Source organism: Dermacentor albipictus, chromosome 3 (assembly GCF_038994185.2).
Source record: "Dermacentor albipictus isolate Rhodes 1998 colony chromosome 3, USDA_Dalb.pri_finalv2, whole genome shotgun sequence".
Taxonomy (NCBI): domain Eukaryota; kingdom Metazoa; phylum Arthropoda; class Arachnida; order Ixodida; family Ixodidae; genus Dermacentor; species Dermacentor albipictus.
Genome location: NC_091823.1, coordinates 85784489 through 85856577, shown reverse-complemented (window position 1 = coordinate 85856577; position 72089 = coordinate 85784489). Strand labels below are relative to the sequence as shown.

The following is a 72089-nucleotide window of genomic DNA, read 5'->3' as shown; positions in this document are numbered from 1 at the left end:
GAAGTAGCAAAATATATTATAAAATGTGTTTAGGAATGAACGGTCAGTCGTCGTCCGGATACAAGTTTACCAAAAGGCTCAACAAGATTGATAGCGTCATAAACAGAAATACTAATTACGTACCAAAATTTTTTGGATCATTGCTCGATGAGGAGCATAGTGTCAGGTTTAGGAAGTTATTTTTCTATAGCTTTATAGTGTCTACGTAAGCGCGATTGGTCCTGTTGTAGACATTGCAATGGGTTTCTAATTTGGAATAATTCGGAGGGTGAAACGCACGTTTCTTTCCGTTAACTAGTCGTTTTAATTCGGCGTTGCATCAGGGGGCGTTTGTATTTAGAGATATTGTGCAAGGGGACATATTTGTGAGATAGTTCGTGCGCCTTATTTTTAAATAATTGCCAGTTGTCATCGATGTTCGTCGAAGTTGTGGAGGTGCCCATCAAGAAAATGGGAGAACTTACGCTTGATGGCGTCGAAATTAGCTCTAGTTATATAGCGCGATGTAACATGCGTCATCGATGGACAGAATTTTGTTATTTCTTTCCTTTAGTTGGTGTGATATTCTTGTTTAATATCATTTTGCCTTTTCGGTCTTCCTGTGACCTTCCTCATCCCGCCGCATACATTTGACATATGAGAAAGTAACTAAAGTTCAAAAAAGTTCAGCGTGCTCTTCCAAAGGATCATGATAGGTTACTGAAGGGAAAACGTAGGCGTAAACTGGCAAAGCATTGTGTTAAAAGCGCACAGTCAACCCGTCCGTGCGCAGAACTTTGATGATTCACGTGCCGTCTGCCCTAAGTTCAATTACAACAGTAAAACGATGCCTCTAACGCAGCCACGTCAAGTCTCGCCGTTTACTTCACCTTAATCGACAGCGTGTTTTCCATACCGTACAGATTGAACCGGGCCAGCCTAATAAAGTATGCATAACCCACCGGCCATATGTGTATGCACTTACTGAAGGGCGACGACGTCTTCGTTAGGTTATCTGCAAACGTTGTTTATTCAGTTTCCATGTAATGTTCAAATGCCTAAATTAAATATTTTTAAGTATTGTGATAATAAAGTCGATCGCTGGGTAAAGCAAGCAGGATGAAGATAACATTGTTAATTTCGTTGCACAGTTTGCAGCCTCGGCATCTGAGCCACAAATTTCGTGACCCAAAAAATTTTGTAGGAGGGCCAACAACATTGCTCTACATGTTCGAAAAGCGTTCACTCACTACATATACTCGTAAAAGACTATCAGCAACCGACTTCGTCGCACGCATGGATGCCTGCACAGTAGCCTTGCCTGGATGCCCTACTTCACTTTTTACCGTCGTCACACCACGCTTAGCCATTTTGGCAACTCTGTATTGTAAGGAAGCTAAATTGAGCAATTCACGTGAAGTCTGAGTCTGAGTCTGAGCCTATTAAATCTGACTTTTTTAGCACGAAAAGGCATTAAGTGCACGTTATTCCTGATTTTTTTTTTTTTTTGCTTATCGGCCTTCCTAAGAGGGTAGCGAAATTCTGCAAGGTGCACAAGGTGGCATGTTCATTTAATTTCATTAATACCCTCAAGGCCGGAGAGCGTTACAGAGGGAAGTGGTAGGATGGAAAGATACAATTGAAATTCCTGGTTATCCAATGTTCGCTAATAATTCACGAAAACGAGCAATGTCTTGTATGGATGCGATTGATCCGGGAAGGTGTGTCGTAGTCCTCTGAAGTCCATGGGATAAATTAATAGAGGCTAGTTTTTGTGCGACGTGTGTTCATGCGCGCTTTTTATTATGGTCACGACATGAAGTAATAAATGCGGTGGGGGGGGGGGGGGGGGGAGGGGTAAAGTAGATCAAATAGGAGCTCTTGGATGGAGTAATAGATTTTGTGAAATAAGTAAAGCCTGAAGATATTGCGTCGGATGCAAGTATGGCCAGTGATCGGGCATTTTTGACTAACGTGATACTTGCTGTGCGGTTATAGTTTTTAGTGATAAATCTGGCAGCGTTGTTCTGAACAAGTTCAATTACTGTAACAAGTTAACTAGTAAATCTATCCCGTATTGAGGCCGCATATTCAAGTTGACTTCCGACAAGAGTTTTGCAGAGGAGTATAACTTGAGAATAGGTGCAGAAGCGAGGATATCGCGAAGGTATCCTAGCATGTGGTTAGCATCGTTAGCAAAAGTGGTCCTATGTAAAGTGCAGATAAGATTGGAAGTAATGCGAACATCAAGATAGCGTTAGAAAGAACAGGTTCCATAATCGTATTATGGAAGGAAGTGGCAGTTCGTGTTCAGCCGAGTGCTTTGCACTTATTAGGATTAATCTTAATTAGTCATGTGTTATACTAAGTGCATACCACATGTAGATCTCTTTGTAACGCGATAATGTCGTTATTCTCGATAATTACACTAACTATAACAGAATCGTCAGCAAAGAGGTGAATATTAGAAGAAACGCAATTTGGCAGGTAGTTAATATATAGTGTCCCAGCTATCCTACACAAAGATATCAAAATATGCAAATGCCACGTATCTGGACAGAACCAAAATTATCTTGTTTGTCATCGCTTGGAGATACTCAGATAATCTTTCTTTTTTTTTCATTCCGTGTAATTACGTAATTAGTCTTAAATGTTAATCAGCATCTCAAATATAGTAAGCAGAGGAAAATTATCAAAAAGAAAACTGTAAAGGAACATGAAAACCTCCCGGTACAGCTTTCTGTTGCTCAATACGTGGTACATAACAGTCGTTTTTTGAGCATGAAAGAAACCTACGTATACACGCAAGGTCATCAGGCGGCGAGTCGTGCGGTAAGGAGGGGAAGGGGGGATTACAAAATGTGTTTAAGCATGGGCGGACAGTCGTCGGCCGGTATAACGTTCCCACTTGAATCAACAAGGCTCATAGTGTGATAAGCAACAAGATTATTTATGTGCCAAAATATCTTTAGATCATTGATCAACATGGAGGGTAATGTCAAGTTTAGGAAGTTATATTTCGCTAGCTTTAAAGCATATAAGAAAGCATGATTAGCACTTTTTTATACGATCTAATCGGTTTCTGATGTGAAATACTGGACTATGCGAAATGCACGTTTCTTTCTATTAGCTAGTCGTTTTAAATTGTCGTACCAGGAGGCGGTCTTGTATTACGAGCGATATTGCGCAGGGGGACATAAAGGCCAGTTCTCATCGATGAACCATCCATCGAAGTTGCCAAGGCATAAATCAAGAAAATGGGACAACTCGCGGTTGATGGCGTCGAAATTAGCTCTTTGATGTTATCTAGTTTATCTTGTATATCTATGGGCGTGGTGTAATATGTAAGCACAACAAGCGTCATCGATGCATATAATTTTGTTATTTTTTTACTATCGTTGTTGTAACATTCTTGCGTGATATCATATTGATCTTTTGGTCCTCTCGGAACCCTCCTCATTCTGCCTCGTACTTTTCACGTGTGCGAAAGTAACTCAAGCTCAGAAAAGCTCAACGTGCTCTTCCAAAGCATCGTGCGAGGCGAGTGAAGGGCAAACTTATGCTTGAACTGGCAAAACATTTTAATGAAAGCGTACAGTCAACCCGTCCATGCGCAGAACTTTGATTCTTGACGCACCGTCTGCCCTTCATTCGTAAGAACAGTAAAGCGCCGACGCTAGCTCAGCCTTTTCAAATCGCACAGTTTACTGAACTTTAAAGGACTTCATGTTTGCCATAGCGTGCAGTTAAAATCAGACCAGCACATTGACGTATACAGATCCCACAGGGCATATGTGTATGCACTTACAGAAGGGCAACGACGTCTTCTTTCGGTTATCTGCGAAAGTTCTTTAATCAGTTTTCATGTAATGTTCAAAGGCGTAAATTGAAGAGAGAGTGCCTAAATATTTGAATGTACTGTGTTAATTAAGGAGATCGCTGTGTAAGGCAAGCAGCATGAGGATAAGTTTGCTAATTTCGCTGCGCAATTTGCTGCCTCTGGATCTGAACCACAAATTTCGGTACACAACAGCTTTTTGCGCGAGGGCCAACAGCACTGTGCTACTTGTTTACAGACGTTCATTCATTACATATATGCGTAAAAGAAAAACTCAGTGCCCTTCCACTCTGCGAAAAAAGATGACCAGCAAAGTTGTGTATGTGGACCCCTTGATGGCGAACTGCACCTCGGCCGCGGGTCGGCCCTGCATCGCCCTATCTTCCGGATCGGCCCACGTATGGGGAGGGCTTAACGCCTGCTTCACCTCCACCACGGATGGGCCCGGCATTGAGTCACTATCTTCGGGATCGGCCTGCGTACGGGGAGCGCTTAACGCCTGCTTCACCTCCGCCGCGAGTCGGGCCGGTATTGCACTACCTTCGGGATCAGCCCACGTATGGGGAGTGCTTAACGCCTGCCTCACCTCCACCGTGGGTCGCCCCGGCATTGCCCTATCTTCAGGATCGGCCCACGTATGGGGAGTACTTAACGCTTGCTTCACTACCCGTGCGGGTCGGCCCGGCATTGCACTATCTGCGGGATCGGCCCACGTATGGGTATGGGGAGTGCTTAACGCTTGCTTCACTACCCGCGCGGGTCGGCCCGGCATTACACTATCTGCGGGATCGGCCCACGTATGGAGAGTGCTTAACGCCTGCCTCACCTCCACCGTTGGTCGCCCCGGCATTGCCCTATCTTCAGGATCGGCCCACGTATGGGGAGTGCTTAACGCTTGCTTCACTACCCGCGCGGGTCGGCCCGGCATTTCACTATTGCGGGATCGGCCCACGTATGGGGACTGCTTAACGCTTGCTTCACTACCCGCACGGGTCAGCCCGGCATTGCACTATCTGCGGGATCGGCCCACGTATGGGGAGTGCTTAACGCCTGCCTCACCTCCACCGTGGGTCGCCCCGGCATTCCCTATCTGCGGGATCGGCCCACGTATGGGGAGTGCTTAACGCTTGCTTCACTACCCGCGCGGGTCGGCCCGGCATTGCACTATCTGCGGGATCGGCCCACGTATGGGGAGTGCTTAACGCCTGCCTCACCTCCACCGTGGGTCGCCCCGGCGTCGCCCTATCTTCAGTATCGGCGCATGTATGGGGAGTGCTTAACGCTTGCTTCACTACCCGCGCGGGTCGGCCCGGCATTGCACTATCTGTGGGATCGTCCCACGTATTGGGTGCTTTTTTTTTTGCTTAGGATGCGAAAAAAGGTATACAGCTTCGCTGCAATTTCATCAGCAAAACACTCCCTTGCGCACATGAAAGCACGCACAGTAGCCTTGCTTAAATGCGCCACTTCACTTTTTACGGAAGAAGAAGAAGTGTCGAAGTGAGCGGACGCACGTCGCATGGGCTCAGCAAATTTACGAAGTTTTCGGCAGGACAATTTTATTAGGCCACCAAATTGTTTGGCAACATCAACGCAGCTGATCGTCAGGACCACGAGGATACCACCTTCGAGCCGGTAGGCCCATTTTTGGACCTTTTATCGGACTTCGAAGATCTCCGACGTGGCCGGGGAGCTAAGTCTCGCGTTAGGCTTAGCCACACCCGACACCTGGGCGGGCACCGAGTAGGTCAGAGCGACAAGGCATCGACCGAAATGGATCCCCGGGGCGCTACCAACCCGGTGACACGCAATTTCATGGCCGGGCCAGCCCAAAACCCGGCAGAATTCCAAGATATGGAGGAGGCGCCTGCCACCACGCACTCGAGCATGGAGGAAGCAGGCACCTGAGCCGCAGAAGAGCACCTCATGCAGCAGGACGCCACGGGCGAGGTGAGCCGGCAGCAAGACGAGGAAAAAAACTGGCAAATCTGCCATTCCAGGCGCCAGAAAAAGAACCTCAAGCGTGCTACACAGAGCGACGTCATTTTGAAGTCTAGAGGACCCCAAGCCACGCAGAATAGTAAGATGACGCCGGCAGCCACAGCTGGCAGCGGCATCACGCAAGACGGCGCGACGGGAGTGCCAACCAAAGGGTTGATAGGATCGCTCGCGAGCATGCAAACCGAGCGGACCTAAACAGTGATCCTGAGGATTTCATGACAGTGATCCCAACGTACTCTGACATACTAAATTACCATAGAGGGACGAGGATCAGATATCCCCCGCCCCACAATACACTCACTCAACAACAGGCAGTTTACTGGCGAAAGCTGAAGACAGGAACTATCCAAAATTTACATATACTATGTAAAATGTTCCACCACCACCACCACCACCACCACCACCCAAGTCAATGCAGTGACACATGCCCGTGGTGTTGTGCAATGCCCACACTTTATCACATCACATGGGAGTGCATTACGAATAAGGAATTCCACAAAATAGAAAATCCGAGTGCGGAGCAGTGGGAGAGCATGCTCTCCAACGGCGACCCTAGCCTCCAACGGAGGCTGGTGGATCATGCCCGACGAGCAGCCCCGCTCAGTGGTGCCCTGGAATAGGGGCGCCAACCATGCAGGCCGGAGATCTTCATCAACCAATAGAAGATGAAGACATCCGGCCCGACCGCTGAATTACTCTTTCTAGAGTAATAAAGTTTACTTCCTCCTCCTCCTCCTCACTTTTTACCATCGTCACTACCCGCTTAGCCACTTTGCAACCCAGTATTGCAAGGAAGCAAAACACTCGGGCGAAAACTGGCAACAAGAAATCCGTCACGCTAGTATTAACGCCGACCATTTGCTGGCGCGAGTATTAAGAAAAAAGAGAATCTGAAATGAAGTTACCAGACATTCTTTCGGTTTTTTCTTTATTGTTTCCCGGCAAAACAAAAATATCTGCGTATAAATTATACTTTGCGGCTTACTTTTCTTCCGTTGCCTAGCGACAGGCGAATGACGCGCCAGATAAATGCGTCATTCGTCAGACGCGCCGCCGAACTGAGCGAAACCAGCTGGGCATCTGAGCATTGACGTCTTCGGCGACCCGTCTGCCTGTTTTTCTATTTTGGGATTTAGCCTGGCTTGTTGGGCTCCAGGCGAATTCTTGCGTTCCTTTTGCACTTCGACACGGCACCACTGCACTATTGGACTACGGCAAGGTGAGAAATTTTGTTCAGCAGGGTGCGGCGCTTTTCAAACAATTAGGCTTACGGCACGGAACCTAGATTTGTGACGCAATGAGCGAAAACAGCTCGGCCGTCGTGGCACAGTTAAGTTGGATGAATGACTCGTAATGGGAGATGTTTGGACGCTTACTATGAGCCCAACCTTATTTTAACTTATTTCGGTAGTTTTTGGCCACGCTGATCGCACAGGGCGTCGTGACGCAGTTTCACGTGCACTGAATCTTACTGGAACAAGTTTTCGCGCTTTCTCTAACGCCCGGAATTATTGTAACTAATTTCGTTACTTTTTGGTCTACTTATGAGGCCCGCTCGCCGCGCCTGATGTTGTGACGCGGTTAGCGAAAAGCAGTTTGGCCTTAGTGCGCAGTCAAGTTTCGCGCTTTTACCCTCTGACAAGACAACTTTGTGGCACTTTCTCTGACGCCCAACATTGTTGAAAATTAATTTCGGCACTTTTTTTTTTACTTATGAGGCACGTTCGGCGCGCGTGGCCTTGTGACGCAGTTAGCGACAAGCAGTTCGGCTGCGTGGCGCAGTTTTTTCGTGTTCGCTGCATCTTACTGGGACAAGTTCGTGACATTTTCTCTAATCGCCAGCATGATTGTAATTAATTTCGTTGCATTTTGGGATAATTTTGAGGCACACTTGCCGCGCCTGTCGTAACGCGGCGAAAAGCAGCTCGGCGATGGTGAAATAGTTAGTTTGGCGTGTACTGAATCTTACTGCGACAAGTTTGTGAAAATTTTTATGCCCTCGCAACAACTTAAACCTTCTCTCGGTACTCACGCTTGTGGAAAACGCGACGAGAAATTGCCAGGAGTGATAACACATGAGTGTGTTGCTTGCGCCGGCAGAACGCGCAAAAGATAACGCCAAGGAGCTGAAACACCAGGAACATGTAACTCGAAAATTCTGTCTTCTGAACGACTGAGACATGTTTTGCACCCACGCATTTGTCTTGAGTGCGAGTAGAAAGAATTCTGCGAGCGTCCAGCATGGTCTGGTTAAGGGCCTGTGTTGTGGCCACCTCTGTGTATTCGTAGCGTACCATCGCGTCGATTGTAGCTAAGTTCTCTTGAAAACGCGCAGTAGCCCGTGTATTCCTGCTCAGGAGTGCAGGAAATAAGTCCCGGGAAGAGGGGAATTCTTGGAAATAGTATGTTTTCGTGGTATGTACGGCATTGTTTCAGATGAGTAGGGCATTTTCTACGCTCTGTATGTAAAAGCGAGCTGCTTTTGCTTGTAATGCCGCCCATTCAGCACTTTCGGACTTTCCGCCTCTACGCGCGTTATTCGTATGTGTTAATACCAAAATGACACATGCTTGTAATTTACTTTTTTCAGCTGACGTCGTCGGGTGGAGCTTCGTACATATACTACTACTGCTTACCTGGTGCCACAACGTTGGATGAATGCACAAAAAGCGAGCAACGAGCATTTCTATAGAATAAAAGAAACATAATTTTATTTCGCAAGGCGTCTTCCAACTTTATGAAATTGCACGTGCCACATATTCGATGGATGCTTGTAAAGATCGTTCGCAAACATTTTTACTTAATACAACGATTTCGCACGAAAAGCGCCGCGCGTGGTTGAGCTGTGTGGAGCGGCGTGACGCGTACCATCTGGCGTTCAAAACGCGCGGGCCCAAAACTGAACCCTTAATTGTGGCTCAAGTGTCAACGCCGGCGGCTTGGTGCGCTGAAGTCAATTTCTGCCACTGAGCCCTATGGCAGTGTCCGCTCTTTTTTAATCCTTTCTCCATGCATGAAGTCTCAATTGAGTTGGCGTCTGTTTGCTGCTAGGACGCCAGGGAGTACAGCCCGACTTACTACAAGAAACACAAGAAACAAAAGTCGTGTTCATTTGCAGCCCGGTTCCAGACATAGGGCCTATTCTATTTTTCAGCTCGCACTTAAAAGAAGGCCAAGGAATACTCGTAATAATTGAACAAACACTTGACCTTCGGAAATGCCTTGGCCAAAGAACACCTATAATAGCTAAAAAAAATGGAACTGTACCTTCCACATTGCAACGCAAATAAGAGTAGAGGTGGCCTCATGATCTAAATTGCACGATCTAAAAATGAAGCTGTAACTATCAAACTATTGTCATCCTCATCATCACGTAGTGAGCAATATGGCCGCTGCGCTTGCTGCCCGTGGATCTTGTCGCGCTTCTGTCTGACTGGTTTTGGTTTTTTTGCTACCGCTATAGGGGTCTCATGCCTGTGTACGGTACTGTAACATCCCTGCAGATGTCTTTGTTATGTTTCCTGGTGACTGTGTGCCCTTAATCAGCAAAAAAGAAACACTGCATTTCAGTAAACTTACATTGTTTATTGGGAGTGGTGAATGAACCAGGATAAGCTCACAATTTTCGTACAGGTCAGGTGGACTTAATGCTGTCAGTCACTCATTATACAACATACAGAAACACGGATAGTCATCTATTTAATGAAATTGAAAACTGAACTCGAATTAATTTTTCTCATGTTGTTCGGCGTGCTGCTTAAGGCAGGGATAATGAAACTTGCGATAACGACGTTTACGCTGGGCTACCCGCGTACTGTAGTTGCATACAGTACTTCTTGACGTGTTTCACACTATACGTATATCGTCTGCGTTTGACGATTTCACCTAGATTAAGAAAAGAAACATAAGAAGTGCTCGGCAAAGTTGTAGTGACAGCAAGATGAGCTCGAGCTGCAATGTCCCATTCTTTCCATAACATTGATTGATTGATTGATTGATTGATTGATTGATTGATTGATTGATTGATTGATTGATTGATTGATTGATTGATTGATTGATTGATTGATTGATTGATTGATTGATTGATTGATTGATTGATTGATTGCAATACATGGTATGAGGGGCGAGAGGTAATCCCATTCAAGGATATGGCTTAAGGATTCCTTCGCCCCCATACTTTCAACGTCAGCAGCAGGGGTAGAAGCATTTTGTTTCCATTGTCGTATACTTTTACGAAACCATAAACACGTCACTAGTTGCTGCCCTACACAGAGCGTCAAGTATTATCGCCCATGACTTCACATAAGCATCATGCATCGGCACAACTCCTCGTTACAAAGTGCGCACTGTAATAGAGGCATATAAGAATATAATTAACTACATATCAAAGATCCCTAAGCGGTTGATCATAGTCTAGAAAGAACGCACATGTCCAAATTATTTTACTTCACGATTATCGATTTGTCCTTTAGGTAATTATCATTTAGTAAACGATTAATTTGGTTTTGATGCACTTGCTGGTCATAACCAGTGGGACCGTACGAAACATTCCATACTTATGTTGTTCTTGTGTTACGTCATACTTTCTCCTGATAGAGATTTAATAACCCCATAAAGAGAGTTGTGCGCCGCTCCTAATTCAAGCTATATTCACGCAACAATTTCTTCTCATATGTGTTTCGTGGTGTAAGTGTTCTAATTTTTTTAAGAGCTGGGTAGTAGTATGCGGAAATGGCACATTCTCAATAATTCTCAAAATTGTTTTCTCATTACTAATACCTGCGAGAGGTTTGATTCTCTTGTAGTCCCCAGATAAAAAGCATCAGTTTAAATATGAAGTAAACAGGACATTATAGATCCATAATTTTCCTGACTTTGTAATTAAGTAGCGGTTTCGATTCAGATTTCCTGTTATTGCACATAACGTTTGTAGTATCGCATTGACATGGTCGTCCCATCGCAGTGATTGGCAAGAGGATCACTTAGTGTTCAGGTACAGCAGTAAAAGCTTCGACATAAGTCGAGTACTCATAGGAAAGCACGGAACGTTTTGGACACAACAGTGCTTACAAGAACTTTTCCAACGATTCCGTGAATAAACAAGGACACTAAATAAACATATAACTAAGTCCAAATAATGCTCATAGATCCTTCAAAACCACAATTTTTAGTTGTATATTGAAAAAATATGGGTTATGTGTACAAACAAGGCAAAGCTGTTACAAGTAGATGAACACTACAGTCAAGTAACAAATGAAGCCTCAGCCATGAGGCAACGCTAGAAAAAAGAAACACATTTATGAAGGTCGTGACCAAGACAAGCTTCCGCGCTGCGGTTTCTCTTGGTCGTCCACTGTTGAATGGCTGAATGTTGAGTCGAGCTATCTATTAGGCGAGTATACTTCAAAAACTTATTGGGATCACACTACGCTCAGGTTTGTCGTCTGCTGTTTGAAGAGAAAAAAGATGTCTTTGGCGATTTGTCATGTTTGCGAAATGTGCGGTAGGCCGGTTGTGTGAGCTTTCCATTTCTAGCAATCTATTGTTTTGCAGCGAAAACCTAGCCTTGTTATTCATTTATTGCCAACTTAACATAAACCATGTAAGAGTGACTGTCAAAGATTCAATCAACACGAAGTGTGACTTTTTCCCAATGGCATTTGGAGCCTTTGATAATTATTATATGCTTTGCGTTTTTGCGTAAGGAAATTATCCTTGTGAGGGGGCACGTGATACTTGGTAGCATTACCCGCCAAGTTTACTTGCAAAATCACATTACAGAGTTTGTTCATAAGCAAGTGGGAGCTTGCTAATGTGTTCCTCTTCTGGTCGTCATGGTTGAAATGACTAGAAGAGAAACAAATTCGGACTGAACACGTTACTTCTCCACTTGTCATAAAACTGCTTTAAACTCAAATAAGCTTGTATGTCAAATTTGAGAATTCCTGCTCGATACGACACAAAAATGTGGACTGTTGCTTTCCTAGTAGGGCTAACACCCATCTATTTGGTAAACTTGCAAACATTTCGTGGTAAGGCACATAGTTTAAAAGAACCTGTTGTCATTAGTGTGACTGCTGAGCTTCCTATGGGGCTTGGCTGGGCAAATTGCAGACCAATAATCTCTGTTGTCTGTCTTCCTGAAAAGAGAAATGATGACGCCAGGGCAAACACACAAGCAAATATTGGTGAAATAAAGAGTAGTTCAATAAATGAAGAAATAATGGTTCCAGGTCAAGTGTTCAGAAACATACGTTGTCAGGATTGTGGTTCTTGATGTTACTCCCAGTAGTGACATATTCCCGGTTGAATTGCACGTCCAGGGACAATCAGTCCAAAGAGTTGAACAAATATAGGAAGCGTCTTGGAGGCTCGAGTCGAAAGAAAAGAGCCTCAATTATTACAGCGGAAGTCCGTGTGAGTTTGTGGTTTATGCTTTACTGAAAACAGTGCCCAAAACGCTCCATGGCAGAAAAGTACGCACACAACACTGTTTTGCGTGCGCACTTCTTTCAATGCTATCCTTGTGTATGATACGCTTAGTCAAGCCTCCATTAGATCACAGTTTCTTCTAGCAGATACTAATAATAAACACAATAATTTTTTATGTCTTATATGCAATTATTCTAACTGTATCACCGCAAGTGCGTTTGCCGCTAATACGCAGTGAATATATTTCAGTGTATCATTTCTGCAAACACAGCCAAAACAATTCAATATTTACGCCATGCTACAAGTTAGGAATTTTTGCATGTGGAAATGCGCGCGCATTCCAATATGTTTAGAGCTACCGCGTGGTTATCACGATATGATCACGGGTTCGCTCGAGGATGGAAGCGGAAAGAGGGCGCGTTTCGCCGCCCTCGCTACATTTAGCACCTGTCTGGGACGCCGCAACCGGCATGGTGTAGGGAGCAGATAGCAGGGCGAAGTTCTGGCAGTTCGTGCTAAGCGCACTGCTTTGCACTTATTGGGATTAAGCTCCATGAGCCCCGGCCGTGTTACACCAATTAGATACAGCATCTAGACGGCTTTGTTAGGTGATGGTGTGGTTTTTCTCGTTAATTTCGTGAAATGTAACACAATCGTACGCAAAGAGATGAATATTAAAGGAAACTCATTTCGGCAGGTAGTTAATATACAGGGTGCTGCAACTTCCATGCATAAAGATTTTAGAATATGCAAGTACGACGTAGCTGGACAGAACCAAGGTCATGTTGTTTGGCGTCGCTTTGAGATACTTAAACTATTTCTTTTCACTCCGCCTAATTAGGTAATTAGTTTTATTTATGCACTTCTCAAATATTGTGATTATATTAAAAGTGTCAATGAGAAGATTTTAGAGTGACATGAAAAATTTGCAGTGTATAGCTTTCTTTTCCCCAATACGTGCTACATAAATGTTTTTTTTCGAGCGTGAGACAAGCCCGCGCAAACACGCAAAATTACTGCGCCACTGGCCGCACTGCAGGCACTTTGCTTTTATTCGCGACTTCTTTCACTGTCCGAAAAACACTTTTATGTAGCGCGTATTGAAGAACAGAAAGCTGTATCGGGAGTGTTTCATGTCGTTCCAGAATTTTCTCTTTGACAGTTTTCGTATACTTATATTATTTGAGAAGTTGATTATTCAATTACAATGATTGGTATAATTAGACGGAATTCAAACAAATAACTTCAATAACTCCAAGCGATCGCAAAAAAAAACATTACATTTGTTCTGTCTAGCTACGTGGCATTTGCATATTTGTAAGCTCTTGCTAAATTTAGCTGGGACACGCTGTATATTCAGAACATCAAAGGACCTAGAACGAACCCCTGTGGCACTTCAGAATGAACGAGCTTGGTGGAAGATTTTATGCCATTGCATGCAAAGAACTGAATACGGTTAGTAAGGAAGTACTCGAGCCAAAAACAATAAGATGACAAACTACGTTTAATTTACTTAGCTTGAGGAGGAGGAGGAAGTAAACTTTATTACTCTAGAAAGAGTAATTCAGCGGTCGGGCCGGGTGTCTTGATCTTCTATTGGTTGATGACGATCTCCGGCCTGCATGGATGGCGCCCCTATTCCAGGGCACCACTGAGCGTGGCTGCTCATCGGGCATGATCCACCAGCCTCCGTTGGAGGCTAGGGTCGCTGCTGGAGAGCACGCTCTCCCACTGCTCCGCACTCGGATTTTCTATTTTGTGCAATGCCAGTCGGCCATCGAATAACTCTCTAAAATTGGGTGAAATTTGTGAGTGAAGGAAAGAAGAGTATCGCAAGACAATTTTTTACGAAAATCGTGCTGCATCAGTGAAAACAGAGAGTCAAGAAAGTTAGCGGACTGTGATTACAGCACATGTTTGAGCATTTTACAGGGGAGGCTACTTAGCGAAATGGGGCGGTAATCGACAGGTAAATGCTTGTTACCGGACTTGTGGAGTGGTATCACCTTCCAAATCTTACAGTCTCTAGCAACACAATGACTGTCGAATCACTGTTGCAAAGTCTTTCAAAGAATAAGGGCGGGTACACAGCAGTACTTTTAAAAATCTTTGCAGTAATGAGGTCGGCACAAGGTCCAGCGGATATCTTAATAGAGTCGATTGCTTTAGTAACGCCAAATTGTTCAATAATTACTGGCTCCGCAGCAAGGCACGCAGCTAATGGAAATGTTAGAAGGGAGGGGAGGAATTATGAGTGAGAAAATTATTAGGAAATGTGTTTAAGAGTGGACAGACAGTCGTCTCGGTATAAGGTTTCCTATAGAATCAACAGAGCTGATAGTGTCCTAACCAGAAGGACAAATTACGCGCCAAAACTTTCTTTGAACATTGAGCAACATGGAGGATAGTGTCGCGTTTGGAAAGTTATTTTTTGCTAGCTCGCGTTACAATGGGTTTCTGGTGTAGAATACTTGGCGGCGCGAAATGCATGTTTTATTTTCTTTTAGCTAGTCGCTTAAAATTGGAGTTGTACCAGGTAGATTTTGTATTAAAAGAGATTATGCTCAGGCGGACATACTTGGGTGTTGCTTCTTGCACCTTATATTTAAACAAGTGCCAGTTCTCGTCAACGGAGCGTTCGTCGCAGTTGTCAAATATTACACCAAGAAAATGGGACAACTCGTTGTTGATGGCGTCGAAATTAGCTTTATTGTAGTGTAGGATTGTTTTTATGAGTACACGAGGCTTTGAAATAGGAATATTAATGCTTATTTCTAAAAGTAAGGGATCACTTAGGCCTGACGTACACAAAACATCAGACACCAGTTCGGGGTATGTTGTCAGTAGGAAATATAAAGCGTTAGCGGTCTCTCCCGAAATTCCAGTTGTTTGGTAGACCAACTGTGTTAGTGAGAACAATGAACAAAAGTTCGAAATATTGCTAGTTTCAGCTGAGGGTGAATTAGAAGCGGGAGACACAGAAGACTATGATATTGACACGTATACTTCTTTATCAAGTGACTGCGTTTATCGTCTAACCAATGTTATCGCTCAGTGCAGGACGCCCCTGCATGTGTTGGAAGTTTCTCGAATGTTATCGATGGTTTTATCCGCTGTGTGTTGTCGCCGAACCTTGTGTGATCTGATTGTATGTATGCGCGACGCGAATGGTGTAGAACTTTCTGGAAGACACGCGAGCACCACCGTTTACTCTGGAACGTTCGATGGCTCATGTATAAAAGCTGACGCGTTTGACCCGCAGATCAAATTTCGACGACCACCGACCGTGTTCGCCGCTATTGCTGTGCTTTGGGTGTAACCTGCTTTTGTGGGCACAAGTTCGGTCAATAAAACGCTAATGAATAAAGGGAAAATCAGACATCCACCCATTCGTAGCAATTGCTACAAAGTAAACCCGTACAGGTTCCTCGAAAGAAAAGCCTGAGGGTTGTAGAAAAAAAATGCTTAAGAAATTACTTTAATTACTTAATTACCTAAATTACTTGAAAATTCATTACTTATCTCCACCTCGCGGGTTTCCACAGAGCTACTACGCCAATAAAACGCCAGTTTCACCATTCACAGTTTTGCCGCTTTCTTCACCGCCCCTACCATGTGACATCTGGTGGAGGTGCTTTTTGTTCATGTACCGAACGCCCCGGACGACTCGTGATCAAAGCCCGGACCACAAAGACAACACCAACGTCGTCCCGGACCATCGAGCAAGCCCCCGGCTACAACAGCGGTCCCCGGAGCCCGGACTTTACCTGAGAAGACCAAGAAGATTGTTCCCAAGACAACCGCAGTGGCAGCCGCAGCGTCCCCCGTCGTTTTGCAACAGCCAAGGGAGCCACCGACCTTCCATGGATCATCGTCTGACGTTCCAGAAACCTGGCTAGAGACCTTTGAACAAATCGCGACTTTAAATAATTGGAACTCCGACGACAAGTTGTGACATGTATACGTTGCCTTTGAAGACGCCGCCGGAACGTGGTTTAAAAGAACCGGGAGTCGACCCTGACAACATGGTACCAGTTCTGTAGCGGCTTCCAGCGCACATTTACGAGCGTCGTGCGCAAGGAAAGCGCCGAAGCTATGCTTGAAGCCCGAGTGCAACTACCCTACGACGACCCTCGACGCCATGTGGCCGCACGTCACCGACGAAGAAAATGTCGACGTCGCCGCCTATCTCCAGCGTGCCGAAGACCGACAGCTCGCCCGCCTGCACATCAAGAAGGAACAGTGGACCGACAGCCAGCACTACAATCTTCAACGACTCTACGTGGAATACTAGCCCGGACACCATGTTTGGGTTTGGACCCCGATACGCCGACGAGGACTCGAGAAGCTTTTACGCCACTATTTCGAGTTCCACAAGATCATCCGACGCATTGGCGTCCTTCACTATGAGGTCGTGTCAGACGGCATTTCGCAATCACAGTGCCACCGCTCACGAGCTGGAATAGTCCTTGTTGTGCGACTTAAGACCATTTTACCAGCGCTAACAAACTTTGGAACTTTGCATAGCTGAACTTTGGACTTTGTTGCTTTGGGCTTTGTTGCTTCGGATTTTGGTGTATTTTTTTTTTTCGTATGCGTGCCCCTTTTGTTTTCCGCTCTCCATTTATTTTCCCAGCATCAGGACGATACTTTTTTAAGAGAGTGGTATTGACGCGTGTACTTCTTTATCACGTTACCGGGTTTCATCGTAAAACAATGTTATAGCTCAGTGCAGGACGCGCCTGTATGTATCGGAAGTTTCTGGAATGTTATCGATTGTTTCATCCGCTGTCTGTTGTCGCCGAATCTTGTGACTGCATCTATGCGCGACGCGAATGGTGTAGAACTCTCTGGAAGACATGGGGGCAACAACGTTTACTCTAGAACGTTCGATGGCTCATGTATAAAAGCCGACGCGCTTGATCCGCTCATCTGATCTCAACAACCGCCGACCGTGTTCACCGCTATTGCCGTGCTTTCAGTATAACTTCCTTAGTGGGCACAAGTTCGCCCAATAATATGCTAGTTTCACCATTCAATGTTTTGCTGGTTTCTTCACCGCCACTACCACGTGACAATGTTGGGAAAATTAAATCATCCATAAAAAATGCAGGATCATTCAGAAATTGGGTTCTAATAAAGCTAAGGGCATCGTGTAGTTTCTTGATATTCTCGGAAGACCCGGAAAGCGGGCGGTTGCATGCACCAAAAATTAACCTACAATGGCCGATCTTTGTCGAGTGAGGCTAGCTTAGCAGGACTCCTTGAGGAACTATCAGACGTCGCTTGGGATATTATAGGCCTTAGTGAGATTAGGAGAACTGTTGAGGCTTATACATTGCTAAATAATGGCCATGTCCTCTGCTAAAAATGTCTCCCTGATAAGAAGCAATACGGGGTAGGATTCCTAATCCATAAGTACATAGCGGGCAACATTGACGAATTCTACAGCGTTAACGAGAGGGTAACAGTAGTCGTAATCAAACTTAATAAGAGGTATAGATTGAAGGTAGTACAAGCCTACGCTCCAACATCCAGTCACGGCGATGAAGAAGTAGATAAGTTTTATGAAGATGTTGAATTAGCGATGAGAAAAGTGCAAACTCGGTATACAGTAGTAATGGGTGACTTCAACACAAAAGTGGGGGAAAAGCGGGTGGGTGAACAGGCAGAACTACGGCGTCGATTCTAGAAACGCAAGAGAAGAGATGCTGGTAGAATTCACAGAAAGTAATAAGCTCAGAATAATGCACACCTTTTTTCAGAAAACGTAGCAACAGAAAGAGGATCTGGAAAAGCCCTAATAGCGGAACAAGAAATGAAATTGATTTCATACTTTCTTCTGATCCCAAGGTAAAGTGCAGTGCTCATAGGTTAGTGAGGGCTAGGATTCGCCGCATTTTCCACAAAGAAAGAGCAAAATTGGTGAAAAAGAAACTGGTCCAGGCTAAGGGTAAAAGCAGACAAACTTAGGCTGGTACTTGTAAACAAATATGCAGCCTTAGAACAGAGAGATGATGAAGATGATGACATAGAGGTAATGAATGTAACCGTAACGAGGCTGGCTTCAGAGGCCGCAATTGAAGTGGGAGGCAAGGCGCCAAGGCAACCCGTAGGCAAGCTCTCCCAAGTAACAAAGTACCTAATAAAGAAACGACAAATAATGAAAGTGTCCAACTCAAGAAATAAGATAGAATTCGCAGACCTGTCAAAACTGATCAACAAGGCGAAAATAAGTGATATTCGAAATTATAACATGAGAAATATTGAAAAATCCGTAAAGAAAGGACGCAGCCTGAAATCCAATAGAATAAGGGCAACAATGGACTTTAGTCAACCAAGGGAACAGGCTGGCTTCAGGAAGGAATACTCTGCAATGGATCGCCTCCATGTCATTAATCAGGTTATCTAGAAATCCGCAGAGTACAATAAGCCTCTCTATATGGCACTCATAGATTACGAAAAAGCATTTGATTCAGTAGAGATACCAGCAATCATAGAGGCATTGCGTAATCAAGGAGTACACACCGCTTACGTAAATACTCTGGAAAATATCTACAGAGATTCCACAGCCAATATCTACAGAGATTCCACAGCCACCTTAATTCTACACAAGAAAAGTAGGAAGATACCTATAAAGAAAGGGGTCGGACAAGGAGACACAATCTCTCCAATGCTATTCACTGCGTGCTCGGAAGAAATATTCAAGCTATTAAACTGGGAAGGTTTAGGAGTAAGGATCGAAGGCGAATACCTCAGCAACCTTCGGTTTGCTGATGACATTGTTGTATTCAGCAACTCTGCAGACGAGTTACAACAAATGATTGAGGGCCTTGATTGAGCTGATTGAGACTCGCTTCTGGTGACGATGGATGCCACTTCCCTCTACACGAATATTCCCCATAGGGATGGCATTCAGGTTGTCTTGAAATCCTATGAACACCTCCAGTGTAATAGCCCGATTGATAGCTCAACCCTCGAGGTTCTGCTGAAGTTAGTTCTCGAGTTTCGCAACTGCAAATTTAATAATTCTCATTGTGCACAAATTAGTGGAATATCGATGGGAACGAAAATAGGCCCTAACTGTGCAAACGTCTTCATGGGAGTGCTCGAAGACGCGTTCCTTAATAGTGTACGACTAAAACATATCTACTCTTAACGCCACATCGACGATATATTTTGTATTTGGACGCATAGCGAAGCAGAACTCTTAAACTTCACTGCGGCATTCAACCAGGCACACCCCGCTATCAAATTCACACATCATTACTCACTGTCGTCTGTATACTTCCTTGACTTCGCGATTACTGTTTCCGATGGACGTCTAATCACAAAACTCTACAAAAAGCCAACTGATAATGATCAATTTCTTCATTTTCAAAGCAGACACGTGCGCTATTACAAGACCTATTCCATATAGCCAGGCACAGCGCTTTATAAGCGCATATGTTCCGAAGAAGACGATTTTAATTCTTGTTGCCAGGAACTCAAAAAGAAACTTCTCATCCGTAAATATCCAGAAAAGATTATCGATGACGCGATACACCGAGCGGCAGGACATGACCGGATGGACTTTCTTAAAGGCAGAAACAAGCCCAGTGGCTCCCAGTCGGCTAATTTGATACTCACATATTCCGCATCTAACCATAAGGTCTCAGGCATACTCCGCAAACACTACAACATTCTCACCCAGAGCGACAAGTTAAAAGCCGTTTTTCCTGAGCCACCTCGTGTCGTGTATAGACGTCCGAAAAACATAGCTGACATACTAAGGTCTTCAAAAATCGCCTCTTTTAACCCGACCGGTTGCAGCCGCTGCAATAAATCACATTGCATAGTCTGCGCTCATATAACGCCTACATTGACTGCCACCAGCACAGCCAGCCAATTTATGTTCACTATTAACGGCAGTTTCAACTGCGATTCATATAATGTAGTGTACTTGCTCGAGTGCGGCACTTGCTACATGCAGTATATAGGTCAGTCTGAAGCACGTTGGATCCGTTTTAACAACCACAGGTCGCATGCCAAATCCCAACCAAATCTACCACTCTCGAAACATGTTAACATGCCGGGCCACTCATTTAACAATCTCAAAGTAACAATACTCGAATCTGGATTCCGCACCAGCCATGACCGCGAGCTTCGCGAATCTTACCTCATTCACAAATTTAACACTGCATGTCTCGTCCGGAATAAATGAAAACAAGGGAAAACTAACCTGTGTAACTTTAGATTGAGCACAAATATACACTTGCCAAAGTGTGTGCATATATGATTTGAACGCTATTTTTCTCTGCTTTTTTTTTTACATGTGGCTTTTTTGACGTATGTGGCTGTGGCTCGAAGTTGTACGCTTAACACGTCAATTTTTAGGTAATTCAAGAGAGAGAGAAAGAAGGTGATATTAATGAAGAGAAAGGAGGAGAGGTTGGCCTGGAGAACGTGTCTCTAGCCTGCTACTCCTCACTGGGGAAAGAGGAAGTGGAAAATACAGGGAAATGCAGGTGGTTGGTGGTTATGTCATGGTACAAGGAGATACTATATGCACGTTGTCCAATATGCGGATGCGTACTGTAGATGCAGTGCACGTAAGAGTAATCTTGTTTACGCAAAAGTAATTTTGTCACAAAAGTAATTCAAGGTTGCACATCGAGATGCCATGTGCTAAACATCACGCCTTTGTATCTGCATGTGACGTCATTTTGTTTTCACTACACATAAATAATCATGGCAACCGCTGGCACTTAGCTGAGAGTCATTTTTGTATGTATTGTACTTTTTGTATTCCAAAATGCGTGTCATTGATAATCATTTCTGATGCGCAGTGTATGATCTTGTCAGTGCAGATAGCGTGCCCTCTGCTCTTGATGCGGTGCCTTTAAAGCTGCGTATGTGTTGTTCATCCGTTACTGTACTCTGTCGAAGGCTGGTCCACCAGCCGAAAATGTTAAGTAAATGATAGGTCTTCCAAAAAAATGGCTGTGGCTTAGGTAAGGTTAAGCCCAGGATGCGAAGCATACTAGCCTTTATTTTAGTTGTTGAACCACTGTTTAGCCTGGTGAACTGCTGTTGCTTGGCTATATTTGGTTCGGCTAAACGAAGAAACAACTCATGCATTACTGCTTCGCCTTCAAGAGTGGAACGCGACAGCGTTCCCGTCGACCCGCCAAGGGGTGTAAGACAATGGACTACAGGGCAGCGACTACGCGCCCCGCATTGGACGCGGTGAGCGTCGAGCAAAGCAGCGTTCGGCGCGGCAACGAAATGTGCGCCTGAGCAAGAGACGCACGCCTTAGAAACAGCTCGTTTCTAAGGCAACACCGCATTCACTAGAGGCGCTTTTGTACCGCTTTGAAGCATCGTACTCGTGGCTCAGTGGTAGCGTCTCCGTCCCACACTCCGGAGACCCTGGTTCGATTCCCACCCAGCCCGTCTTGCAAGAGTTGAGCCAAAGCCACTTCCCCTCTGTCGTGACGTCACGGTGTCACGTGGTTTCAAGGCGACACCGCCGCGCCTGAGGAGCTGGGTTGAGCTCTCGTAATATGCTTCGCATAAAAGTTCGTCGTCTCTGTCCTGCGCATGTATATATGCATTTAAAGCTTCTGCGTCACGAGAAGGGTGAGCTATGGCATTTTTGCCTGCTCAGGGGTATGAGCCATCACCAATGATGATAGTTTTTGTTAACGCCGAACGAAAATGCATGGAAGCCTAGCCATAAACAGCTCCGCCGTAATATACGCGCTGAGATCAACTGAATAAAATCATTACTTGGTGGGAACGCCTTAATATGATAGAAAAGAATGTGGTACATTAGCTTACGGCATACAATAACGAAAAAATATGTCTAGAGGTGAACATTTCGGCGTACTGGACTTATCTTTCCTATTTCACAATCCAGCAACATCTCTACAGAAGGCAGTGACACTCGAAGTATGGCCGAGAGAATGATACTTGTAACCACTTTGGCGTTTTTACGAACTTTGGCGTTAATGCCATCTATTGCAGCAAAAAATGTAAGCGTAAAAAATCGATTAATAACATGATACCATTAGGTTCAGTAATTTCGCATCGTCAAAACACTTCTGCGGAAATTCACAAGGTTAAGGAAAGTGCATGAAAGGCAAAAATTATCATCCACCCGAATTGTAATCTTTTGAGATGACCTTCCACAAAGAGCATTTCCAAAGGACAAGATATATCAAGTGCGTGACAGTGGAAATGGAAATGCGAACCTATTACCACACCACCACCTCGTCTATCCACACGCTCGCAACGACATATATCAAGCGCTGTGAAGGTAGCATGCAGTTCCGAATTCTCTATTGACGAGTTTAACCAAGTTTCAGTTAGGCCAATAATATTACAGTCAGTGATTATGCTGACGAGTCTTGCAATGAAATGGAATTTAGGCAGGACGCTTCTGATGTTAGTATTAAGAGGAAGCTTTAGCTTGGGTGCTCCTATCTATATACATGTAAAACGAGAATTCGTTTTTCTCGGCAACCACTGCACCAAATTTGGCGAGTTTTGTTGCTTTTAAAAGAAAAACTTAAAATCTAGTGACTGTTTGTTTCGAATTTCTTATTTAGGACGTCAATTTTTTATTAAAAATTGGCAAATATCGAACATTTTCAGAAAACAAAACTTTCGAGTTTACTGCTTTGCAACTCAACAACGAAAAATGATATCACAATAATGTGAACTGTATCTTATAGTACATCTAAAGCGGACAAAATTTATATGTTACACATGAATGTCAAAAAATTTATTCATATGGAAAGGCAGCTCTTCCAGAACCCTTGTACAGAGCGTAACAAAATCACGTAAGATGTAAAATGACATCTCTAATTTGTTCATTTTCAATGCTCTAACGGATGCCGTTTACACAACCGCGATATCTGTTTTTGATGCCGAGCTATTAATATGTAAACTTCCTGCTTCTATATTTTTTTAAGCTTACGAATTTTTGAAAATTCTTCTAATTAAATTTAGGCCCTTAATCGAAATTCCGCTTTCAATAGTCACTAGAATTTAACGTTTCCCCTCAAATGCAGCAAATTTCATTAAAATCGGTCCAGGGGTTATCTCTGAAAAACGTTTTTGCGTTTTACATGTATTTGAATAGGCCGCGTCGGAGTTGGGCTCGAGCTAAAGCTTCCTCTTAAAAATAGACAGCGGGCGTGAACGTGTTGCTGCTCTACTATTAGTATAGTTATCTGTGGTAGTTGGGGAATAACTTTTTTGAGCAGAATGATCGTAAATGTAAGTGCAGTGCCCGAGTGCTAGCTTGTCATCTAGAGATCTGCAAGCTTTGTTCTGGGAATTTCCAAATAACGTAAGTTGTTTGCAGACGAGCTGAGTGTTTGAGGAATAGTCGGGTGATATGCTGAAACGAGAGCCTTTTAATTCAGATGAATTCGATAGAACGCATTCTTTCACTTTGAAGTTGGCAAATTTTACTATGACTGCCCTATTTTTATTACTTGCAAATGTTCCTAGTTGGTGAGCACGTTCCTCATATCTTCAAGTGTTTTGTCGTGAAGCAAGAACTTGGTGTGGGTGGTTCTCACTTCATTGAGGACGGATAATTGCCCCGATCTTAAGTCGTCAAGAGTGGACATGATATCCTCATAAAGTTTGCCTGTTGGCAGAACGAAGGCAAGGACCAGCTGGTTAAGTTCATCTCCAGATGTGAGCAACACTATGAGTAGTGCATAAGTACATTTGTGAGCAATACCGAGTACAGCCGCGTGGACTCGGCAACGCTACTAGCGCAGGGTGTCGACCGAATTCCTGGTGCATGTAATGAATAGGTATCCATTACATGCAGGGCAAAGAGGTGGTGCAGGTAGTCAAAACCCGTCGCTATTGCGTCGCCAAGTTCACGTATGCGGTGCTTCGTACTGGCTAGGAATATATTTTTATGCTGCTGAACATGCAGAATTTATACGATAACTTCCAATACCTTAATGCAGTAGATGCTGAAACAACGTTATATTTTCAAGGTGTATTTTCTGCTGAAAACGTCAGACACACATGTGAGCGGGAGGGCCCGAAAATTACGCAAATTTCTTTTCACATTTAAAAAAAACATTACAATTATTACATCACTCTCTTATGTAAGTGAACCCCAGAATTCATCGAAGAGTTGTGAAAGGGATGTATGTATAGTTAATACAAATAGCAATAAAAAAGCTATGAAATGTACAATTCGCGTTGTTATTGAAACACATGCGACACAGACGCATATGGGCCCGTATCCACGGAAATCCCTTACGCAAGACTTGCTTGTAAGAAAAAAGTCTAGCCAATCCTGACGCGGGATATGCAATTAACGAAGGCGTCTGGCCAATGGCAAAACGCGCTCACGAACGAGGAGTTCTGTCAATTCGGCCCAAGATTATGTAAACTTTAACGCAAAACAAATTCAAATCTGGAAGTAAAGTGTGATAATCAAAGTAGCATTAATTCATATGTAACATATGTCTTATATGGACTAGGTAGTAAAAGGATCAAGATCGTGTGTTTTCTTCTGTAATAACTACGCGTGAACTGAACATAAGTATAAAAACAGTCGTAATGTGCCGTTTTCCTATCTAGCGCTTGAACGCTTGAACTCTCCACCATTCGTGACCCCTCGTTATGAACTCACCATTTTGAAAACAAGAGGTATCATTGCGAGAGAGGCTGTTGCTCGAAAGCAACAGCATCATGTAATAATATAGCCTAACACTCACCTTTCTGTTATTAAATGTTGGTATGTCAAGGGAAAAACAGTATGTTAACACCATGAACGGGCGCTACCTACCGAGACTAACCGGAATCACATCCACCCCATTTTTAAAGCTTCTAGTTAGCTTCCTGAGAGGGAGCCACGCGCATCAATACAAGAGAAAGGCGCGCGTTTTCAAATACTAACGTTGTTGTTGCCTCGAGTAAGAAAAATATATGCTTCCAACAAATGACACAACTCCACGCCTGTGCACGTCTGTCAAATACTTGCCAGTACGAGCCGCATACATAGGAAGAATATACAATTTATTAAAACGCATCAGTCTATCATCGCATTTACAAAAGGATTTCATTTGTTCCTATAAAACCTGTCGAGACATAATCTTTTTTTTTTCGTTACCTTGGTGTCGTATTCCCGCATGGTTTCATATCCATAGCAGCAGTTACGCCATCACACTCCAGATGGTATCGTGACGTTTCTTCTCGGAGTATAAAATGAGAACAAAAGAGATATTGCGGTTTGTCAAACATTGCCTGCTTTGTATATATATAAAATAAGATTGACAGGCTTAACGTCCCGAAACTACACAGCGGATTGCGAAGGACGGCGTAGTGGAGGGCTTCGGATTAATATTTACCATCTGAGGTACTTCAACATGCAATAACATGTGTTTATTCCCCATGCACAGGAAACCATAATAGCAATACAGCTTCTCGTCTTTATCGGGAAAAGAAGAAAAGAGCATTCGTTGACGTCGGGCATGAATATGCACAATGCCCACTGGATATTCCCACTACTAAATTCAAATTATATAAAAGGTTTCCCGCTACGCTGTTTGGTAATGCCATATTCAAGATATCATATGGGTTTATTGGAGGGCAACAGACGCTATCCAGAAATTATCCCCCTGCTGCGCAGTTTGGACGCAGCTACAAAATATTTTGTTTCATTCACAAAATAACGTATCATGTGTCGTTCTCAATGGTACAGTGCTGCCTATTATCACATGCTATAATGCAAGGCGCTGTTAGGTATGAAAGTGCGTCTAATAGCTTCTTCGCGAAGGGAACAGTGATCGAAGTTTTGCCTGTAGCTACAACAGGTGTCATGTAATTTCACAGTTTAGTAAGATCTTCCATTGAAAAGTTCTACACGGTCGCACTTCCTGTGCTCAAGTCCGTAAAACAGCAATACGGTGGCGTTCAGTGTCGGCTCCTGTAGCCGAAACGGTCACCGAATCTAAGCCGGAGCAAACCTTTTGTGCCTATGCGCACATTTCTGGACTACTCTCTGTGCAAAACACTACATGCTTGTGCTGACTGTGGTCGCGAGGAGACCCTTCGACACGTTCTATGTGACAATCGATCGCTGACAACAATCAGCTAGCTCGCTTCGATCGCCGACCATTATCAGAGCAAGCCATTTTGGAAAACCGACCGCATAAGCCGTCGCAACAAAGGGCGACTAAGGCATTGCTTCAGTTTTTAAGAGCACCAGACCTGCGCTGGTGTTCGTTGTGCTACAGGTGACACTGCGCTGGGATAGCGTGCGGTGATCGTGATCACTTACCTGGGCGATACGTCTCCCTCTTTACTGTCTTCTTTAACTCCCTCTTCTAGCATTTCAGGGTAGCAAACGTAATTTTTCGTTCTCGTTAAACTTCTACCTTTCCCTTTTCTTTCATTTGTCTCTATCAAGGTGCAAGGCGCATACATAAGCTGTGGTAGCCACAACTTTGCCGTACGTGAGGACAGAGAGGAATGTTTATTTGAACTGGTGGCTAGTGATAAATAGAAAAGTGCGCTGTTCGATAGAGGGCTCGTAGTAGGTTAAAAAAGAAGCCAGTAGATTTTTTCTTTTTACTTTTGTATGAATGTCCTACGCCTCATTCTAAAGATAAGAGGGCAAAAAAATCGGTGTGACTTTTTTTTTTTTTTTTTTACTGCGCGAAGCAGTTATAAGCTAACAATCAGGTTATCTCTGTAAAAACCCGCTCGAACGCCTCGCAAGCATCAACAAAATAATTCACATCATTACGTGGGTTCCAACTAAAAACTAACGAATAAAACACAAAAAGATTGTGTTGTAATCTTACTCTTTTAATGTAGAATATTGTTTTGAGGGGCACATTAAAGACAGCATCAACAAAGACAACATCTCTAATTTCGTAACTGAAATTAGACAAGATCAGTACCGAAAGACTGACCGAAATTCTTACGCCCCACCTCCTTCCCTTTTCCTTCATATGGTCAATACCAAAGCCTACCAATACAGAGAGAAATAAACGTTTTAAGTGAGCAAGGAACACTCCGCCTCGTATTCTCCCATGACGCAAAAAGCAAAGGTCGCTTTATGACTTTACTATCCTAGTTCACAAAAAGGTTTTACCGGGGCCACATCAAAGGGAGGATAGTAAAATATGAAATATATTATTGCGATGCCAATTATATGGACGCTCCAGGCGCATTTCTGCCGTCGGCGTGAGGTTCCCCGTATAAAATCCAATGGCGATAAAATCGTCGTCGTGCGCCGTATGCTGTATGTGCCAGTGAAAGCGGGCGATGGTGAGCCGGCGAACGCAGCTAAATCTCGCGCACGCAACGGAGGAATGCATTGAGGAAGCGCACTGCGCTTTGGTGATGCGCAAGGCGTCGGTGGGAGGGTAGAGAGGGGGGCACGTTCTACTCCGGTCGGCCCGGGCGGCCGCGCGCGCACGGCCGGGCCTATGCACCTGGAAAGTCATCTGAGGCGGACACAGAGTCCGCGCTGCGCTGTGTTTTCGCGGCGTATTTTGCGTTTTGACAGCGTGCTTCAGAGCTCACCGAGTGAGGTGTTTTCATGTTTGCTTGTGCGCGCGTGACACCATGCTGATTAATGTAGTTACTATGCCTATGTTTACAAGTTAATACGGCCCATGAGACTACCATCCTTATATCGGTTAACTTTCAACTAATTTGCTATCGCAATCTATGCTTCGCCTTTCGTCCGAAACTGCGACTTTTTCCTTAGACTCAAATGAAACATGAAAAGAACTGTTAAGTGAACAAAACGGACCACGCATAAAGGTACTATAGCCAATTCCATAGCCTCCGAGTCTTACGAAGCCGCCCTATAGTCTGTCGCGATGAGAGTGCCGTCGATTAGCCGTGTATACCATGAAGCGTGTAAAGCCACACGGTATGCCTCAGTTTAAATCGAAGTCCTATAGGCGAAAAACAGCGGGACCATTTAAATCCATGTTGCATGTTGCCTTGTCGATGTGCATGTCTTAACAGATAATTTGGTTGAACTAGTTTGTACGAATCCGGGGTGTCTGGCAGCGCCAAATCGACGGGGACACGGGAACCTACGAAGCACGAGCGCTTACTTCAACTTCTGTTGCGGAAAATGTGCGACACTCTTCTGACCCGTGTCCTGTTCAGGAAAGATCACTCAGATGGCATTTTAACGTTATGTGTATTTACACTAAAGAACATGTTCAGGCCTGGCTTGCCACACTTCATTATGTGCTTAGCCAAATGAGCAAGCTTATAGGTACGTTGCACAAATTCTTTGAAGTTGTCCTTACTGATGTGAGAGACACTTTCTCTGACTGCAAAGACTGAGTTAATTGCATTTGCACTTTCTTGAAGAGCGCGTCTTTTGGGAGTACACAGAACTCACTTTCTTCTGAATGCATAAGGCATAATCCAGCTTCCTTAATTGCAGGTTCTAAAATTCATTCATTCATTCATTCATTCATTCATTCATTCATTCATTCATTCATTCATTCATTCATTCATTCATTCATTCATTCATTTGCTAGCCGTACAGGCGTATGTGTGTTTTTGTCCCACAAGTCTGATATACGAGGTGCGTTCAAAAAGTATCGAACCTTCGTCTTTGCCACGTAAACCAATGAAATGTAAGAGCTACGCTTCCTTCGTTGGCGACATGGAGAGGGCATTCATGCGCATGCGTGAATTTTATTTTATTTTTTTTTTCGCCTGCAGAAAGAGCCACTTGCTGGCAGTCTGCCTATGAGTGAGGACGTGTAGTGAGAGCTTGTCGTATTCTAGTAAGCTATAAAATAACAAAACAGCATGAGCAGCGACGTTGCATCAAATTTTGCCAAAAGCTTGGCGGTACTCAGATGGAAACCACACGCAAGTTTCAACAGGCTTGCGGGGAAGTTGTCATGAGCGCCTCACAGATAAAGGAGTGGTACTACCGCTTCAACGAATGCCGCACATCAGTGGACAGCGAACCGCGTTTAGGCACACCCTCAACAATCCGAAATGAGAATGTCATTGAGCAGGTGCGGACTTTGGTCATGGAGGACAGTTGCATCACAGTCAGAGAACTTGCGAATGAGAAGCATTGGATCAATACATTCAATTTTTACCGAGCATTTGGGCATGAAGAGTGTCCTGGAAATTTGTGCCGAAACTGCTAACAGTAGAGCAGAAGCAACTCTGTCTTGAAATCGCACCGGACCTGCTGGACAATGCAAACAGTAATCCCAATTTCCTGAGAAGCGTGATCACAGGCGATGAGTCGTGGGTTTATGGGAATGACACAGAAACCAAGATGCAGTGCCACAATGGAAACATCCGACATCCCCGAGACCAAAAAAAAAAAAGAAGAAAAAGAAAGCACGCCAGGTCGGCAGCAATGTCAAGGTCATGTTGACCGTGTTCTTCGACTCCCGGAGGGTAGTGCATCATGAGTATGCACCACAACACTAAACAATCACAAAGGAATAGTACCAACAAGTCCTTAGTCGCCTCGGTGATGCTATGCGGTGCAAACAACCGCATCTGAGCGCAGCAAAAGCTTGATCCATCACGATAACGATCTTGCCCATTCCGCGCATCTGATTGGTACTTTCTTTGCCAAACACAACATGCCTGTGGTTCGTCAGACACCCATACTCCTTCGACATGGCTTCGTCTGACTTTTGGGTATTTCCCAAGCAGAACATGCTCTTGAAAGGAACCCAATTTGAGTTTAAAGAAGACATCGTGCGGAATGCGACGATCCGGCTGATCACCATACAAAAAGACGCCTTGCAGAAGTGTTTCCAACAATGGCTGGAGCGCTGGGAGAAGTGTGTGCATTGCCACGGACACTTCCTCGAAGGGGATTAGGGTTTTTTACCCCCTAATCAATAAATGTAAACAAAGGTTCGATACTTCTTGAACACAACTCGCAAGTATACCATCTCCGTGGGAATGATTGCAGACCACGACAGCAATGATGCCGCGTCTACACACGCTGGACTTCTGACATGCACATATTCTCTTCGGAGGCACCTTCATTTTGTGACTGGACTTAATCCTGGATGTCTAAGCTGCGAAACAAAAAATGGCAAAAGATGAAGACAGAAAGGAAAAGTTTTGAGACTTTTTCAACCGTTCTCTTTAAATTGTACATATACAAACAGGTCTTATTATACTGCAATGCGCATGCTAAGGTCGGCGTTTGAGGTCAAGTGCAGAGCAACGTGTACGCCGAGTTACGTTCGTGAAAATTTGGTGTACCTTCGGCATACGGACGCGTTTTGGTATATCCATTGCGGTCGCGAACCATGACACGCCTTGATCGCCACCTCTGCAGCTGCGATTATGATGTTATTGCCGTGGGAGAGCGCACCCTCCTTTTTGTATGCGTACCGAGCCGTGAACGCGAAGCGCTTGCAACGAGTGTCAGAGGTGCCGGGGCCACACTGGCGTCGCAAAGTATACACACGCGGCCGCGGATCCGCTTGGCCGCTGCGGGCAGGCGCATACGCCACCGTCGCGTGTCCGGGCTTTAGCGCCGTTCCGCCTCATTTGCGGTTAGCGTCCCTCCCACTCCCCCTCCCGAGTCAGCCGTTCGCGGCGAAGCCACTCGGTGACACTCTTTTTCTTTTTTTTTTCTATTGTTTGCGCCAGCGTGTAACTGTACGCCATGCCCGCAGCTGTTCGTGAAGCGAAGCTCGCCGGTGTATCGCACGCAGCGAGAGTTTCTCACGGCTTGGCGAGGGGAAGCTATAGCTGGCCGGCTTTCGACTTTCGCGATTCGAGATGCCCCCGTGTTACTCCCGGGCATCGATAACGAGGAGGAAGCTCGTAAACATTCATCGTTGCCAGCGCAACGACGCTGCTCCACGTTTCGGATGAGCGAGCATTATCGGCTGCCTTTTTCACGCTCGAGCCGGTTTTCGTTCCGTGAATCGGTGTCTGGGTTACAACTCCTGCTGCTGCTGGCAGTTTGATCGTGTGACCAAAGGGCTGCACTGCTGTTCCAGTGAGAGAACAGTTTTCTTGCACGTCGCGCCACGAAAGGACACACAAAGTGAGAGGCGCTTCGCGTTTTACCAATGCGATTGCGGAAGCACAGTCAAGCAGGTGGTTGATAATTTTCAAGTCTTTGGCGCCCCCTTTCTTATGGATTAGGATTATGTTAGCGTTCTGCCAAGATTCCGGTACGCTCGAGGTCATGAGGCATTGTGTATACAGTGTGGCCAGTTTTCTAGAACAATGTGCCCACCATCCTTCAACAAATCTGCTGTTAAGATCATCCCCAGCTGCATTCCCCCTTTGCATAGCTAGCTCCCAAGGCGTTCTTTACTTCTTCCGGCGTTACTTGTGGGACTTCGAATTTCTAGACTATTCTCTCTCACATTATCTTCGTGGGTGCCACTGGTGTACTGTATAAATCTCTAATAGAACTCTTCAGCCACTTGAACTATCTCATCCATATTATCAATGATATTGCCGGCTTTGTCTCTTAACGCATACATCTGATTCTTGCCTATTCCTAGTTTCTTCTTCCCTGCTTTTAGGCTTCCTCCGTTCCTGAGAGCATGTTCAATTCTATACATGTTATAGTTGCTTATGTCAGATGTCTTAAGCTTGTTGATTAACTTAGGAAGTTCTGCCAGTTCTATTCTAGCTGTAGGGTTAGAGGCTTTCATACATTGGCGTTTCTTGATCAGATCTTTCGTCTCCTGCGATAGCTTACTGGTATCCTGTCTAACGGAGTTACCACCGACTTCTATTGCACACTCCTTAATGATGGTTGCCATGGTTGCTCAGTGGCTATGGTGTTGGGCTGCTGAGCACGAGGTCGCGGGATCGAATCCCGGCCACGCGGCCGCATTTCGATGGGGGCGAAATGCGAAAACACCCGTGTACTTAGATTTAGGTGCACGTTAAAGAACCTCAGGTGGTCAAAATTACCGGAGTCCTCCACTACGGCGTGCCTCATAATCAGAAAGTGGTTTTGGCACGTAAAACCCCAAATATTATTAATGATGCCCATAAGATTGTCGTTCATTGCCATTTTTGCTAGCGTATTTGCGGGATTGCTGACGTTATCAAGTTGCACGTCCCTAAGGCTCCGTGATGTCGTCCCTGTTTCGAGTGCAAAAAATATGCATCTAGCAAATCCGGCTACTAGCACTAGCGAGAACAAGCTATAAAGAATAAAGCACAAGCGGAAACTCAGTAACATTGTCTCGCTCTCTTCGAGTTTCGTAAAGCCATCGATTTCGTCATTGATTGATTGATTGATTGATTGATTGATTGGTTGATTGATTGATTGATTGATTGATTGATTGATTGATTGATTGATTGATTGATTGATTGATTGATTGATTGATTGATTGATTGATTGATTGATTGATTGATTGATAACGTTGACATCGAATTCAGTATGTTGCCGGCTCCTCCACTATGTTAATTTCTTCGAATTAAAGGAAGATAATAGGCGAGGTGGATCTTTAGAGCTATGTCGAAGTTGTTTTGAATATGTAAGAAAAATTTTACCGACAGTTGCGATGGTCCCTAATTTGAAGTTTGAGTTCACCTCTATGTGCATTTTCATTTCGCAATATAACGGCTGGCGCGGGCAATCTGTCTCGTGCGGGACATTGCCAACTGAGCGGAGAATGGCACGACTGCCTAGCTTATCGGGAAATCGCGAGAGGCAGTGCGTGGATGACGCCTGGGCGCGAATCACCGCAGCCGCCGCAGGCAGACATCTGTTCATGCTGCACTTTGTTTCCATATTATGGTATCGGTCTACGCGCTCGCCGCATGCCATTGGTGAACAGACGACGGCGCGCTGCTCTGGCGCCATCTCGTAGCAGTCGTCACGTGCACTGAGCGCAGAGCTCGCTTTACGCGGACTAAGCTTTCCTCCTCACCTTTACGCCATACTCTCCTCCTCCTCCTCCTCCTCATGCTTTCACTGTAGCCTCCTCCTCCGTTTTCCTCCTACAGCTCCCTTCGCTATCATCGTCTTTCATAACTCACTGTGCTCCGCGTTCTCTATTTCATCCCTAGCTGCGCTCGTTCGCTAGGTTACGCCGAGGGATGCCGAGGAACACGGACGCTCAACGCAGGAACGGGGGCCTAAGAGCTGTGCTCTAAAAACATACAGAAATATAGCACGTTTCGCATATTCAAAGATATAGGCCGAAGAAAACTGCTTTCTTGCAATCGCAGTCATTTTCAACAAAAGAAAAGAGAAAGAAAGTTAGTTTCTCACAAACATGAAATTATGCTTTTAATGACGCACATAAAACAAATGGTAATAAGCAACCTACGAAAATCAACAGAAATATAATACAAATGAGTAAGAAAAATATAAATAAATAAAGTATATTTTTCAGAGTCTAAAGCTCCCCGCATGTCAGTAATTAGATATTATATCACTAATATTTAGGTATGCTCCTAAGGCCTTCAGAGAAGTTCATTGTGCTGATGCGCTGCTCGGCGGCCCAGGTCTTCCATGTTAAGGACCTTTCATCAGGCGAGTTTTGTGGTGTTCCAAAGACTTAAGTATGGCTGATATCGAGGACAACTTATTAGAGCATATAGTGCAGAAGTGTATAGTGTAGTGTCCATGTGTTACCGACATTCGCAACAAGGCAAATAAGAACGACGTACACAAAATTTGTTAGAGCATAGCTTTTATGTCCAATAGACGAGCCTTCACAGCGCTCCTTCTGAACGGCAAATGTGAAGTCGTCAACTCGGCTTGCACATATACCACAAAACCAGAAATTGCAGAACAGGTAGCCATCGCATTGGCACCTTTAGACCCAAAGAGATCCAGGATCTACAGTGATTCTAGGGCAGCCGTCCGAGTATTTGCCAAAAGAGCCATCTCTACACAGGCCCTGGCAATTCTCGACGGAAAGGTTGTCAAACCTCACGCGATCATCTGGTTTCCCGCTCATATGACAAAAATCACCGGCGCTCCCGCGAACATCAACGAATCTGCCCACAATGCTGCACGAGGACTTGCCAATCGTGCAGCCACAAGGCAAGAAGATGTTGAGGTTCCAGATATCAAGGATAATCTCCTCCTCACGTACAACGAGCCAACCAAGCACTTCTACCCACGACGCAGGGTCGTCTCTCTCCGCACAGTAAACAAATAAAGCTCAGCAAGATCCGGAGTTCTCTACTCCTACAACATGCGATAAATGTAACGACATCATAGATCTTAGTTATATGTTCTGGTGTTCCTCCGTGTTACGCAGCGACAAAGACAACACTGAAGAGCGGTGGGACGCAGCTCTACGCAGTCTCACATTACAAACGGCTATGGGCACTCCAACGGGTTCGCGAAGCGACCGAAAGGCTATGCCTTTCGGTCCCAACGTAGAAGCGGCCAGCTTCGGGCAAGAAAACTAGCACAACCTAATGAACCTAAATAAAGTTTTTCCATTCATCCATCCATGCACAGCTTTATTAGTAACTATTACTCTGCAAGATAGCAGACAGAAAGCCGGCTGCATGCATCACAATTTCCCTGTAGTCATAGATCAGCGAACACACTCTATATAGTCGTCTCATATCCTTGTTTACAGCGCAACCCAGACGACACAGAGTGGCATCGCTCGTTTGGTGTCGCCTCGCCTTTCCGTGTATATGTATCGTCTCGTTTGCGCTGTAAACAGACTCAGGCTGTACATGCTTTTGCAATGACACGAAAGCCCTACAGAAGAGAGTTCATGGGCACCTGCCCTGACGGCGGACTATAGGCTGGGACCAACCGACCGTGCTTTTTCTTGAGCTCAGGAAAAGCCAGGGCAATGTACAACATTGGCATAAGACCGATTAGTTACATCCCAACTACGGGTCTAATCCGAAAGTCATGCTCAGATTGTTCGCACCACAGTGAATGTTTATAGCAGGGCAACATTGTCAACCGACATTTTGTGGGTTCACGTAAGGTATTGAGCAGCTCTCTTCGACATATTTCTATTACAACTTTGCACCAACCTATTCGTAGAAATACTTCGGTAGATGCTAGTTGGAGCCGCACTGTGACGCACTCAGCATGTTGTGTCGGCGGTTTCTTTGATTGTGACAAGCAGGGTGCAAGGGCAGATAGCTAGCGGGGCAAGCAGAAGCCCGTTCGGCTTTAATGAGAAAGGAGAAGATTGTGATTTGATGAGTGTCTGTTTAGGCGCTGCTGCAGTGAGGTGAACTGCTGGTGTTCTGCAACGCAGTGGTGGTGGCAAGCCTTCGCGATTGATGCAGGTAAACTATTGCATAATAATTAAAAATTAAATAATCAAGACGATACTCTGCATAAGCTATCCCTTTAGTTAACACTATCAATGCTTCGAGCTCACAGTAAAAATACAATTTATCTTTACCTTGCATTGCGCGAAGCAATCCACACCAAATCTTCATTAACGCTTCCGCGTGAACAGTGCATTATTGTATTATCACACTTTCGGGATGTGCGGTCATTCCTGGTGCCACCAGATTTCCGCATGAGAAATGGTCGGGCCATGGTATTGCGCGCCTCTGACAATTCACATGAGGGCTCCTTTTGTCTGTGTGCAGCTATATACACATTTATCCAGGGCGATTTTCGCTAGTGTGCTTTTAAACATATAGGATGAAAAGAAATATGAACCCCATAAGCTCTACAAGGTTTGCATGTCTTTTTGCTACGACATTTGTCCGTAGTTATCTCACAAGTGAATATTCGCCAGCTCAACATTAGCATCGGACTGCGGCAGCGCAAATGCTGCTTAGAAATACAGTCAAACCTCGATATAACGAACACGCATATAACGAATTATTGAATATATCGAACTCTTCCAAAATATTTTTGTCAAACACATGTATTTTTAACTTCCTATAGCGAACGTGGTTTGGCATAAAACGGATATAACAAACTTCGCGACGCCGAGCCCTACCTCACTTTAATAGCAGGCGGCAAGCTTCGTTGCACTACAAGTGTGTTGTGCGGCGCAGCAAACGTTCAGGACATACCTGGCAGGTGCTGACAGCGCCACAGATGCCACGTCGTCATCGAGAGTTGACAGCCAAAGAAATCGTCCGCATCTCACAACCACTGACAGCGCCACTTCAGCAGCGGCGGCAGCGGCGTGATCGAATGTTGCTTTTGCGTTTTAGTGTTAGCAGTGGCGTGGCCGTCGTAGCGTTGTGTGGATACTCTTTCGGTGGTCGTGTCGAGTGCGGTGCGCGGGTGTGCGTAGTGCTGTGATGGCGATGAATGTGAAAAAAAGAGTGGCACTGACGTTAAAGACCAAGCTCGCAGACCAATAACGCAGTTCTTTGTGCGTAAATAAATGAACGTGACCCAAGTAAGCATCGTTCGAGTTGCTGTGCCTTCTCTGATTGAATTTCGCTCTTCTTGTATGCACTTTTTACGAAATTTTATATTACGAATTATGCATATAGCGAACTAATTTCCGACTTTTTAACTGTTCGTTATAACGAGGTTTCACTGTTACCCTAATAATGCTTTCGGCAGAATATTCGAAGTTAATTATGTGCATCCATTCATGTTCAAGGGGAAAAAAAGGAACGATGAAAGCAAGACTGTCTCAACGGAAAAAAAAAACTAAGGCATGCCGAATTCCAACTTGGGCTTCCGCATCGCAGCTACCGTCTCAATAGGTGTTGCACCGAGGCCAAGAGGCCGCCATACAAACTATCTCGCAACGAAAAAAAAGTTAACCTAATATGCAGGCGCTTTAATGCTCATCCCAGTTTGGCGTTTCATTTATTTCTTACTTTTTCGCAGGCTTGAATGTGGTCGGGCACAATTTAGTCATCCGGCGTCGAGCATTGTTGCGCGGCCATTTATAGCCGCCGAAACCCCGCAGCGGTGTCGCGTATTATGTTCTCGCCGTACGTTTCCTCCCAGGCAACAACGACGCCCGCCAGAACTCGATTAGGCACGCGTATGTCTGTCAACGCGGGTCCCGACACAGCGTGGCCACGTCTCAATATAGACTAACGCCGGGGCCCGTTCTCATGTACTAAACCAACCTTACCGCCGTTTATGTATTTGTACAACCACGGCGTGCGGCCACAAAGGGCCCTGACACCGGTGCGCGAATTCGAGCTCTGCGAGGGCGAAGCACATGCGACGTCGTCATTCTGCGCGGCCGCCCAGCCGCGCCGAATCGAGACCTTTTATCGGCGGCGTTCCGCTTGCACACGACGACAGGGCGGGCGCGCCCATTGTCGAATCTGCGGCGGATTGGCTTCCGAGCTCCCGGCCATTCAGAGCGCGGCATTTTCCCTTTTGACGACCGCAGCCACGTCGGATTAGCGTAATCCCTCTAACCGCATCTGACCTCCTCTTTCTTCGCCCCCCCCCCCCTCCTCTCCGCGCGCGCCTCGCGCTGTCGCTGTACGTGCGCAAGTTTGTGTGTACACAGCCAACTTACGCATACCGTACTTTCCGCGATGCATGCGGCCTTCTTGCACGGACTCTTACGGGCGCTTCGTTTACCCACTACTTGCACTGAAGATGTCAGGCGGGTGACCCGTATTAAACGATCTCAACCTTGGATATAGGGTACTCACCTTGTGCCCTGTGCAGGCATCATAGCATGTAAAACTACAAGAGCGCTGTCATCCTGTAAACGTGAGAGCAAAGGCTTAAACTTCCTTGCTAATCAGCTTAATGAGACTTTCCTTAGCTACACGTGCTGTAATATTCCCGGCATACTCTCAGAAGCGGATACAGCACAGCCGTTCCTGGTGGATGCGCGGCAACCAATGTCGCCGTTTGACCACACAAGTGCATCACTGCACTCCACGGGAAGACATCAGTAGCATAGAAGGGCACGATAATTAAATCAGTATCTTGACCTTCACGAAATGCTCGAAAAACCTGTGTAAACATTAAAAGATGCGAAACGCCAATGTGATCATGGCAGCTTGATCCCTGACCCACTCAGCGTATAGTAACACGGCCCGTTGCAGCACCACTGCAGTTGAACTCATAGACGACTCGCAGTGAACGCATGCGGGATCCGTCCTGGTAAACGCGGGTCAAGGGCTGGGGAAAAGAAGGAAGAGAATGGGAAAGAGGGAGGGTGCACCGTTCGACCCGCACTTGGTTCGACCCCGATCCGATTTGAAGCCCATTTCGCGCCCAGAGAGTTTTCCAAACGGCGCTCACTTAGGGAGGCGCAAAAAAGGACGCATGTCAGCCTACGAACCCGCCAGCAATGGAGATGTTAGTTGCTTTTTTTTTTTGTCCCATTGTTTCCTTTCTTTCGCATTCATGCTCAAAATGATCTTGTCTGCTTTCTTTTCTCTCTCTCTCTCTCTCTCTCTCTCTTCTTCCTTCCGAACAAGGCGATTTGAAAGGGGGAAAGGGAAAATAAGAGAGGGTGGGCATGGGCGTCGTTGCGGTGACAAATTGTCCGCGCCAATTGGTCACGCAAGGGTTCCGTTTTCTTTTTATTATTATTTTGCGTCTCCCTAGCAGCCGCCTTGGGATGTACTCCGCAGGTCGCCGCAACAACAGGACGTCGACGGGTTGGCACATGCCGCGCGAATATAGTAGACGTCAGAAAGGCAAAACGCAAAACAAGAAAGAAAGAGCATTGGCCTTTCTTTCGCACTACGCTCCATCACCGCCAGCTCCCTTTCGGCGGCCGCGCATTATGATGGCCTCCGTGCAATGCGCCCTATAGCAGCTGGAACGCTGCCATTGCCGTATGCAAGCCCATATCGTGTAGCGTTGTTCACACGTGCGTGATAGAAAAATGCCGCTCAGCGCCATCCCCGAAGTCGTCAGTTGTGTCCAGGGGCACAGTGAAAGAGCTTTCACGCGGTTTGAAACCTCGTTAAGGTATTCATCAAGACCGTAATGTTTGGAACACCATACTTGGACATCGACACTGTTCTCGTCACGTATATTTAGCGCAGGAAGTGTCCGGGTGAGGAAGGCTCACTGTCGTCCTCACGTGTCGGTCAAATGCGTTTTAAATTTCTTTTTATTTTACTGGTTAGTGAAGAAAAACTGGAAGGCAGGTCTCCTTAGAGCCTTCTCTCCTACAGGCACAAGCACTGTACTGATATAAAAGAATCAGTTGTTTTGTCTATAATCTACACTCAACGCAAAACACATGAGCAGGACGTGGATATGTGAAAAACAAATACGTCGTTTTTCTTTCGTTTTTTTAATGGACGAGATCAAACTGTTGCTGAGGCAGAATTTGGCGTAATTAATACAAATCGTATGAAAATCTTCGTGAACCTTGTCGTTCACATTGCTCTAAACAGTACCCATGCACTCGTGTTATTGTGGTCCTTATCCAACAACAACAATGTGCTTAGAGCTCCGTGAACGTGTTTGTTGTTACTGAAACTTTCGGTTCAACGCTTTCGCATGTGCTGTCACATCCGATACGCACATTTTTTCCATGACGATGTTGGTCTACTTCAGCCGCTGCGTTCCTGCGCGGTCACTCGCAAGCGAAATGCGCTTCCGCCGCCGTGTATGCATGCGCTTGACATTTGAACAGTTCGTCCATGTTGGGCACTAAAAGAGTTTGATAGACCTTTAAAAGGTCGCAGAAAAAGATACAAACGGTTTTTCAGCTGAGAAGAAATGAACTTGACGCAAATATGCATTGTGAAGCATCCTAAGTAAGCGTCTAATAGGATTTCTTTATGAATGTTCAAGATGGCATTCTATTATAGCCGGCCTTAAAGAGGATAACGAGATAACAATAAAAGGTTGAAGAGGCCGTTTTACCGCAATAATAATAGATTAATAAGGTGATGAATAGAAAGCATTCAGCATTAGTGCTGCCCTCTTTCCGCGCATTTTCTTTCTCGATTTTTGTTGCCCCCCACTTGCTCTATAGCGCGAACGTGCGCAGTAGCGCTCGAGCTTCGAAGCTGCCGGACCCGCAAAACCAGTGCGCGGTGCCGGTCCAAGGGCTCCTGCCGCCGTTCCCGCCGAAGACCTGCACCCAGTGACGGCCGCCCTGCGCCGCTCTTGACGGGCGCCTGCTGCGATGCCCTTGCGGATGCCAGTCCTAGAACCGAGGGCGAGGCCTGCTGAGCTGCGCCGGCTGGAGCACCGTTGCTGAGGTACGTCATTGGGCACGAGGCCTGCCAAAGGTGCAGGCCGTTTGGCGCCCCTCATCCGCATCTATATAGGTCAGCCCGGCCGCTCAGTCTGGTGACGTCAGGGCAGCCGAACGCCGCACATGGTATTGCGGCCGCGTGCCTTCGACTGCACAGCCACAAGAACTGTGCCACCGGTGCCACCGGTGCCACGATTCAGTTGCACGAGAGCCTCAACGCGGCGAGGAACCCTCTGCTTGTTGTTGTTGTCGTTGTTGATGCCACGCTTACGGGCCATAATGATGTTTCTGGACTTCTTTGTTTGGTTTTTCACGATTCAACCTGGCTCAGAATTTATCTTCAGTTATTTATTTATCTCGCTGTTTCACGCTACGCCTTTCGTATTCGCCTATCACCTTCGTGTCTTCTTACATTTTAGGCTATACGCTGTATCTTGCCTTCCTTCCGTCTTTCTTTTTCTGTAACCATGTTTGCTTTTCTTGTGTTTGCTTTTTTTTTTCTCTCTCCTTACACGACACGAAAAGACGGAAGCACCTCGGCTTCTCTGCACAATAGCGGCGCGCAAGGCGGTTGGGGGCGAACAGAGGGAATGACGCTGTACGTTCCCCCGCCGTTTCTTCAATAGTGTGCCCAACTTGGAGCGAAGCACCGGCAAAAGCGACTGCCGGATTAGGTCTATCTGCGGCTGGCCACGAGAAAAGGGGCCATTCAGCGACGGAGAAGCCACAGCGCGTTTCACGGAGTACCCTCGCAGACGCGCGGAGATGAAACTCGTCACCTACACCTTCGCTCCCCTCTCGCTATGTGGAAGCAGATGCTGCGGTCCTTGGAGAGGAAAGAGAGAAAAAAAAAGGAAAATTGAAAAATGAAAGCGTATAGGTTTAGCTAAATGTCATACGAACAGCAGAAGCGCGCGAATGGAGCGAAAAAAACGAGCCCGCATAGAAAAGAGCACCCGGATCGCGCTCTTCCAAAGCGGCGTGCGGCTTAAAAACATATTAGGCGGGCGAGCAAACACTGGAGCTTTCCGGAGGTTTGGGCCCGCTTTCGGGGGCAACGCGCGCACAATAGCGAATCGTGGAACGCGAAAATGGGGCCAATAATCCGGTTATTAGAGAGTTATCGGAAGATACGTTGCGCGTGTGCGTACGAGTGAGTTTGTGCGTCTACGCGCGTGATGACGTTCTTGAGTACGTTTGGCATCTGTACGTGATTGCGGTATGGCTTAGACATACGTGTCTGATTTCTTTTCTTTGTTACTATTTTTTTTCTTTGGGGGGGGGAGGAGGAGGGAGCGACTTATTTAAATGTCAATTTCGCAAGCTTTCCTCGCAGAGAAAAAAGAGAAACGGCTGCGTGAAAGGCAGCAGTCCGCAAACGAGTCCTTGCATTTTAAAAAAGTGATGACCACATTTCTATTACAATAAAATCATGGGACGCTAAATTATGGCGTAAAAGATAATTAGCTAAGTCGCCACTTCTGTAAATGCACGATTAAGTAAACAAAAGTAAGTGGTAGAGGGCTCTTCCGCTTGGCCGTACTATCATGGCCTTCCACGTTTTGAGTAAGTTTATTAAACCTTGCGGTGCGACGACTGCGCATATTCAGCCCGTAATTTTCGGCGCCGCGGTGCCAAGTAGAACGTTGCTCGGTTTACCCGTAAAGCGAAGTGCCCAAGCTATATTGGTTTATTTCGCTTCTGGCGTAAAAGTGGGGCCACATTTCGAAACCAGTGGCTCACACTCTTTCCACGTCGCCGTCGTCGCTTGGATGACCCTCGCAGCAAAACCAGCACTCCTCGGGCTCTTTGCGGCACCACAGAGGCTCTCACACCCGCCGTGGTTGCTCAGTGGCTATGGTGTTGGGCTGCTGAGCACGAGGTCGTGGGATGGAAGCCCGGCCACGGCGGCCGCATTTCGATGGGGGCGAAATGCGAAAACACCCGTGTGCTTAGATTTAGGTGCACGTTAAAGATCCCCAGGTGGTCGAAATTTCTGGAGTCCTCCACTACGGCGCGCCTGATAATCAGAAAGTGGTTTTGGCACGTAAAACCCCATAATTTTTAAGAGGCTCTCACAGCGGATATCGCCATCTCCCCGAGAACGACTTCATTTCTGTAGATATATGCGCAGAACGTCGTCTTCGCACGCTATAGCATTGTCTGTTGTGGCGTATGACGCGCAAACACATGGCGGCGAGATCGAGTGATGCCGCCGCCTGGAGCACACTGGCTGAGCCACGCATAGTGTGGACGGCGTTTCGCGTCGCCTGAAAGGTCACTACGTGTTTGCATGCACGCGTGCGACGTACGCACCCTCTATAGGAACCGCTCCGTGGCTGCAGCGAAGTTGTTATACGTATTTTGACGATATACAAAACCATTGGTCCCTGCGCTGTAATAAAATCCCTGACGGCACGTGTCGAGCTCCCGATGCGTGACAGTCGTACGCCCTCCTTTAGCCCGAATCATTTCAGCCTTGTTGCCGCTTTGTGGTTCAATCACGTCACAGAAATCATTTGGTGGCGTTCTAAATAAATCAAGTCGTCGCAGCGAGCTGCGAATGCAGCGCGTTAGCGACGACGTGACCACTTTTTTGACGTGCACTTGAACCTATAAATACACCGGTGTTTTAAAAGCGAAGCCTTTCTTTGCGAATCGTGCCGGGTTTTCTCGACCGCGGCTGCTGTGGCGTGGCTGCAGGTTTTCTAGCCGAACAGTCCGACCACTCGCGGCCGAGGATGTGCGCCGCGTGCTCCGTTGGGTTCCTTGTACCACCACCAGATGGCGCTCGCATCCGTGGCTGCGGCAGCAGCATTGCATTAGCCTCTCTACAAAGCCCGAATAAAGCCTTCTGTGTTACTTTGTCCGGACATTCGACAAGTACAAACGTGTGTTCCGACTTCTTATGCACTCACACAAAGTTTCAATGTATATAGATGCGAACTCGAGGGGCTGCATATTTTTCTGCATTTCGCCCTTATTGAAATGCGGCCCTCGTGCTTGGAATCGAACCCGCAAACTCGATGTTAGCAAAGCTATGACATAGCCACTAAGTTACCATGGCGGCTAACTCAATGGTTAGCGCGTCTTGCTGTCTATTACGTGCTGTCGCAGGTGCATTAGGTCAATCCGCAGTGATGGTGGTGACGCCAGTTTTGTGTTCGGTAATAAGGTTATCACCAAACACTGTCAAATCACCAGGACCATCAAATCCTGTCGAAGCGAAATTAATACGGTACTCTATGAAGTTTTCCTATGAAGTTTATAATTGCCCTGTTGATTATCTGGGGTCTATTGCCTTGCACTCTCTGTTGACTAATGTAACGGTAACCTTTTCAAAGCCAGTAGGTGCAAGCTTGTTGACGAGTTTTGTCTAGACACCACGTGAACATAGTACACACAACCACAGCAGCTCATGTGTAGGCGACTCCATCTACAAGATATCTCTGCAGAATATGTAGACTGCCTGAGCTCCCTCTTGCATGGCCAGCCGCAGCGCGGCGGACAACAGCACATATGAAAGAAAATCACTGGTGCAGGTATGTAATATTGTCGTTTTTGAACGACAGGTGAGTGCGATATTTCAGATTGATGCAAATCAACGAGGCTAGTTAGATTAAATCATTATTTTCATTTGGGCAATAGCAAAAATGGTAAGCTTGTAGACAACTGATAGGGAGCTTGCACCCTCAACGGTCGTGTCGTTACATTGTGAAGTCACCGTTGTCAATGCTCGAGTAGCAGACAAACACGTAAAAGATGGTTAGTATTCAATTATGGAATTTTACATCCCAAGGCACCATTAGTGCTTTTTTAAATAACAGGCCCACTGCCACAACTCCGTCGGCATTCCGCCTCTTCAGGTTCCTCCTTCCGTTGAGGTCTCGCTGCACTTGGTCTCTGCACCGGCTGAATAAGCACGAGCCCCCACAGCATTTACACGAACGCTCAAGAGTTTCGCTCCCCCCACCCCACCCCAAGTGCCGCCCGCCGCGGCCAGGAATTGAACCTGAAACATCGCGCTCAGTAGGATAGCGCAATAGGCACTAAGCCATCACGGCGGGTGTGGTGAGACAGTTACGCCTTCCTTTGAACTACATTAAGATTTGGTTAGAAGGAAGCAATAAAACGAGAGCACTGAATTCATTAAAATAATGAACTTCAAACGCTTTCTTCTTTAGTTTGGTTGGGGGAGCACGATTTCGTTATTCCGTTTTATTTGTGTTTCTGATTCAAGTATACCAACGCACTGCAGGTGTGTATTCATTGCTGCAAGTACATTGCACGTTCGAATTCTATGTTGTGGTGCTTAAGCCTTGTTGGGCATTTCCGAGTGTCATTTGTGTCTGCAATAAAAGAGAAGATGGTGGACTGAGAAGCGTGTTTGTAGTTGGTCACAACTATTGGGGTTTGTGCGTTCGGATCCCACAGGCTCGAAGTTTTTTTTGTCCCTTTTCATTTGCTGTAAGCTTCTCATTACTGCACTTCAATTAAAGCTTACATATAATATCTCCTATGCTTTCATTACCTGGTAGCTTAGTGTTTGCGTCGGCACTATTAAGAAACTTGTGTATCGACAGAAAAAGAAAAAGAAGAAAAATAACATCTTGCGCCACAAACCTACAATCAGAAAACTCTGAGAGAGTAACCTACTATGCGGCACTTATGTCCTCTCAGCCAGAAGCCTCAGTTCTCTACGGTGAAATGCTTCACATTTAAGCATCACTTAGCATTTTCATAATCAATTAATATAGTTTATATTTAATATAACCAGTAGCGCGTCCTCAGACTGCACGGAAAGGAAAGAAATTTGATGACAAACTTTATTCTAACGTTTCTATCCCGTTAAAGCGACAGGTTGTTTGAGTCGTTAAAGCAATATAGTTATTTTGCGTTGAATACCCAAACATAAAATTGGAAGTCAGGGTAGACCGAGCTAGTATGGCGGAAAAAGGGAGAAGCGGCGGAAAGCGTGCACGCAGATCACAGGCAGTGACGTCACCGCCGGCTGTTGCAGGTCGCGGAAGCAACGTGACGCCTGGCACCATCTGACGCCCAGACAGCTCGGCACACCAGCTTCTCATAATTGAAAACCAGACTATGCAGCCCACTCGTGAGTGACTCCACTCGTCATAGAAGCATTGAACTAACTCGATGGTCAGAGAACGCATCCGAAAACCGGACCAAGAAAAGGCCCACGAGCCCTCAACGCCGCGCGACACAGTAACAAGCGGCAAGCGAACAAGCCCGTCCGAAACAATAATAATAAAAGAAAATACGAAACAGCATGCCTCCGTCACGTAGACAACACTTCGTGCTTCTTTCTCTTTCTCGCGTCGCACCCTAAAACGTCATAAAGGCAGCGTTGAGAATAGTGAAACCATGGGGAAATGACGCCCGCCAGGCCCCCTTCGCTATATACACTTTTCCATACATATAAGAGCGGCGGCTCGCAACAATAAATCGGGCGATTAGGAGCGGGCGCCGCCACCGCAAGATGTCGCCACTTACCTCCCCTCGCCGCTTGAAGCGCCCTCTCGCTCTGCTCCTCGCCAGTGCTGCAAACACGCACCCCACCCGAGCCCTCAATCACAGCCTTCCCCGTGCACCGCCGCTCAATCGCACGTGCCGCGCTTCCTACTCACTCCTGTACTTACCCTCCCGAAGAGCGCTCTTAATTCCATGCTTGCTTTGCCCTGCCTGCTCCCAACATCCGCGGCCTCCCATCTCACGCATCCGTCGTCCTTTTGTTCCCGGCGCAAAAGCGCCACGTGTGGCGCCCTTAGTCACCCACCGCGCGATGCACCCGAATGCATGCATTCGCAGCGCCCATCCAGAATTGCTGACGCGCCAAAGCGAGCCGGTTCCACTATCGTATTACGGAACGAGTCGCAAGATTTAATTTTTATGCGACAAGCCACTTTGATGTATATTCTTCATCTACGATGCTAAGCCTATCGGTATAGGATAAAATTGTTTTTCGGCATAGCGCCATTGAAATTTTACCTACGCGGAATGTGTGAAGCAGTAAACTAAGACAAACTGTGGATTTAAACCAGTAAAGAGAGTAACCTGGTCTAGTATCTGGCTGGTATGAATTATTATGGAGGCAACAAGGCGATAAAAAATGATCTAGACAAAGAAAGCACTCAAACAAAATAACACAAACGCAAACTTCAAGTGTACTGTTGAGCTATTCAAGACTCGCATTTTTGTGCGACTTTTTGCGCTTAACTATAGCAGGCGAACAAAATAAGCTCCTCTTTGATCACAAGCTCCGGTTCGCTGCGTTCGCCTTTGGAACGGGGCTGTGAGTTGCTCCACCAAGCTCTTCTTACTATATTGCCTAATGTCCTACCTACTTTCAAAGAAAGAAACACGAAGAATTCTCATCACCAAACTTTCTGAACCCCCACTGGGAACTTTGTTTTTGTATGCCTCCGTTGCTTCTCGTTTCCCTACTTTTTTTCCACCAATCGTCTCTTATTAATCTCTGTCGCAGACATGTTTGCTTTCCCGTTGCTATCGCTGAACCCAAGGGCTTCAAGGAGGCCAGAGGTGTGTAAATCGACTGCTGGGCCGATAAATATCTTCACATTCTAAAAAACATGTCCCATCGTTTCCCTAGCTTTACTGCAGCAAGCACATGCTTTTCCTTCCTTGTTGTATCTTGATTTATAAGAGCGTGTTCTAAGGCATCCTGATCTCCCTTCGAAAAGTGGAGAGCTTCCCTCTGAGTTATCATAAATTGTTTCTTTCCTAATTTCGTTTTTTCCTCTTAGGGATATTCGTAGCAAGTTTCTTCTCCACTGCCGCCACTCATGAGATTATTTCAGTCTCTCTGACTTTCCGCTTGACGTTCTTTGTTGCCATGTTGCTTACCATACCGGTCGCATACTTCCTGGTAAGCTTCCTAGTCCTTTTCCTCGACTGTGACTCAATGTTCTTCCTGCACGAATATCTGAATACTTTCCCAGACCATTTACTTCTCTCCATACTCCTCAGCCCTCCTTCATAATCAATTTTTCTTTGAGCTACCCTTACTTCAAAACTTGTCCAGCCCATACCACCCTGCACAGCTTCACTTGTAATCTTCCCGTGGGCGTCCACTGCAAGGCGTCCCAGTGACCTTTGGTTACCATCGATTCTTGATTGTACCCCTGACCTCAAGCAAACAACCGCATTTCCAAATGTAAGTCCTGGAACGATTACACATTTTCACATACTGCGGAGCATCTCGTACCTATTGTATCGCCATTGAGCTCTGTGTTTCATTAATTTATTTCATGTTTCAGAATAAAATAAGCTCAACTTTGGTCACAAGCTCTCGTTCACACCTCGTGCGGCCACTGCACAAACAACAGCATAGTACACGCGTTGTGCACCGCCTGTAGAGGCACCACTGAGCGGATGCTTTCGAAGGTACACTCGGGATGCAATAGCAAACGGCAACACCTTGCAGCAAGAATGGCTGAAGTGTTCGCGGCTGCGATTTCCCCGTTGTTCGGGTGCCAGGCCCTGCCATGCCGCCACTTCAGCGGTGACAGCTGCAGGAAAGGCGCAGGTCTCTATGAGGGAAGACATGTGCACAATGTTGCAACAGAACTGCTTGTTGGCCTAGTTGGTGCTTGCTAAAAGACATGTTTTTTGCCGCAATTGAACACTCACAAAAGGAAGACACATAAACACAACACAGGCGCCTGTGTTGTCTTTATGTGTCTTCCTTTTGTGAGTGTTCAATTGCGGCAAAAAACATGTCTTTTAACATGTGCACAATGTTACCGGCGTTTGGGACAAACAAACCAGTCGGCATATATACGTGCCCAGCGCGTCCTGCAGAGAAGCGCAGCGAAGCCCAGCTACACGAAGTGGAGCTCGTGTTACGTAGCTGCTTCGTTGTGTTGATGAGCGTGATGTCGCGATCGCTTCTTGTGGTTTTTTATACTTCTAACCTTGCCGTAATACTGTTTCTGTACCTTAATAACAGACACACGTCCTTAGTGAATATCTCAAACGACTCCGCACTGGCCGATGCCGGCACACATTGTAGTCATCTTGCTACCGATAAACACACACGACATTGCCGAATTGGCGCCGTGAAGGTCGCATCAAGAAGATTAATTACGAGTTCGTTGATGAAATGTGCATACTAGTCAACGAAGTAACCAACGCACTGGGGAATAATAAAAGCAGCGAGTTAGCGCTGCATTGCCGGTGCAATTCCGCTGCGTCTGTCGACGAAGATCCCTTCCCGCGGCAGTATTCGCAATCTGAAATTCCCTCAGTGGGCTGCTTGGAATCGGACAAAGCTAAACTTTTACCAGCTTTTGAGTATCGTTTTTCTTTTTTTTCGATTGTTACGAAAGAAGCCACCTAATATATTTAAAAGCGAAGCAGCGCCGGTCAAAATGGATGGGCGTTAACTGCAAGGTGTTGCGATTGACGTTTACCCGGCGTCCCTTCTCGGCAAGTAATGCTTAACCGGCAAGCTTGCAGTTATGAAAGGCCCTTCATGCTGTACCGTCATTTTCTCTGGACCATGCAGGGAGCTGGTTACTAAATCAGCGTAACAGAACCTGACGGGTGAGACGAGCGACCGCCTGGACGACACTGGAACCGACATAGACGGTGACGGGCAAATAAAAGCGCTCACGTCGAGGTGACCACAGCCGCCGTCCTTCGTAGAAGCAACAATTACCGTGAATACCACTCTACCGAAGCCTTACCCTGACTAGCGGACCCTCACGAATGGCTCAATAATTGATCAAAGGGGCCAACGTCATGAATTTCCGTCTTCGACATCAAGTTCCCAGCTTGCCACATCTTTGCCACGTATGTAGGGGAAAACGCACAACATTGGAGGCGCCAGAGTGGACGATGTGACGTCATGGGCGGGATCTTTCGAACGGTTCAACGTTACGATTGGGGCTGGCCAAGAAGGAGAACAGTGAATTTCTCCGGTGAGAGAAAGGGGGAAAAGAAGTGCGTAGAAGTGGATCTTGAGTGCTGTGAGAGGGTGCTCCGACTCGTACGTGTGCTCTTACTCATGCTCGTACTAGTACTCGGACTCATGCTAGTACATGTAAACTCTCATCACGGATGTGAGGTTGATGACGGGTTGTAAACCCTCATAATCTGAAGGTGTGACGTCATTGCCAAGGCCTGCGATCAAGATTCTTTCGCTTTTCGCTGCCATCTGGGAAGGGCGACATTTCCTAAAATACCGGCACCACCGTCATTCGGTGCTGACATCAATGCTTTCCTTTCGGCGCTGAAATCGGCGGGCTACAGTGTAAAACCAAGCACTGTGCGGACCGTCCCTCCACTTTGGCAGCTGCAGCAACACGATATGACCGCCTGTTAGACGATATCCTGAACTTTGCGGAATCTGAAAGTGTGACGTCATCTCCAAGGCCTGTAATCGAGATTATTTTGCTTTTCGCTGCCATATGCAAAGGGAGACATTTCTCAAGATACCGGCACGACCGTCATTCGACGCTGACATCGACGCTGTCCTTTCCGCACTGACATCTGCTGCTGCTGCCGCTGCGGCCGCCAACAAGAGTCAAATGTATCGTAGTGCAGCGATTGCCCCTTAAATCTTCAACCTGGAAAATGTGCTGGAATTTTAGATTCGACGCTAAAATCAAAGGGAGAAGTTTATCGAAAAGCTTGGCGTTGTGCGGTGTGCAGAAAATCAAATTCTCATCAGAAACCAGTGTACAAACGCACAAATGACTTAGATGCGGGTGAAATACGGTATTTGTTGATGACAATCAATAACAAGCTAGAACACCTTTCACCTTTGAAAGATACAGTTGACGGCATTTAGAACTTTATTCAGTTCATCAGTGCGCAGTGCCAAGCACTCCTTGAACACACAGAGAAAAACGAGAAAGAAGTCAGCGAAATAAAGAAGTGAGCGAAAAAATTTGAGGCGCAAGTCGATGAAATCAGTCAACTTAAATTTGCGTCGACAACGCTGAATGGGGAAGTCGGCGTCTTAACCTAGAATTTCATGCTATTCAGCAAACCGAAAATGAAGACTTGTTGGGCGAAATCAACGCGGTCGCTGCCCGTAATAACGTGACACCCCTCTTGGAAAAATATGTCCTGGCGCTTAATTCACCGCCTGCCAGCGAAGAAAGACAAAATACCGGGCTTAATCTGCCGTTTTGTTCAACACTCCGTTAGGGACACGTGGTTGAAAAATAGAAAAAGGCTGCGCTGTTCTAACGATAGTTTCTTTCTTGCCTAAAACCTCACAAAAAGAACCCATGCCTTTCTTCTCGAGACGAAATTGTGGGCCAACAGCAATAACTACAAGTATGTTTGGCATAGAAACAACTGCCTTTTCGTGGCCAAGTCTGATGGTCAGCAGGCTGCTCGGGTGATAACTGCCAGTGATCGCGATAAAATTGTGTACGTTGAAAACTGTCTCGTCTGCTTTTCAGTGGCATACTCCGATAACCAATCGTACGTTCTAACGCACTTCTTCGGGAACTGCGCCGGAAAATCATTCTTCAAATCCTTAAAATGCTCCCATCTGAATATCCGCTCAATTGGAAGCAAAGAGACAGAACTCCGCATTTTCTTAGAGCAATTCCAAAATACATTTGACGTTATGTTAATTGAGACGTTGTCGAGAAACGACGCATCAGTTTTTCGGGTTTCACCTAACAACATGTTTTATTTAAATCGACAAATTAGTCGTGGTGGAGGCATTTGCATGCTAGTGAAGAATACTTTTGAATGTTAATTACTGCCAAAGTTCTCCTTAATTAGAAATGATTATGAATTTTTATCATTTAAAGTGCAAAATACAGTGCTTGCTGTTTGTTATCATCCTCCAAGTGCAGCTGTTTTGCCATTCTTTTCTTACTTAGAAAGCTTCCTTGGTTTCATCAGAGGCAATAATTTCATGCTCATCTGTGGGGTGACATTAACATAAATATGAACAGCAGTGATGTAAATAGGATAAATATAATTGTTTTGTTGTGTCGTTATGATTGCCATAATCTAATCAATCTTCCTGAGAGTGACTGAAACTGATCATCTTTAATTGGCATATTTTTCGCAAGCTTAAGCACATATGGCATTAAAACCGGTGTTTTCGCATTTGACATCAGCGATTATTTGCCTATATTTCTTTGTTGCAAGCGCAATGTGCGACATGAGATACGTGCTCGACTAATTTCGTGCAACACATCACGGAACACATTTCCGTTTTTTTGTAACAAGAACAGTGAAACCTCGTGGAACGCAGTATGTCACAACAAGCATGCAAATAATGCTTACGAAGAATTTATTAGAATACGAAAGCCGATTTACGAAGCTTGCTTTCCTCGTGTTTGCTCTAAACTGAATTAAAAAAAAAAAAGCTCGAGAAACACGGGCGACTCCTCAATTATCGAAATGAATTACATATAAAAATAAGTTATTCAACGACTTCATCAAAAAAGAAAATAGGATCAAGACTTTCTCAAAAGCCTGCAAAACTTAGCGAAGTCGTTGATAAAGACGTCATAAAGGCTGGGCGACATTACTTGATCTATGGATCAAACGGGGGAAAGGCTTAACTTCGTGTTAAGTACAACTCTTGTCCACCACGAATACACAAGCTTATTATCAATAATTCACAGTTTACAGGCAAGGCCCTTGCAGATGCTTTTCATGAGCACTTTGTTTGGTAGGTAGCAATGTTAAGTGTGAAAACCACATTAATAGCCTTCTTTTTAACCAACATTCAATTTTTCTTATTCCAATATCTGAAAATGAACTAATCACGATTTTTTTTTAAGCTTAAGAAGCAGTTCTGCGGAAGACGTTGATGGCTTTCAAGTTAAACCCATCAAAAGCTGTATACAATTTCCGGCTCCGTGTTTAGTTCATATGTTTGATTTATGGCTTAACCAGAGTGTATTCATAAATCAGATGCAAATTGCACGTGTAACCGTTCTGTACAAAAAAAAAAAGGCGACAAAAACGACTTTGGGAATTATGGACCGCGATCAATACTTCCCATATTTTCAAAAGCTCTAGAAGAAGTTATTACAAAACGATTTACGGCTTCTGAAAACAAGCACAGTGTTTTGTGAGACTCACACTTCGGGTACCGCAAGTGCAATATGCATTACTTACACAAAAACAACACTTTTTAACAAAACTTGAAGAAGGCAAACTAGTCCTCGGTATTCTAATGGATTTTATGAAGGCATTTGACTGCCAGGAATTACTAATAAATAAACAAACATTACGTTTATCTAGGAAAAGCTGCATCCCTAATCAAATCTTACTTTCAGTATCGAACTCAAAAATCGTTAGCGTAGATAGTACCTACTCCGACAAGTTGCCGCTTACGTCCGGTGTACCTCAGGGTAGGATTCTCGGGCCGTTTTTGTTTAAGATTTACATAAATGATATTACATTCATGAATAAATCTGCTAAATTAATTGTTTACGCTGATGATACCAGCATTTTTTAAAAGAGAATAATCTACTGAACTAATTAATGAAGGAAACATGTTACTACTAGCATTACAAGATTTGGCTAAATAAAACCATTTAAGAATAATCTTCCCGAAGACCAAAGCAGTACTTTTTCGCACCAGCTACAAAGGTGTTTCAGTAAATAATTATCTATAGATAGACGGATACCCAGTGGATATTGTACCAAACTTTAACGGTAGGAATAATCTTTCGTCAAGGTATGCTATGGAATACACATATTTACACCGTGCAAGCTAAGCTGCCGTATTTAGTTGGACTAATTCGCCGAAACCGCAGTGTCCTACAGCATAGCATTATGAAGACTATAACACCTTGTTTCTATGTAGGCTAAACTATTGCCATATGGTATGGGGAACAACGACACAAAGTAATCTCCAGAAATTACACCTATTACGAAAACGTTTTTTACGAGTTATAGATGGTGTTTCCAATTACACCCACACTTCTTCTTCGTTCCGCAAATACGATATTTTACAAGTCACTTGGATCTATGATTATAAAGTTCGTAAAACTTATACGCCAGAACTAAAAAATGGCACGTTCTTTCTGCAGCAACTGACTTATCTGGCAGAAAAACCGTGTATCCCACAAGAAATAATGAACCTTGGAAAGTGCAAACATACAAAGCAACGTACGGACAACAAACATAGCAAAACAAGTTAGCAACTCTATTAAGTACATCACATCGATACGAGCTTACTTTAGATACCATAACTTTCAAGAAATTGCACTTTTTTTTCGAACCCCTTTAAAAACTTTGTTTCTTACCCCTGCAACTATCCATAGATGTGAAATTAGCTTTGTTTTTTTTTTCTTCTATATCTTCTTCCTAAAATTTTCGCTATTCAACATGTATTTGCTGCTCCCTACGATTTATGTATATGGCGTCAGGTAACTGTGCAACCGCTATATTGTAGTGGCCTGTGGCTTCATCAAGCTGCCCATGTCGGCAGCTTTTTCTACTGGTCTCCAGCATCATGTGTGTGTTTGGTGCGAATAAACTTATTTTCGTTATTATTATTATTATTATTATTATTATTATTATTATTATTATTATTATTATTATTATTATTATTATTATTATTTAAATCCTTTTTCTCATCTCTTGGACGTCACCTAGGACCTCTAGATTTCCCGCACCTCGCACATCACAAGCTACAAAAACTTAATGAATGATTGGACACCCTAATCGCGCAACTGGTTGGTTGCTGGTGGGATCGACTACGCTTCGTCCTGGCAAGAATCAACGCCTCCGGTCAACAACTTCGGAAGGAAGGTGCCAAGATTCATGACTGCATATGGTGAGTGCAAGGCTTTTGTGCACTGCACGCATTTCGTTCTCACGAACAGACACAAACGCCCTAGTTTGTCGCAATACGCTACCTTACGTTGAAGCATTAGAGCCAATCAGATCGCCGACCAAGCGAGCACACAAATGCAACCAAGAAATGAAATTTCCGCATGCCGCGCAAACTCAAATGAAGCCAAACAAGCATGGTGCACCGGATTTGCCTTAGTGTCGCATTGACCCACCGTTATAGACATCTGATAAGTTGCAGTGATACTAGCCCAAACTGTGAACACTGTCGGGTACCAGAATCACTTGATCATATATGTTGCGTGTGTCCCGCGTACGCGCAAGAACGACAGCAACTGGTCTCTTCCATTGCAAACGTGGATAAGAGGCCGCTATCAGATGAGTTTCTTTTAGGTCCTTGGCCTGATGCAAACAGTGCAGCCCTAAAGTGCCACTATAGCCTTTCTCCAAGCCACTGGGCTGGACGCATGGCTTTAGAGATGACACAACTCTGTGAACTTGTATATACGCATCTCTTGCTCATACCATCATCATCATTCACCAGCCCTTTTCCTCCCCGTCCCTTTTCCCCAGTGTAGAGTAGCAGGCCAGAGCAAGTTATAGCTCAGGCCGACCTCTCTGCCGTTCTGTAAAGAAATATCTCTATCTCTCTTCTTTACAGAGATATCGCCTAGCTTTGCGTATTTTCGGGGGGAAGTACAAAGCAAAGCAGTGACTTTGTGTAACCGTTGACGGTATTCGGAGTACGTCAAGGTTGCTGCAGAGTGAAGAGTTAGCAACACTAAGGGCAGCGATGATCTTGAAGGCACTAAAGAAGTCGGAATTGTTAAACTTGGCCAGAGAGTTGGGCCTCCAAATTGCCGAATCAAATGAAAAGCCGGATTTCATTGAGGTGATGGAAGCGATAGGGGCAGACAATGATGAACTCGAGGAATGTCTAGAGAGCATCGCGGAAAAAGAAAAGGAGTGTGAGCGTGTAGCACGTGAGGCAAAAGAAGAGCGCGAGCGTGTAGTACTTGATGCGCTCGAAATGAAGCACTCAGAAATTGAGTCACTGAATACTGAAAGACTTAGAGCAGTGGCACGAGAAAGGGAGCGCTGAATGCGACATTTTGCAATAACGTGCAGCCACAATCTAGCCCTAAAATTCATTTGAAAGCATATATTCTTACTGTGCAACCTGCACTTTCATGACACTTGGAAAAAGAAAACATATTTTAACACGAAGCAGCATCGTTTTGACGAGATGAACAGCAACAAAACAATAGGACAACACGATCACTGTGCATAAATCATAACTTTCTTGTCCCTATCTCACCGTTCTTGTATAAAGCGATAGCGCTAAGGGCCCCGTGTCGCAGAAAATCTGGCGTCGGCGCCGGCGGCGTTGTCCGTGTGAGAAAAATCATACCGAACCATGCATCCCGATCCATGCAGGTCCTCCATGTGGCGCAGAGGCGTTATTGCACCAATTGAATTTCTCAAAGCAAAATGCGTCAGAATATTCGTAGAGTACGACTTACACACAACATACAGACATGATAGCGTCCGACTGTAATTTGAACATGCGAGAAAACATAATTATGTTACGCGGAAACTCAAACACAAACCCCTCTTCCAGCTTCCGTTTGGTGTCTCTCTTAATGGGAGCAGCGCACCCCACGAAGCTCGCCTTCGTGCACAGCGTCCACCGCAAGCGTTTCCATGAAAACATGCCGTTCCTGGGAAGCGTGAGAAGCAGTCTGCGATCTTTTAATACTACCACGTCCCACTCTTAAAGGCGAAACTTAAGCGTCATCCAATTTGTAGATGTCCCCTTGAGAGCACCTCCAGATGTGGCGCCTCCTGCACTGTGCCCTATAAAGAAAATATAACATTGCTGTGTTAGACAAGGGTGCTTATGTTGCTCTCAAGATTAAGTTTTATGCATTGGTACGTTAAGACGAACCCTTACATATATGAGCAATAAAGTTAGGCAAGCTAATGCTATAGCATTCAAATACACCATTTAACGTGCACATGCATAAGGATAGGCAATTATGTGAAGTTGAACACTGCCTTTTATAATAATTGTCTTTGAGATATTTGTTGGAGAATGCACTTGGTGGGCCAAGGTGCTGCACTGAAATATTTACTAAGTAAGCAAAATATTTCTTTTCTACATTTTTTTACCCTTGCATACATCACTATACGATGATTTCAATATTCTGAGCCGTACATGCCCTCGGGGAGACCCTCTTCGCGCACCCATGGCGTGAAGTCTGCATAAAACGGAACATCTATGTCATAACAGCAAAGATGTCAACTCCAGCACAGAGCACACGGATGTACTGAGCTATCCCTCGAGTGCTAGTAGTCATGGAGTCTATATATAGCTGATGGGACAGCTTCCAAGTGCTCAGTCATTGCAAATGTCATATCAGAGCACGCGGGAAAGCATGACCGCTAATCAAGAGCAAGAGCATTGTGAAGAGCAATGAACAGATGGTTTGAAGTACGATGGAATACTATCCCAGGAATCCCGACGTGCATTTAAGCTTATGGTACGTGAGAGTTTCGACTTTGTTGATTGTTTAAGTTAATGTTCGCGGTTTGCACCCGTTACATCACCATCATTGTTTTGACAAAATGAGCATGTTCTGCAGACGCCTTTCGACAATTTGGTATCGAAAAGTCTTATATAACTACTGTTCAAGATATCAATCACGGTTTATTCACTGGTAAACTGTTTACCCGATAAAAGGAACAGTAAGCTTTCACTTCTATTTCTCTTTCTGGCGTGAATAAGACACAGTAATCCTGAACATGTGTTCTGAAACACAGAAATGGCCATTGTGACTTCGAAAATATTAAGCTACGCTTGATTTCTTATATGCTTAATAAAGACAAGCCCGCAAGAAATCAAAGATTCATCCCGCGACAAGGCCTCTTCGATAAAAAACTACGCGCCTATACAGCCACCGTGCAGGTGGCTTTGGAAATGGAACCTTATTTTACGTTCAGGTTCACTAACCACTGTCGTTGTGTTTAAAATAAAGCAGTCAACTTTGGAGCTCTTCGTACGTGCTCATGTACACGTTTAGTGCCGGAGGGTTGCTCGAAACGCTAATCGCTTAATTCAGCATCTGTCGCTACAACGACATTTGCTCGCTCGAAAAGTATTGAGCTGGAGGAAAATAGCCTCGGTGCTCTCGACTTCATGAAGCTGAAGTTTATCAAGCAGCAAATCGAACTGAGTCATCCCGCTTTGCGGTACAGCAGAAGACTTACTTTCCTAATTTGCCCACGCAGTACCGGGCTAAAATATGACTGCACGTGCATGCCAGTCCCGTGTCTTAACCTCCCAGTTCAATTACTCCCAACTAATGAATGTAGCCATCTTTTTTTTCTCGTTCTCGCAGCAAACAGGCGCGCCTATTTAAGCCAGTCTGCTGACACGCGCAAATGTATAATTAGGGCTAAAGAAAGAAAGGCAGGCGCATTAAACGTCATAACAAAAGAACAGCTTTGTTTCCGCTCCTGAACAAACTGGGTGAGCATCATCAATATGGCATTAGTAACGAGGCACCGTATATATACATCGCGGGGCTTGTGCCGTATCTGCCAGCAGAGGGCGCAACCTTCGGGAGCTGCTTTCCTTTCCTGGACGTTCCGTTCACTATTCTCTCGGCAAGCCACGCCGCGGTGGCTTAATTTCACGGCCAAACTACCTGCCAGAGAAACGCGACCCCGGGGCGGCTTTTTTTTGCGCTCGCCTCGGCCACGGGCTTTCGCTGCGACATGATATTTTTCGTTCGTTTATTTCTGCCCTCGCTTTAGCCGCTTAGGAAGTCATTATAATGCAATCTCCGCGTTCACAGCCACCGAATGACGGCGCTCGGAAAGCGAGGTGAAAAAGGCGGGAGGCCAGGCAGAGGAAGCAGCTCATGCGCGTGCAGCGGTGTATTTTTTTCGCGCGCGCACGATATATAGAGGAGGTGGAATCGAGGGAGAGAAGAAGGAGGGGGAGGGCAGGAAGGGAGGGAGGCGCGCTCTTTCCTCGCGACGACAACGACCGAGCGAGAGCAGAACACACTCCACTTCACCTGGCGGCAACGCGGGCGCTACTCTATACGACGACGGTGAGCGGACCGCACGGGGAGAACGCCGCAGTCAAGCTCGCGTCCGCTGCACGCCGCCCCCGCTTTATGCGAGCTTTATGATCGCGGCAGGCGAGTGGCGGTGCTCTTTCGCTCCGGGTCTCCCGCATCGCCATCGCCGTGATCGTTATTGTAATCATCGCCATCGTCATCAACGCCGGCACTCGCGCGTCGCGACAAACACGTAATGTCGGGAAATTAGGGGTGCGCGGGAGGACGAGAGAGGGAGGGAGGGAGGGAGGGAGGGAGGGGGCAGTGGTGGTGGTGCGCTGTCGTTTGCAGGGATGGAGGAAAGGAAAAAAAGAGAGGGAAGGAAGGAGAGAGCGCGCGGGAAGCCCTTGTTTGTCGTCGGCGCCACTGATCGTTCGGCAACGCGTGGACCGCGCGCGTGGTTGCGGCGAGCTCGCGAGAGGCGCTGGCAAAGGAGGAGGAATCACGATAAGCGGCGGCCCATTTATTCCGCCAATTAGCAAACGCCATTCGTCAAGGGATGTGGCGCTTCGGGGAAAACCGTGGCCCGAGAAGGGGAAATGGGGAGAGGGAAGGAACTGTCACGCGCACATACCGAACTGCCGTAGGCGGTGCGTAGTGCCCGCCGGGCGTGTGGGACGGCGACACAACGCCAGGGCCCTTCTCTTTTTCTCTTCTTATGCTTCTTCTATCGCAAACTGCACAGAGCGAGATAATGTGAGGGTGCATCGCCGATTTCGTGAGGACTAGGCGAAACACTACGCTCCCCGACTGACGGAATGCCCGCAGACACTCAGTGTATTCGGCCACTCATCTTGATAGGATCAAGAACGGCCTGCGTATCATGCTATCACCAGCCATTTTCAGCGCTTAAGACTTAATTAATTAGCAAGATTAAAAGCATAGTCACACATCTGCTGAACTGCCTCAGTATGCGGCCTAATCGTTTTTAAGTTCTACGACATATTTAAGAATCGCCCGTGGCGGATAGCATAGTAAGATCTTGATGAGGGCTATAGTTGGTTCATATTTAGAGCTGAGGTTAAACAGCGCGAATAAAACACGGAAACAAATACCACATACGAGCCCTGTCTGTAACAAGAAAGCAAATACGACAGCGATTGTCTGTGGTATTTGTATCCTTGTGTCCTTGTTTTATTCGCGCTGTTTAACCCCGGATAGCATAATTCTTGTCATTGAGCTGGATTATTCGAAGAGGCGGACATTACTAGCATGAGAAATCGAAACATTTATCCAACGAATTAATAAAACTTCTCTAATACTTTACTACTTTAATACTTAACTGCACGTATGGCAGTTTACGAATTGTAGCTGGTGAACCTGCCAGAGGTATCCACTTGAAATTAAGTTCCATGATGCCACCGGTGTCGGGATATTATTTCCCAAAGTGTGAGACCAAATAAAAAAATGTTCGGTTTACTTTTGTGCTTCAATGTATAAAATAGCTTTTTGTTAAATAAGTAAGTTGAACAACAGTGCATTTTTACGAAGTCTTTGATGACGCATCTCTTCAAGCTGGTGCCATTCTAGAAATTGATTCCAAGAGAATACTCCTTGCAAACTCACCGGCTACAGTTCTTAAATTGCAATATGTGCCTTATAGTAATTTATTAGGAAGTCAATTTGTGAGTTTTTGTTAATTAGCTGAATTTCTGTTTTGATTTTTCGTGCATTAATGCACGCATCTCTGAATAACCGAGGTCAAGGACTAAAATTATGTTGCCTGCAACAGGCGATCTTTAGAAGTTCCGTAAACCTTAAAGGTGATCACTCGGTACATAAATGATTCCACCATTTCGAGCGAGTTCGTACGTTAATATAATAATATTTGGGGTTTTACGTGCCAAAACCACTTTCTGATTATGAGGCACGCCGTAGTGGAGGACTCCGGAAATTTTGACCACCTGGGGTTCTTTAACGTGCACCTAAATCTAAGCACACGGGTGTTTTCGCATTTCGCCCCCATCGAAATGCGGCCGCCGTGGCCGGGATTCGATCCCGCGACCTCGTGCTCAGCAGCCCAACACCATAGCCACTGAGCAACCACGGCGGGTGTCGTACGTTAAGAAAAGATTGTTATGTATATGCAATTAATGATGTCTGGGCATGCTGGCGTAGCCGACGACTCCTTGCTGGCTCGCATGGTCACTGTCTTGACGGCAGGCAGGTAAAGAAAGGACTGACTTCAATTCGCTCATACGCAAAGCCTGCTAGGTTCCGATGTTTAGCGACATTTTCTTTGCGCCGAATGCGTGGAGCTCTGGGTAAGAGTGAGGGATAGAGAGAGGGAGGGAGGGAGAGTGAGAGAGTGAGTTATGGGCGAGAGATTGAATGGGTTAATAAGTGACAGATTGAATGGGTTAAGGAGTGAGTGAATTAAGGTGTGAGAGAGTGAGTAAGTGAATGCAGGCAAAGGTGGCCACTTCCGCTTACTTGAAGCCGCTTCCACCTTGTTGCGTTCGCCTACAGACTTTGTGGCGCTTGTGTTAGTTTTCTGGTCGGCTTGTTCACAGTCAGGTTCTCTTAATCTCACTGTCTATTGGCGTTACGATGGAACTCAAACATCAGTGTTGAATGGCGAAATGACTTGAAAACACTGCATACGGTTAAAACGAATGAGAGCTATAGAGCGCGGGAAGCATTTCTTTTTCTCAATATTTCTACCCGCTGTTCTTCTGACCTTCATTTTAAAGCGGCACGCAATGTATTAACGGCCTAACGAATTCCGCTTGCAAACGCTAACGTAGCTGGCATACGTTAACCATTGAAGGCCAAACAAATGTCATTTTTCAACATGCAATGAATTTACGTTGACGCCACCAGCTGAATTACTGAACTCAATTGCTAAATACTACGCACAACATCTCCTTTGTGTTCTTCACATTTAAGCTATTCCACAATTTAAATAGCTACCGCAGCCACAAACCAACATCCTCACTGATTTGCATGTTCGTTCTTGCCTAACAATACAAAATAATGTTTGGAGCATCACGGAAAGAATGGGTGAACTTGACAACTAAGAGGGCCAGACATACTGGGGTGAGCGAAAAACGGGTAAATAAATGCAAAACTATCATGAAGGCAACTGATAAGGAGAAAAAAAAATTGAAGCCCCATGCGCAGCTGACAGAACCGGAGATATAGCTCTGTGTTCCTTGACGTTGAGCATACGGCAGGACGCATGCCGCGTAAACGTTGGGTGATGTAAAGTGATAGCTCACATCAGAAGTGTCACTTGTCGTGGTAGAGACATACGGTATACTTTGAATACGTGGAGTAAATTACGTGCTCTGAATAAAGGACACGGGTATATCGAAAAAAGAAAATGAAGTCCCATGCGCAGCTGGCAGAACCGAAATGAGCTACGTGTGCCTTATACAAGGTGTTCCAAGTATCATGCATCAATATGTAAAAACATGCGCACGCCACCTAGCTGGATAGAACCAAAGTAATGTTGTTTGCCGTCGTTTGGAGATACTCAGATTATTTTTTGCATCTCGCCTAATTACACAATTAGTTTATTCATTAATCAACTTCTCAAATATTATAGCCATATGAAAAGTGTCAATGGCAAAATTGTACAGGAATATAAAAACTCCAGATAGAGCTTTCTGTTGCTCAATACAAGCTACATAAGTGTTTTTTCGAGCGTGAAAGTAGCCCGTGAATACACTCGAAGTGCCTTGAGCGGCCAGTCGCCCGGCAATTTTGCGTGCACTCCATAAAAAAAAGTGTGAAAGTCTAAGCAAATGCTGCTGGTTTAGGAGAGGGGGCACAGAATGCGCTTTTCCTTTCATCGACTGGTATTCGACGTCGTGCTCCTACATGCGTACATTGCGGTATTCTTAGTGATCCTTCCCGGGCGCCATAAGCGGAGGCTATTCCAATCTGTTTCTATTCCACTTCCGCCATTAACTTTCCACGACTGATCAAAATTTTTCTGACCTCGCCCGCTTCACCTGCCTGTCACGCGGCGTCAAGAAAACCGCACAAACTACCCATCTCAACATGATGTGTACAACATGCTTATTAATTTATTCAGATATTTATTTATCCATACTTGCTCACTACTTGCTGTTAGCATACATGCCAAAACAGGAGCTATGCTGTGTTGGGTAGGAATACAGGAGTTATCAACGCGAATACATAGGTTGTTTCTTTTTTACGAAATACAACAGCCAAGAAACTAAAAAAGAAGCCAAAAACAAACAAGCAAAATGCTACCGTACAATACTCATATTAGCACAACTCAGCAGGACACAAGTCAGTACATTTGGACAAATAAATTCTTATTTCGACATTTGGAAGTGGTGTTAAGTACAATGCGTAATTTCGTTCAACAAAGCCTCCCCAAATATTTTAACGCCATTGCACAGTGCAACATCATTCAGTAACTTGTTCCATGTATCCCTAGCCCACACAATGAATGAATTTTTAAACGCTCTGTCTTCTGTCTCAAAGGCTTTATGTGCTTACTGTACTTTGTGCGCGAACGTGATGTGTCCACTATTAATGTTATCGATATTTCAGTTTGGTATTTGCCATGCGATATCTGAAAAAAATATAAGCTGAAAAAAAGCTGGCTCTTCGGGTCCGGTTATGATAGCTTGGCCTCCCACTGCCGCTTCCTTTAGGGGTTGGGTGACTACAGTGCCATTTTTTTGCCACGTATCCCCGTACCATATGGCATAGGGTGTCTGCGACATTACAGTACGTGCAGAAGTATGAATGCTGAGTAGGCGAGATTCGGTGGGATACCGCGGACGTGGCTATCGGTTTGCCATTTTCTGAGGGTTACTGCCTCTTCTATAGTTATGCTAGGGTGAAGCAGAAAATAAAGAAAAGGTATTTGTCGTTATAGGCTTTGTCGCCGTTAGCCTTCCGCTATTGGTCGAAGCTTAAATAGTCGGAGACTGCCCATTTCCGAAAGGAATATGAGATGGCTGCCCACCTATCCCTATGGCGTTGGTTTCTCGGATCCACTGGCGAGTACGGATTTATTTGCGTATGATCAAAATGAAGTTCGACACGGGGCCTCAAGGTACAATTAGAGTATATTCTATGTGGAACACCACGCACTTATTTAGCCTATGCCCGAGAGCAGCAAAGTTATGTAAAACAGTTTTCGCTCACCTTCTACTCTTTCTACTCTTTCATGGTCTCTCGCGCAACTGCATCAAATACGATACTCCTCGGTCGAAACTACACCTCGGTTGCCGAGACTTCATCCCGCAGCCCTATATGTAGGCAAAAGCAAAGGAAACGTGGCTCACGTAATGTTTCAAGGCCGGTTGCCATCTTGTGGGCGCAGAATGACTTAGATATACATGATCTGGAATCGACGCGTATGTAGCTGCGGCTCGGGAAAGTCGAAGTACTTGTGTTTATTTCGAAGTATATTCCTACCTCATTTAGTTGAAAGGTTATAAAAAGTGCGAGGACGCCTAATCACTTCGTATGAGTTGTGAATGCGAAAGCATTAACGTCCACTTGAACGGCGCTGAATTGTCCTTCGAGTTATGAACTCCTCGCGGGCAGGCAAGTGCGGTGATACGCCTGGCACGTTTTTATTTATCCTTACGAAGGCCCAGCAAGAACGCAGGCGATAGCTTGCACGGATAACACAGGCTTCTGAGAGGGACAGCGAGGCTGACGTGGCATCGCGGCGATGCCCCCTCCCCTCACGCAAGACCTGGGGCGCTATATACTGCGGCAACAGGAGTCCCCTTTGGCCCGCTCTGCTCCGGCGAGGCGCGCTCGTGCCGTGACGCCGTAGGCAATGGGAATTTAGGTGCCGTTTCCCTGCTACAGACGCCGGCTTTTTCGCTACATGACCCACTGGATACTTTCGCATCAAAACCATCCTACTTTCAGTAGTACGCAATAGTTCATTTATTGGGCCTCTCTTTTGAAAATGAAGTTACTATAAGGACCTTCCAAGAACAAAACTCGTTAAGAAAATATCGAAGATGATTATCTAAGTAAGTCAATAGCTTTATTACCCCAGTGAATCGCTCGGGGATCACTGAAATACAATGGACCTACTAGCAAGTGTCTGAAGACACGCTGCTTAGGGTATTAGTGATTTTTTTATAATATATGCACGATATTTGCTCTGTAATGGTTTGAACGAGTAAAGAAAATTGTTTTCATGGATCAATCAATGTCGTCAATTTATCTCTTACTAGCTTACGTTTATTAAATTTCTCACTATAACCACAGCCAATCTTGCGCACAGCACGTAATATTCATTAACGAAGTGCTTCCCGAAGTGATTGTTAGCGCAGCAATCGAGGAATGCTTGCACACGCTCCGATTCACGGCGTGGAACAAGGAACTTTCTCATTTAGTCCACTCGGGGCTGTAATTTCGCTTCCCTGTTGGCAGCATAATGTTGTCGAGCCCTTTCGGCCCGTAGACGACGTCGCTCTACCAGTTCTTCGCTGAGCTAGCATCGGTTTTAGCAGACTTCTTAGCGTCGCGTTGGCCACCGCCGTGATGTGTAAAAGTCGATTTGTTGTAATTGATTTCCATGTCCCATTTTTCACACCAAAGGTGGAGGTAATGAAGAGCCCGGTTAATTCTGAATTGGTCGTCAATGTGTGTTACCGTAGAATGACTTAAACAGTCGTCAGCAAAAAGCTTCAATTTCACAGGGAACTCGACAATCTCTGTACTGTCGTTAATATAAACCAAGCTTAAGCGTCCTACAAGTTTTTTTTTTTAATCGTCAGACACAATCGCATACCTGTTCTGGTCGTGCCAATGCCAGCCAGCTCATTGAGACGATTAGTGCATGCGACACGTCAGATGGCACGAGTTAGAGCGCGCGTGCGCGCGCTATTTATAGTTTCCGTGCGTCCCCAGACTTTCCACTGTCTTTCAGATTGCGTCACCAGCGGGAGCGTGTCACTTTCTCCCCTTATTACCTCCTGGCAGCTAACACTTCCGGACGCAACGCTATGGCGCATTCCATTGGCAGAACAAGTGCGGAAGAAAAAACAAGAAAAGAGCAAAGCGGTAGCGCAGTGAAAGTGTCGCTGTCTGCCTGTTGGCTACAGCGGATGATCGATTCCCTTGCAGACAAAGTTGTTTCGCTTATACCAACGTGAGCGTTCCTAACCATAGCGAGGTAATAAAAACCTGCGCTTATGAATGTATCGCCAAATCTGGACTAAGATATTTCCTAAGTGTACCAACACACATCGTTCCCTCGGCGCGCTTAATTTCCTTGGAGCACAAGAGCGTAAGGCTGCGAAAATGAAGAAGCCAAATGGGAGCACCGTCACGTTCTATCGCGTTCCGCTCGATTGTATCTGCCAGAGGAAGCGCAGTGTCCTGCAGCTTCCGCTGCGGGCATTAGCCCTGTGCGCGCACACATTAGTGTTTATCCTGACAATTCGCGTGCAGACCACAACATGGTGCATACACTGGTCTGAGTATAATCCTTTATTTGTGCGCTGAGAAATGTCGACGGCTTTCTTTTGGTCTCATCTCCTGCGTGATCGAGGTGCGGCACCTGCAACGCTGCTGGCGACACCCTTCTTCACGCCAACATTCCGTGACTCAATCTTCAGCGCAACGCTAATCCTTGCTGTCGCTTTCAATACTTCGGCGTCCCTCGAAACTGTCAATTTCGCTTTCTTTCTTTTGGTTTTCTTGGGCACGACCGCAGGAATGTGTGCAAAGCGATGGAAAATTTACTTATTTAATCTTGCCGTCTGCATACTTACTTAATTACCTCTCTTTCTCTCTCTCTCTCTCTCGTGCCATATTCTTTTCTTTATTTATTTTTGTCTTTTCATACCGTCTGATTGTTTTTAATTCCGCTTTCCTGCTGTCAAACTTTCATAGATCTAACGGAAATCGAATACGCTTCAAAATCTCTTTTCCCGCGCATCTCGATTATTTGCGGATCCCGCACACTAAGTGTGCACTACAGTATCCGGTGTCATCATCATCATCTTCTTCTGCAGTGACAATCGTCACTGTGAATGTAGCTATAGTTATGTTTTTAGTCTTCATGGGAAACACTTCAATTGTAACGCGAATGTCATCGGCGTGATTTCGTTCAAAAGGGCGGCCACCAGCTCGCCGCCGAAGACATCCCAAAGCAGACATTGCAACCTGACTCTGTGCCTACTCTTCTGTAAAGTTAAGTGTACACAGAAAACGTTTACTCTTCGCTCGTACTAGAGAAAAAAGTAAGATGTTAACGTGGACGTGGACGAATGCTCATAAAGCCTTCATAGGCACTCGCTTACTGGGGATTGCATTACCCTTCTCCCTTTTTTTTTCCTCCAACGTAAAAAGGTATAAGGCGAAGAGAATATTGAAAGCCTCGACGTGAAAGGATAGCCATATATTACGAAAAGTGCGGGTGTACTGTGGCTACCATACAAACAAAGCATTCGCAAACTTTTTTTTTGCATTTCCGTTTAGCGGTGACAAATGGACCTCTGCGGCATGGAAGTTTCATTATCCGTATCAACGTATACGTCTTCGACGACCAGGTTGTACCGTCCAGCCAGTGCAGCCATTGTTGAACCGGTACCCCGAGAAACGAAAAGAAACAAACTTAAGCAACGCCCGGCTACGCGGACTCAATAGAAGACTTAAGAAGTCCGCTCTGGTGATTGCCGCCGAGAATGCACTAAAACACGAAAGATAGGAAAACAACTGGAGACACGGCGCAAGGTAAATAAATGGAAACCATGGGCTCTCGGCGACTCCATTTCTCTTACTCAAAGCTCCCGATTGTTTTTTGCCCGTGTGCGAAAGACGTACGGGTAAAAGAGCAGGGCTTGTATTAACGACTTCTCGCGAGGAAACGCTAGAAGAATAAAACAAAAGGGCGAGCAATGGGAAGGGGAGGGGGGGGGGGGACACAAAAGGGCATTGGCGCAAATATGGCCGAGACGTCTTGGAACAAGGCGAAGGTCATCCATCTTGGTAGAACAATGAAAGCGATAATCAGCGACATGTTCAAACACAGCTCGCCGACATGAGACCCTCTGCAGCCTTAAACATCTTTTTTTCTTTCTTTCTTTCTTTCTTTTTTTCAGCTCCCTCACTTTTTATACTTGGCTGCCACAAATCCCTGGCGTATAGTTTTTCTGTTTTTCTTAGTGAGGTTTCTTCCTAGCTTTATCTTTCTTTATTTTCTATCTGATCACGATAAAACAAAAGCCCCGGCCTTTATAAAAAAAACTTCGTTCATGCATTGTACTCGTGCTTAGGCGGACGAAATATTGAAAGTAACGTAGAATAAAACGCTCGTCAACGCATGCATCGCCAATAAAATGCAAAGGTTCGCAAATATACGCAGCAAAAACAGCAAAAATAAATTGTGTGCACTTACATCTTAAGACAAAGTTCATAAAAGAAACTGCGGGGCTCTAAGAAGCGCAGCAGAAACCAGCCTCCACGCATCAGTTTACGCATTCTTAATTTTTGCTACTTTGTGCAGTTGTTCTTCTTTATGCCTCCAGCACCATGCATAGAACTAAACAGTTCCCTTATTGTATCGCTCTTGTTTTGTTTTTTACTACGCAATACCGACTGCATAATTCAGTGCATAATTTATTTATTCCGGAGGCCTTAATGGTCGTTTCCCGCCGAACGACTCACGAGCCTGGATGAAGCGTTTCTCATGCGCATTACCCGCCATTTTGGCTCTTAATGACACATTACGCGTTTGCACAGACTGGTAAACGTAGCGTCTAAAGCAAAACGGTCTGGCGTATGCGCGTAATCCAGCTACGATATAAAGTACATAACTTGAGTTTCAAAACTAGTTGAGCGCTATTAGATCGGGCAACCATGGTACTTCTCTTTCATTCATGAATATGATACGCTACCACTACAATCCTCATATTCAAATAACACATCACTTGTTACGCCTGGCTTCTAAGAGCAAAGTTAAACAGTTCTCCTCTATTTATTTATATTTTTTTTCATTTTCACTGAGTGATCAACCTCCGTTTTATAATGCCGTCTTGGCAATGAACCGGGTGATTAAAGGAATCAGAAGGTCATGCACCCTTGAAACGAGAACGGCAGACAGAATTGTAGCGTATACTTCACGCCCATGATTAGTCTGACTTGCATGCTTGTGGCTTGTGTTATAGAGGGCGACGCACATGATTTTTCTCATTTCCATCTTCCTTGCTCCTCATTTTTTTGCCAGAATAGTTCTTGGGATTTTTAGACATCCGGTTGCCTTTAATTTTCTTCTCGTAATCATATATTATAAATACATAATTGTAGAACTAGGCGAGTTCTTGCTGTTGTTGTTGTTGTTGTTGTTGTTGTTGTTGTTGTTGTTGTTGTTCATTGAAAAAAAGCGCCAGAAAATTAGTGCTTTTATGGCCTTTCACAGTGACTAAAAACTAAACATGGGCACGTCACGCGCAGTAACAATTTCGTTCAATTAAAAAAAATTAAATTATGGGGTTTTACGTGCCAAAACCACTTTCTGATTATGAGGCACGCCGTAGTGGAGGACTCTGGAAATTTCGTCCACCTGGGGTTCTTTAACGTGCACCTAAATCTAAGTACACGGGTGTTTTCGCATTTCGCTCCCATCGAAAAGCGGCCGCCGTGGCCGGGATTCGATCCCGCGACCTCGTGCTCAGCAGCCCATTCGTTCAATTGACTTTCTCGTTAAACTTGCTTGGTATTAGTAGTGCGTCTCTTATTTTCTATCCTATTTCCATCTTATTTTCTTTCTCTCTTTCCTGAGTAATTTCAGGGACTTTGGGATTGCAGGCCCTAACGAGGCCTAAATTCTCAGTTTTCATCATTCAATAACAAAAAAAATGTGCTTTACAGGTGCTGTGCCAATCCCATTGCAGTGGTTCGCGGCCACTAGCAATGAAGTTGTGGCCTGAATACTACTCAAAGAAAGATGTATCATTCAATGACTTAGTTAACGTTGATTATCTCCCATTCTACATGTAACTCTTTTCCTCCGTTCAAACCATAGATGTAATGTAGTCGCAAATCTAGCTCTTTATTGCGCGGCTGCCCATTAAACAATTTAGAAAATTAAAGAATTATATTTATGACTCACAGCTTCGGGCACGAACTGGTTATTCATCGTCACAACATGACGCGGCAACAATTGTTCTTTTAATCCTACGGCCCACTTTTCAAAGGATAAAGTTGTACCACTGTCATTGCAGCGGTATTACCATACCATCCTTGATGCTGCTTCATGTAGGTGTACGCAGCCGTAGCCTTGAGCGTGTTACATTGTCGTAAGGAATCTTGCGTGAACCTTACCGTTATTGCCGGCGTATTAAAGCTAAGGATCATATAACGCGCGAGATGATCTCCAGGTCATCAACATTCTGCAGTCGCTCATGAGTGCCATTCGCGTTATACTTACCAACATGAAGTCTTCGTCTGCGCAAAGCGCACTACAGGTGCTGGACACTTTGAGTCCAGTACTTGCAGCTCTTGGTTAAAATCATGGCTCTCCAGAAGTCGTCGTTTCGTGACGAAGTCCGAAACGCGTCGATATTTCAGTGGAACGCCAGAGGACTGAATTCACGCATGTCGGACTTTCGACAGTTTGTGTTCACGAATAAGTTGCCAGTCATCGTCATCTGCGAGCCCCTATCAGATAACATCAGACTGTCCGGGTATGAATGTTTCATGTCCGCCACCCACGGAGAATGCAGCAAGATCATCGTATTCATGCGACGTAATCTTACGTATGTCCATCACCCAGTGTCGCCTGACCAAGAAAACCAATACGTCTGTCTGACAGTGAAGAAAGGCAAGCTCACTTTCACATTAATTGGAGCCTACATATCGCCCTCAAGTCGGTTGGACTGCGAGAGATTACGGCGAATCACCACAGCGACTCCGCAGCCTTTGGTGATTACTGGAGATTTTAATGCCCACCACCATCTCTGGGGAAGTTCTAAGATAAACTCGAGGGGCAGAAGGTTAGTGTCATTTGCCTCCGAACAAGAACTATGCTTGTTAAATGATGGAAGCCCCACCTTTCTACGTGGAACTGCCTACTGTAGCTGCCTGGACCTGACCTTTGTTTCACGCTCCTTCACTAGAAAGGTCAGGTGGTTTCCGGATATTGAAACGCGGGGAAGTGACCACCTACCCACTTATCTTAGGGTTGAAGGGTTGACCGACTCCAGGTTAGCCGCCGTCACACAATGCATCGACTGGCCAATGTTCAAGTCAATTGTCGAAGACGGCTGTCGTGATGACTTGGCCACTAGCCTAGAGGACATCATAAAAGGTGCCCTAGAGGCTGCGAAACATTCACTTCTGAGAACGTCCACACGCACCGAATACGACATTGAGCTAGAGAAGCTTCGTGCAATTCGTCGTCGTGCAGAGCGGAAATACAGGCGCACGAAGTCTGTAAATGACTTGAGGTTGGCCAGAAGAACTCAAAAGAAAATTCAGCGTCGCATGGACAAACTTGCATCACAAAGATGGAAATCATTCTGTGAATCTTTGGATCCACAAAAACCATTGTCTCACATATGGAGAACTGTTCGTGGTCTCCGTGGAACCCCTCAGCAGCGCCACCCTTTTAAGTCTTTGGCCTTTCACCAACAATGCAGCGAGATTGACGTAGCGGAAGCTTTCTGCAGGAGGATTGCTGGCGAAACTAGTTGCGCTGGAACATCGACGCTCCGCCACTCACCGATTTCACGCGACTCCCGCATGGATAGTCCTTTCTCCATGGACGAGCTCGAAGGTGCACTGGCCTTGTGCAAGCGTTCATCTTCACCAGGACCCGACGGTATAACCTACCGTGCCCTGTGTAATCTGGGTGATGAGGCTCGAACAGTGCTCCTGCTCCTGTTCAACAGCTCCTGGCGGGCAGGTACGGTTCTCCAAGAATGGAAGACCAGTCGCATAATTCCACTGCTCAAGCCTGGCAAGTCGCCTGTAGACATTGCATCATACCGACCAATTGCGCTTGCCAGTTGCATCGGAAAATTAATGGAGAGGATGGTTCTAGCACGGCTAGAATGGTACCTCGAACATTACCAGGTATACCCAGATGCAGTGGCCGGTTTCAGGCGGGGCCGTTCTTCCATAGACAACGTTATCGACTTTGTGACGTACGTCGAGCACCAGAAGTCCTGCAAAAGATTATCTGCTGCCCTGTTTCTGGATGTTACAATAATAAGGAGCGTACAATAACGTAACGCACGAAGCGGTTTTGAACGCGTTAGAGGCAGTAGGACTCGGTGGCAAAGTATATAATTGGATAAGTAGCTATCTACATACGAGATCCTTTTTCGTACTTACCGAGGATGGCCCGACCTCCCAGCATTACAGTAACCGTGGGGTGCCTCAGGGCGGAGTACTCAGCCCAACGCTCTTCAGTCTAACACTCATTGGACTCACCGACATCCTGCCAGGCACCGTTAGGCTCTCCATCTATGCCGACGACATTTGCATTTGGACGTCGGCTGTGACGCGACTGCAACTTCGCGCGCGGCTTCAAAAGTCGGCTACTTTAACATCATCCTACCTTCGAGAACAAGGACTTCATATATCATACGAGAAGTGCGCAGCGGTGGCATTTACCAGGAAATCAATGTCTCCATACGTGATATCCGTCGACAGACACACGATCTCGTACAGCACGAGTCACATATTTTTAGGGGTGGTCCTTGACAAAAATCTCTCCTGGACCCCTCATGTGAATTATGTGAAAAAACGCCTGACAGGAATTTGCGATATGTTTAAGTTCCTTGCAGGAAAGACCTGGGGAGTGCCAATACA

General features: G+C 45.5%; 1 long non-coding RNA gene across 1 annotated transcript; it reads left to right on the top strand.

Annotated features, from left to right (window-relative positions):
* Positions 1-40127: 40127 nt before the first annotated feature.
* On the top strand, positions 40128-66816 carry LOC139057864 (uncharacterized). Its single transcript, XR_011513053.1, has 3 exons — positions 40128-40354; positions 53983-54163; positions 66753-66816. It is a non-coding gene; the product is annotated as an uncharacterized lncRNA (long non-coding RNA).
* The last annotated feature ends 5273 nt before the right edge of the window (positions 66817-72089 follow it).